This window comes from Saccostrea echinata, unplaced genomic scaffold (genome assembly GCF_033153115.1).
Source record: "Saccostrea echinata isolate AGI-Se365-2 ecotype Australia unplaced genomic scaffold, CSIRO_AGI_Sech_v1 ptg000017l, whole genome shotgun sequence".
Classification (NCBI taxonomy): domain Eukaryota; kingdom Metazoa; phylum Mollusca; class Bivalvia; order Ostreida; family Ostreidae; genus Saccostrea; species Saccostrea echinata.
The window spans coordinates 2,686,915-2,759,003 of NW_026889766.1; the positions used below are offsets into that span (position 1 = coordinate 2,686,915).

At 33.0% G+C, this 72,089-nt stretch overlaps 1 protein-coding gene across 1 annotated transcript; it reads right to left on the reverse strand.

Moving 5' to 3' along the window:
• Positions 1 to 19,050: 19,050 nt before the first annotated feature.
• LOC133189226 (uncharacterized) lies at positions 19,051 to 55,981 on the reverse strand. The gene is made up of 11 exons (XM_061324627.1): positions 55,918 to 55,981; positions 55,577 to 55,752; positions 54,483 to 54,492; positions 54,068 to 54,325; positions 50,338 to 50,475; positions 38,837 to 38,974; positions 23,209 to 23,340; positions 22,721 to 22,852; positions 21,129 to 21,260; positions 19,465 to 19,494; positions 19,051 to 19,355 (listed from the first exon to the last, which is right to left on the reverse strand). Exons 1-11 carry the CDS (start codon positions 55,979 to 55,981, stop codon positions 19,051 to 19,053), a joined length of 1,515 nt encoding a protein of 504 aa, XP_061180611.1.
• Positions 55,982 to 72,089: the final 16,108 nt, after the last annotated feature.

Below are 72,089 nucleotides of genomic sequence, written 5' to 3' on the forward strand. Positions count from 1 at the left end.
GCTAAATACCAATATCTCCAAAGTGCACTTAATTAAGCTGTGTAGGATATCACAGATAACTAAAAAAAAGGTATGACATCAAGCTCAAAAGAACGTGTTTGTAGTACACAGCACTACTGCTAGATAAAAATACGTGAAAAAGAATATTTACCGTATTACATATTAATCTAAATTCCCATGAAAATTTGGTAAAGAAATCTTACAGTTATTGATTTTACGCTAAGGTGTGTCATTTAGCTTTTTAGTATGATTTTGCTATTCTTCAATTTTACTTTATCAGTAATGAATAGTTTATTGCTGTTGTTTTTTTTTTTTTTTTTTTTTTTTTTTTTTTTTTTTTTTTTTTTTTTTTATCTTTTTAAGATTTAAAACAACGTGCATATACACAAAAAGTACAACAGATAAGGGAAAAAAAATAGGAATACTTACTTCCTGATCGCAGATAGATTTCCAAATATGCTATATTAAATTTTCTGTTTAACCAGACCTTCCACCAAACCGATTTATAATTCTTATTGTAGTTAGCAATAGCACATGTTGGAAGGTGGTACTGTTTTGTATTACCATCTACAGCTTTGTCAGCTGTCCAGCTGCTGTCATGAGGAGCAACATTCCAAGAGGCATTTCCCTGTAGTGTCTGATCAGGTGTATGCGCCAGGTTAACTGTAATTTGATTTCTCTTGCCATGTATAATCAATAGTCTATTATTACGCTATCTAACAATTGATGTCAAAGAAAAAGAGCCAAAACATTTCGAGATTTTACAAACAGCATCTTTCTACCATTGTACAAGCGACAAGACTTACCAAATCCCGAGATCCTTTGTACAGAGTGTATAAGAAAGTTCACTACAATTGCTTTCAACCAAATATCTGTATATTTTGAATAGAACGTTTGGTGTTATTTACCTTCCTTGTTGATTGTCTGAAGTTGATTATATTATTCCGCTGAAATAAATAGTAAAAAGGTAAGTTACGAGCACACAGCAGAAACTACGCATATCTATGTAAATATGTTATAAACAGGCGGACTTAGCTTTTTCAAGATATTTTAGATTTCCATTTAAAAAGTTTTTTTTTCTTCAAAATTTGCTTGAAAAGAAGAAATACGATCACATTCTCATTCTGTGGAACAATTTTAAGTGAAGTCACTGTCATAAGATCAAGTATTAAGAAATTTACGATAGGGGTAAGCTAAGAACAGATTGATTGACTGATATTATTGCCTATTAATCAATTCAACCATTTATCAGTCCTTATGTGTTTGTTTTTTTTTTTATTACATTGAAAATATTGATTATTTTGAAAGGACATTCAAGACTGATAAAAGGTTCCCACCTTAATGCAAATCTGGATATAGGACACCATTGCAATATACCGATAACTAACAATAGTAGTCTCTCAAAGTCTTCCGTGTGTAAAACAAGGTACATAAAAATATACATCCATGCTTAATATTAGATGGGTGTTAATGAATGATGACTGTGAGGTACAGCAAAAAATATTTGGTGCATGAACGTGTCCTGATTTTAATTTAAGCATTAATTTTTGCTATAATGTGTATTTTTAGCTGTTGAAAATAAAATAATTCAATTATGTTAATGGGTTCTTACCGGTAACTTTTCACAACATTTATGCATAGAAATAAATGTGCATTTTCAGTAAAGAAAAGGTATTAGTCATGCCTGGTTATGACTTTTATATTATAAAATGAAGCTCCTTTTTAACTATCGCTTTTTACAAATTTTTTTAATCAAAGTACTGAACGTACTGATGGAAGTTGATTTTAGTGACGGCTTCAATAAAATTTAATATTTGTAACCTTATTCAAAACTTTTCAAAATTATGTACAACATTTATTTATTTAATGCATCTTAATTTGTTATGCGAGAAGCAAATGACTAAAAACTGTCACTAAAATTGTATAGAGTCAAAAAGGTAAGGTTTGTTTTGATTTGACCATAGCTTTTGAATGATGTGCGAAAACGTGTAAGACTTTTACTCTGATCAAAAATTTTCAGTAATTCTAGGAACTTTTCCTGACCAAATGTTTGCTTAAAAGTTCTATAGCAACAAATCTTTTAGTCAGAATCTGATGCATTCTACTCTTTGTATATGATATTTGAATAAATAATTTTTAAGTGCATGTTTGAATTTACATAAAGAGAAATGGGGTACGGTTTGCTTATTTGCATAGAAGACATATTGTTTTCAATTTGGCAGAATTTTGTTTAATGCGTTATTTAAGGGGAAAAAAAGATATTTAAAAAATCATCAATTTTGAATAATTTCTTCCTCATTTGGTTCTATCTTTTATTGTTTTCTGGATCGGAATTTAATCTTTTGTTTACAAAATTATGAAAGGTGACAGTTGTTTTCGAGTTCGAAAATCTAAAGCAAAGCCTCATTACATTGATATACATATAGAAAAAATGGTGAAAGAGCTTGCAAGATTTTATAATTTAACTTATAAATATTTGCCATTTCCTGATTTCGTCCTCATCTTGTGTGAAGTGGTGAAACTTGCACTTTTAGTTTTTAAGATAAATTTAATATCTTTTAAAGCTAAAAATCATATTTAAGACAGAATTTAGAAAAAAAAATGAATAACACTTCCTGTGGGGAAAATGCAGTTGTTTTTGGCCAGGGGAGAACGCAGCTATGTTAAGGACGTCCATGAAATATACGACTTAATATTTTCAGAGAAAATGAATACAATTTTAATATTTTTTTACAGCATTAGTTTTGATGAATGTGAATCATGGTGTTTCCACTTGTATATATCGGGTCTCTGCTGAAGTACGGCCAAAGCGACATCGCTTACATCAGCTGTTTGTCACGTTACAGGTTTAAAATTAGGACTACTACAAAGATCGTAAAAGTTCAACGATATACCGGTATCATTTCGCTATAAAATATATTCTTTTTTGTTTAAGATACATTTCTTAACATGAAAAGTGCTCGGCGCAACTTCCTCATGCTAGGGAATTGTGTAAAATTTAGCCGTCTTTCTATAAACCCCAGACATAGATGTAATACGCACTGGAATAATGATACATTACGGAATAAATAAACAATGCACAACCAGCTCCCAGCACTTTTCAGAACAGTAGGAATAATAGCTACACGTGTTTAAAAATTCAAAATTTATAGTGAAGCGGATATCGTTTAACTTTTAATATTTTCGAGGGGCTGTACCCCTCATTCTATCACGTTACTATACAAATGTTTCATACGGCTCTATATAAAGTCTATATATTATCAATTTAGTGTGACAATAAAATGTGGATTAATATTTATTAAAATATGTCTTTATTTTTGTCCAATAAAGCTTGCTTCGTAATTTTTTTGATTTTATAAACTACGATAATAGCTTGATCCACACCTCAATTACAGAGAAACTGCGTGTCAAACTAAGAAATGACGTCATCTTAATTAGTACAGCGAGATCAAGCTGGCTTTCATTCTACGTACTCTAAGTGCTATTTTGGGAAGATAAGTTGCACATCCAATTATCTTTATAATATTTTTGAGAAACGAAAGTAATTGAGTATGTTTTAAAGAGAACATGTAGTATTTATTCATCGAGATTCATTTGTATTTTTTTAACGTGACGCCATAATAGCTTTCCCGAACCTCTGTATAGGCTGATGTAAGTATGGGAGTCCTTAACCTAGCTACGTATTGAACTTTATTATTGTTATATGATTAGGATACATGGTCAAATTATTATATATGTTTCATATAAAAAGATTGATAATTTAATAAATAGTCTTTAGCAATGATCACATTGCCATTAATTCATGAATAATGTGTACAACATTTAACCATATGATGTACTTTGATTAAAGTTAAATTCCGACAAATACCATCTATATTGGTGATGAGAAAATTAATGGAGCAACATTTATACCAGCAATAAATGTTCTTCTCAAATAGTGACTTGGAGTCACAGTATACATCTGTAAAAGTGTAAAAGACTTTCAAAATTGTCAAGTCTATACCAATAGCTTATCATTGATTTTATGTCAAATTATAGGGAAAACCTATTCAGATAGTACAACAAAATGAATTGCATATTTAGGAACACCAGGTATTGATTTGCAAAATTTCATTTTTCCTTTACATTTCTAGATTACACTCTGTCCATTGTTGTACCGCCAAGGATGCTATTTCTTTTTAGTAAATGAGTTAAAATAACCCCAGATTTCATTTGCATACAATAGAATAGGGTTAATAAAATGGTCAAAACGCGAGTACTGGTTTTAATGTCTGGAGTTTGTGAAATTATTTTTTTTCTGTCTTTAAGAAATGATTTTAATGCTTTTTGAGAAAGTTAATATACTTTTGAGCAAAAGCGAAAGGACATAGGAAGCAAAATGTTACACATAGGTATTTGTATTCAGACACACTATAAGATATAACAGTTTATTTAAAATTTCTTAAAATGTTTATAAATTAAGCCTTATTGCGTGGCATGATTCATTTTAAATGTAACATTTTATTGAATCTTCTTTTTTTTTTTATTTCCGCTAGAATCTAAATAAGATTGCAGCGAGATGAAATATTTCATTACAGGTATATTAAACCACAAAGCAACATATTTGGTCTTAGTTCGCAAAATGTATACAAATAATTTTGTGTAAAAAGGAATGGACTATAACAACACCTCACCCCAACCCAAAGATACTCAATGCGCCCCAAATAAGCGAAATTTGGGATCCAACCCGAATCCTGTTCTTTCAACAGTGAACTAATTATTGAGACAATTACAAGCACAAAGTTCCTGCAAAAATAAAAATAATTAACAAGTCTATAAATTACATATCTAATTAAATTCAATCCTGTGTATATTATCAATAATTTTCAGCATAAAAGTAAAAGGCTGCTAAATCAGAAGTTTTGACCAGCAGAACACTTCTGGTGCAGTGTGGAAATCGTATCTACGGCCTTAGAACTTTACACATATCAGAAATTCGGGATAACACAATGCCCGCTGAAATAATAATCTAGTACATAAAAAAAATTAGCTAGAGGTTGCGTTTACATCAATTGTCAGTATCTATCTCATTAATTCCTGTTCTCGCAGACTCTGTTTATACCAACATGCATTTAAATATTTGTCTGATTATTAACCCCGTTGTTGTGGGACTATAATATTGTCTAAGCATAGCACTATACTTATATGTTTATGCATTGTCATAATCACCACTATACTTTCAGCCTTTCTCTACAAACTGATGAAAACTAGGTATCTAACTTAAGCTTTTCTTGTCTTAAAATTAGAATACATTGCGCTATTTTCTTATTCGCAATACCTGTAAATCCATTTTTCGTAAGACCAGTTGCTTTCTGAAATTCAACACTGGATTTTTAAAACTTTACATCCTGCTCAATTTGTTTGTTAAAGTTGTAATAATTATTTCAACCTTTCTCTGATTCTCACAACATACATTATTTTCACAACATACTGCAATTAACCGAGGATAACTTTTTGGTGGCCGTTTGTTAACTGTATTTTTATATTGATGCACCACTGGCCCGCTGAAAATGAGGAGTTGATGAAATCAACTCCCAAAAATGGGAATAAAGAAACACTTTCATGATGTATTGATTGATTACGTGATTCTTATATATCTGAAATTTGACTTCTTTTTTTTCATATATAATGAAAATGTGAGCATCGTTGCCGTAGTTAATACCCCACTGATTGAGGAACTTGCATTTTTTTTTCATTCATTTTCTCTTTTTTCATTCTTCTAACTACCTTATTCATTCAATTATTCAATCATTTATTTTGTAGAGCATCGATCTATGAATTAGGCTATTTTACAAGACACCAAATTTGTACATGTATTTCAATTTTTTTCTCTGTATTGGATATTTCTTTGCATCATGCCGATAACAGTCAGTTGGTAAAAATATTCAAATTAGAGCTGCATCAATTAACATCATGTTCTTATGGACAGCTATATGACAATTTCAGTGATTCTATGACGTCATATATGACATAATTAGGTTGGAAAAATCCTTTATTTTTTTTAAAGATGAAAACTTGTTTTTCTTTCTTCTCTAGAATATTGTTTTATTACATTTTGAATATGATAAGAATTAAAGATTTTACGGGCAACTGTAATGGGGACAGATATTATAAAACACCCTGAACATTTTCAACAATGAAAGAACAATTCAGACGACAGTATGGCGGAGGTTTTGCAAAAACCAGTGGTTTTTTGGAGTGATATACCTTACAAATGAGAAGGCAAAGTCATCAGTTAAACTCTTTGAAGACGAGATCGACCTCATCTACATATCAAATAAAATACAGCTCAGAAATGAGAATGATAGACAAACGTCTCATAATCCTTTTAAATGTTAAATACACGTATAAATGGTCTTTTGGAAACGCACTCTCATCACTAATGAGTATATGTTGCATAGTTTTCAGCTTCCCAGTGTGAAGAAGAGTACAAACGCTGGTGTTATACTATCGTACAATAATTTATGGAATGTACACAAAAATACAAGCATAAAGAATATTAACACCTGTCTACAAGTCTTACTTTTCTCTACAGATACTCGGCACGCTTAACGAGCGATAGAAATGTCTAGTGCTACAAAACTCTTCGCGGCTATGTTAAGGCTGTCCGAAGGCTTAATATGCATTAAAATATACATTTTATTTTGAGCTAGATTTTAATTTCAGTTTGTAATCTATGTATAAATTTGCAGTCAACTTGTGATGAGGGTGTAATCAGGTATTATAATAATGCATTTTTGTGATGTCACATGACTTTGTTGATCACGTGACGGACACTTATAAATTCCTAAATGTTACACAAAAATCGCATCAGCACAAGTGCAAAAAACATTTTTGAGAAAAAAAAATTCATATAAGTCAATTCATCCTGATCTTTGGTACGTAGAAAGTGCTGGGGGCAAGTATGAATTTTACTCCTTGAGAAAAATATTCCACGAGAAATTCAACTTACCCACATACAAGGGGGCATTTCCAACTCTTTATCGCATTTCATGCAAAATAGGATAAAATACATACTATCTCCCAGCAAAATTCAGTAACAGGACATACTTCTCTAATAGATTCACAGTGAACATCTTCAATTTATCCTTATTAATCACTTGTGCAAGTCAGATATATACACGATTTATAAATTCTACCTCTGTCCACGGACGTGTAAGGGGGAGCGTTTCACAGTCAATTTTTTGTTATTGTTTGAGTATATGCATATCGGAAAAGTTAAAGGAATAACGATATTAAATTGCAAATGTTCAAGTTCATAACAGCACACTTAAGATTAAAGATCAATGCAGTCACTCGAATCAAACAACAACGCTAAAAAATCTTTACCTGTCATGTGAAAGGAATGTAAAAGTTATGACACCTTCTCCGTCATTTCAGCTCAAGCACGCAGTGACTTGACGTCATATGCTATTTTGACGTCATATCTAGGTAGTTCAGAGAAGTTACTACAGTTGGAACAGTTTGATATTTTACGGACAACCTTATCCTAGCCGCGTTTTCAGGCCAATGCTTGATTATGCCTCAACTGTCTTTGATTCCTACACAGCCAGCAACATCGACAGCTAAACTGTGTCCAGCATTAGTGTGAGTGAGAAAGTGTGAGAAAATAAGAAAAAAAATGTATCTTAGATATGTTTGTACTTAGAAGAAAAAGTAAGAAATAAGAATGTGTCCAGCAGAGGACAAAAGATTTGTTGCACGTGGCTACAGGATTGAAAGGCATTACAAATTTCATTGCAGAGCAGACCACGAAGTTGTGCTGATTAACCGAATAATGTACTCGCTTGTAGACATACCAACCGTATCAGGCCTACTCCTCTCGGCACTGCAACAATATCTCCGATTCATAATTCTGCAAAACAGACATTTTTTCCCTCTACTATCAGAAAATGAAACCAGCTTTCAGAGCATCTTAGGCAAATCTCTCAATACCTTCAAAGCAAGCTTACAGGCGTTTCATTGAGACATAGACGTTGTGTGTGTGATCAATAAAAGGCCCTGTACAATACATTGAGGAGACATTGTAAAATATACACAGTAAATTGTTTCTCAAAATTGCTTCTTCTTTTATTTCGACCTACTTACGATAAATTGAGATAGCAATCTAAAGGATGTATTTGATTTGCTTTAAATCAACGTATATTTTATATATCTAGACCAGACAAACCTTTTTTACTGATATCTTGAGAAGCATGCCCAATTTTTTTTACTTTTAATTTATTTCTTAATTTTGAATTTTTTTATGATTCAACCCAATGTCTTTAATATCTAAAATAAAATAACTAACATACATCTGATTCTTGTTTCCTTCATATTTTACGTTCAAATGATGGTATAAATTCTGTTAAAACCTCATTTCCTTATTTTCCAGATCCTCTAAAGTGTATATAAAAAGAGATGCTTGAGTTTCTTATTGAAAAACTCTTGATGTGGCCTTCATCTCGACACTTATATTTATGTACCACGCTTTATCTTTTAACAATTTCTACTTATATTGATATATGTATGCCGATATATCCCACTGAGCAAGAGATATAAGATTTAAATTGATACAGTTTTTTTTTTTCTTTTATTTATAAAAATAAGATTTATAAGAATTTGTTCACTCTGAAATTTGAAAGATCAAAAGTTGCACGCTAAGTTCGCAAATTATTTTAACAATCCATATATGCTTCTTTGTATTAAAAGGACTAATATTGGAAAATTAATATATTTAACAAACATTAGAAATGAATAAAACAAAAATTATTTCAAATTCATTTTTTCTTAAAATTATCACCGTTCACGGTAGCTCAGTCGGTAGAGCGCTCGCTCCGTGATCGGGAGGTCGTGAGTTCGAATCTCGGCCGCGACAGACCTAAGTCGATAAAAAGTAGGTAGCAACTGTTCCTTCGCCATGCGCTCGGCAATTTGGAGTGAAAGTTGCGGGTCTTTCGGATGAGACCTTAAAAACCGAGGCCCCGTGTCACGGCAGGCGTAGGCACGATAAAGATCCCTCACTGCTCAATGGCCCTGAGTGCCGAGTAAAGGTCAAAATTTGAAGCCCTTCACCGGTATATGGTGACGTCTCTATATGAGTGAAAAATTCTCGAATGGGACGTAAAACAATATACAATCAATCAATCAATCTTAAAATTATCATGTTAATTAAATTATGGTAAAAGTATCCGCTGTAAGTTAGATAATCAACGTTCTTACTTATTAATAATTCCAGTAGAGCCAGAGTAAGTGGGGGAAAATATGCCTGGCCAAATTTTTGGCCTTAGAGTTTTATTCAAGCACGTGGTGTGATTTGTCTCTTGTTGTATTTCTCTTAAGGTCAAGATCTAGTAAATGACTTTAGACCGTCTTTTCGGTGCTAGATCCATTATGACGTCATAGTCAATTTAAACTTTCCTTTTCCCGTACTTTACAGCTCCAATAGAATTATGTAGAAAATAAAGTATTTTCATGGCATTCAATTTGAAATCATGTGAAAAGTAATCCCGATACCTATATTCAATTTTACATTATTTTAAAGAAAAGGTTAAGAACATACAAATTACCGTTTTCTGAGAGACTGTAGGCAATCTGAATACATTTCCTTCGTCTAATATGGAAAAAAAAACTCCCATATTCTTGACTGGCTTTCTTAATTTTTCATTGAAAATGACAGTTTACAAGATGGTTTTTCGTCTTGTTTCCTTGCAAATTATGCCCCGATACACCTTATTTGACCGCGCTATAGTTATAAAGCATCATAAAAGGAATTTATTTCTCAAGTTTGAGAAATCTGTAGGCTCTTTTCATTTACTAGATCTTGACCTTAATTTAAACCCCAGGCAGCGGTAGTCACTACCGCATTTTCTATAGGAGGAGCTTATCAAGATAACACAGAGTAGCTGGTTATATTTAGCATCACTTTCCCTTATCAGCTGATAAGCACATGGCTAATCTTATAATCTGTTGACCATTGCTTTCTACAATTTACCAGTTTAAGAATGTGTGAAGGTTAACATATGTTTTATTTAATAGCTTTCAAATAATTAAATATAGTAGTGAAAAGATTTTCTGATAAATGACTCATACAAAATTAAAAATTTAAAAAAGCTACCATCTGATAAAGTATATTTTTAATATGATGTCAACAAAATTACTAGTATTTGTAACAATTAATTATACCTTTTTGAATAAGTTTTCACTGTTACAACACAAACAGAATGTCACTTTTTGTAGAATGCACTTATAATTTTATCCCACAAGATAAGTATAAATTTATTTGTTTTAGGCACAAGGTTTTTATGTCCAGATCTTGCTCTTGGTCGTCTAGCATCCTCATAATTACTTATTGAAGTATACTCGCGATCAACATTCTCATTCCAGTCTAGAACAGCCATATGAGATCTGCGTTTGTATTCCTCATCACCAAATTTAATCCGTTTATCGTGATAAATAAGAAGAGCGTTATTAAAGGATTCAACATAATGAGTGTCAATACAGTTGACATAATCATCTGGTGTTTTGTAAATTTGAAGTTTTCTTATTTCATTTCTCAAAATTCTCTCTGCATCTGAATCCTTAAGAACGTGTTTGGATGGTTCATAGTTGGGATCACATTTACATTTTGACTCTGTGGAACAATTTTCATGATTATTTTTATAATGTTCAACTATATTGTCCAGAAATTCTCGGAGTTTCTTTGATGATCCTTGGCAGTTTTTCATGGCATAATAAGTATGTGTTTTAATAGATGCAACTTTATCTGAAAGATCCGGATGCCAAGTGATGCCTCTGTATTTCAGTGGACCATTTGCAATTTTCTTCATTTCCTTGCTGACATTCTTGCTTGCGTGCCATGTATCATTTGCATTTGTTACGGAAGGCTTATTCTCGGACATATATTTGTTAACACTTGCATTTCTGTCATGACCATGAAGGTTGACAGAAACATCCTTCTCATCAAAATGGTTGTAAAGAAGTTCAACTCCTTTCATTTCATGTCTCTGACTTACAGGATCGTCTTGTCTTGTTACAACCTCCAATCCAACAACTCGATGGTGTGTTTGGCCTAATGCAACAACATCTGATTGGGCTGCATTTCTTCTCCAACCATGGGGGGCATCTGTCATGATATTTATTCCATTATACTGGGTTTCATTTTCTTCTGATTTTAGAATTTCTGTTGCTACTTCTTCATTGATTGCCTCAGTTACTGATTCCTCAGCCATAATCTAGTAACAGAACAGTATAGATCATGTTGGCTTTCAAATGCACTCTCTGGTATAACCCCTATATTTCCAGCAGCACACAGTCTCTTGTATCGAATGTAGTGTAATCCTGTTGCATAGACAGAATGCACCATTCTCAAATTTACGAGAAACATTCCACCTGGCAAATGTTGTGATGAATCTGCCGAAATCAAGTGGTTTTCCTTGCAGGCAAATGTCACCTTAGCAGTATGACCAAACCTTTGCAATTTCTTTATATCCAAAAACTCCTGACAAGTTTGGCCATGATGTTGAATTCCAGAGCAAATGTTTCTCATTGCTGAATAAGATGTTAAAAACATATCCTCATCTGTTGTTTTTGGTCACATGGTAAATAAGGCTGAAAGTTCAGTTTTTCCTCTTGAGGTGCATTATCTGTTAATCCATGCATTTGGATGAAAAAGTCAAACACACTGTTCAGTTACTGCTCATTTGTTACAGATGACACTTTTTCGGCCAAACAAAGTTTGATTTTGTCCATTTTGTTGTAAACAGTAACCTTTTCTTCTTCAGATTTAACATAAAATCTAATACATCCAGTAACAAGTAGTTTTTCTTGTACTTTGCGCCTTTCATTCCGCACTTTCATTTCTTCTCCAGCATCAGATCTTCGTTCCTTTCTCCCTTGTTGTTCTCTATTCTCATCCCGTATTCTCTTTGGTACTTGTTCATCCATCTTTACTTACTTCTTTATCATGTAATAACAGACTTCGTGAATATGTAAGTAAATTGTCTGTCAAGTCAGCAGGTGGTACCAGCCCTACTATGGTCAGTGGGGGTGTCATAGGGTAGTCAGAATGATTTCTGTATTAAGAACTCATTATCATATGCTATCATATTTGTTTCTTATTTAATTTTCTTATAATGTTTTCTTTAATTTTGCCTTGTGCCCTTTTATTTTTATAACTTACTAATTATATAACTATGAGAATGTGCAACTTGGTAAAACAAAATTGTGGCCTCCTTTATATTACTCTGCATCTCTGATCATAGACATGTTTACTTCATTAGATAGAGGGTAAAGTAAGGGGGTACATTACATGATTTAGACAATGTTATTAACAATTTGAACATTACATTTTAATAAAAATCGAACAGCAGTACAAAAAAATTAAAATATTTAAAAATCGTTTTCAAAAAAAACTTTATGGACAGCATTATGCACTACATTTTGATGCTATCATACCCTTGACTTAGTCAACTCTTCCACAGTACATGCTGTGAAGTTTGGCGGGAAGATTTTTCAGTGGTCAATCAATTTTCTTTGTCTTGACCATTCCATTGGAAGCCATATCAGTGAAGGAGTTATCGTGTTTTTGCTATTTTTTTGTTATGTCTGAAACAAGGAGACAAGTTTGTTTGAATCTTACAGAAGTTGAACTCAATTCTGTCCAAGCTTTGTTTTCACACAGTGAATGGGATTTTGATTCTTGTGTTGTTTTTAATAACTGGTCAGAGGGAAATACCGATGAAGAGATAAGACCTGCTGTAAACCAGGAGATAATAGTCTGGAACACAAGTGAAAATCCTGGCCAGAATGAGGAGCAGCAACCAGCGGGTGGTAATCCTGGACATGGAGATGATGATGAAACACCACAGGTGAATGACCAGGAATGCATGTATTGTTTTTGTCATCCATGTGTAACTACAAACAGACAGAGTTGGCTTGGAAACGGTTCACCACCTCATGATAGGAACTCCGCAATCAGGAAAACCAAATACAAGAAATTCTGGACAATGATGTCAAGAAGATATGCGTGGAATCATCCGCGATACATTGCTAAGAAGGCTGAAAAACTTAATCAAGGTGACTGTGAGAATATAGTGTGGACACTCAAAGAAATAATGCCTGAATGTGTATTATCTTTAGTTAGGAATTTATATCCTAATCCTTCAGGAAGGCCATACATGGGACACAAGTGGTTATAATACTCCAAATATTATGCAACTAATGTGCATTAAAACCTTTATTTTCAATAATAAGTATGACAAATATAATATTTTTGTTTTGAATATTGATTGTGTATATGGATTTATTCAATTCAGCAAGGAATTTCAATGCAGTAAGTGGCTAATAAACTTGTTTATGAATCCACATGGCTCTGTTTATTTACATCTCTGCTTTGTTCATTACAATTCAATATGACCAGGGGTCAACTTGCCATATATAGAGCAGAGGTAAATTTGAAATCTGTTCACTTCAGATGTTTTGATGTATATTTTGGCATATAAAATAATCAATCAATGAATATTTTTACATACTGGAATAACTGAAAAGGAAATGTACTACTGTGCCAATTTTTGAGCCAGTACAACATATTAAGATGTGATTACTTTTCAAAACATCTCTGCTCAGCTGAACATGTAGGATAATATGTGATTTTCAAATTTAAGCTCCTCCCATTTCCTTTTATACTCCAGGCCTGGGTTTAAGGAGAAGTAGTGTTCCGTTTATTTATAAGATTATGAATTCAACGTGCTTTACTTCTCATTATTATTCATAAGACGCTGCATATACTGTATGTGTACAACAATGCACTAATTCATGAATACCGCTAAGAAATCATTTATAAATACAATATATATGGCACGGACATATGTAGCGCTAATTCAGGATTGCGCCATCAACTCCATACCCAGAGACTGCGCTAAATTTTGAATACGCCAAATTATTAGCATTTGTAATACCGTTTCCTTCAATTTGTATATTAAAATTGCAAGCACGGTTCATTTGTTGTATCTTCAAGCCATCGTCACTGAGAGGTATATTAAGGCTACAACAAGAATTTCTACTTACCTATACAACATGACGTCATAGAAAGCTATATGATGTGATCCATAGAGATAACAATTTCTTAAAAATCTATATTTAAAATTTATTTCAGGTCCTAGAAATAAATAGAAACATACAAAAACATAATATAAACTAAATCTTCTCGTTTTGGGGTTGTATACATAGCTATGTATTTATAACGGGGGTTAAAAACCAAATCCGGGACTTCATAACTATTGATCAAATATTTGCGGAATGAAAATAATAGATAACCACTATTCATGTAAACAAATATATGAAATGGGGGTTAAAACGCATATACCGTAAATATCATGTGTGATTCATAAGGAATAAAAGATTAAGGACAAGGTATGCTGATTTATTTTTATATTTCTGTCGTATAATGAAGACAGGCAGTGTTATGAAATCCCGATCAGCCTTTCCTCAGTCGGTCGTAACAAAAGCGATGGAAAAGTTCACTAACGCCGCAACACTAAGCCGCATGCTTTAAAGCATATTTTTTTTTTGTTACTATCAAAAGCTAGTTTTCTACAGTACTTAAAAATTGCTGCTAGAATCGTGTGGTTAACGTAAATTGATTAAAATTCTTCGATCTTAAGTACAAAATGTAAAATTTTGGTAAGGTTTCATGCGAAAACTCGGATTATTAATTCTGTGATAAGAGTGTAGGATTCTAGCAGTATCTTTTCATGGCCCATTGATGTTTTTACAAAATTATTATAACAGAGAGAAATGAATTATCCCCGGGGTAGTGTTGCACTTTTCACTTTTTCATAAAGGCAATTTTTCTACTTATAGAGGTTACGTGATGACGTCGTAGTGGATTGCATCTAGCCGAAGACTCTATGACATCTATACAATGAATAATAATGGTAAATGTTTTATCTATGGCTTTTCCGATTTTTCAATATTACATTTAAAAAAAGTGTAAATTCACCGAATTCTGGTCTGTGTGCTTCCTTAACATACCTGCGATTATTATATTAGTACATTTTTGTGTGATTTACGCGCGGGTATGTTAAGGCTACACCCAGAGATATACTACTTGCCTCTACAATATGACGTCATAGTAAGCTGTATGACGTGAAGTTTAGAAATAATGATTTCTTAATACCTATATTTAAAGCTTAATTTCAGGTCCAAGAAATGAATGAAATCATTCAAAAACATAATATAAACAAAATCATGTCGTTTTAGGGTGGTATAAACTGCTAAGTATTTATCCCGGGGGTTAAATACCAAACCCATGACGTCATAACTATTGACAAAATATTTGCCGAGTGAAAATTAAACGTTACGAGAATTCATGTAAACAAATATGTAAAATGGGAGTTTTCAAGCATATTCCATGAATGTTATTTGTGATTCATAAGGAATTAAAGACTAAGAATCAGGTACGCTGATATATTCTTATCATGTTTTCTTATAATGAACACAGGCAGTGCTTTAAAATCCCGATCAGCCTTTCCTCTGTCGTTCTATACCAACAAAGTTGCAAAAGTTCAACACTACGCCGCATACTTTGAGACATAATTTTTGTTTGTATCGAAAGCTTGTATTCTATAGTACTTGGAAAGTGCTGCTAGAATCGTGTGATTAACATGAATTGATGACAATTCCTTGATCGTTTGTACAAAATGTAATAATTTTGGTAAGGTTTCATGCGAAACTTTGGAATAATTTTTTCTGTGTCGGGAGAGTAGGATTCTAGCAGCACTTTTCATGACCCAGTGATGTTTTTACATAATTATTTTCACAAAAAGAATTCAATTATCCCCGGGGTAGTGTTGAACTTTTTACTTTTTCATTAAGGCAATTTTTCTATTTATAGACGTCACGTGATGACGTCGTAGTGGAGTGCTTCTTTTAGCCTAAAACTCAATGACGTCTATACAATGGATAATTATAGTAAATGTTTTATCTATGGCTTTTCCGATTTATGAATGTTACATTTTACGAAAAAAGTCTAAATTCGCCGAAATGTGATCTGGGTACTGCCTTAACATACCTGCGCGATTGAAAACTCATGAAACCAGCATACTATCGCTTTGCATTTTCAAATCAAAAAGGCGCACCTTTCATTTTGAATCAATATTAAGAAAAATCAAACCATCGACGAAAGAACCAATAGTAAGTATATAAAATATGCGATTTTTTGTAATTTTTCTGCATAATCATTTATGGAATCTTCCTCTACTATAGCTCCAGTATGACTGATATGCAAATCAGCAGAATAAACACCATTTCTCCATATTTGTGGATGTTGCTAATTAACCGCCACTTAATCAAACGTGCTATTTGCTGATTGGTAGGTTCCTGTTTTGTTGTTTGCCACGAGTTCTTTATGCTTTTCTTTTCTGGTCATGTGACCTGATGTTCAGACTGTGACGCAGACGTTGTATGGGAATGTCTGTAGTTTGTAGAAGGTAGTGTTGGTGAATCATCACGTTTGTGATTTACAGAAGAGCACAGTCTTCACGTTGCTGTTTTTGAGGCGAAACCTGTTATGCGTTTGCAATGCTCTTGATCTTCACACACAAGTTTGTGGATGAATTGTCTTGTTTTACTAATATTTTTTATGTGTTCATCTTTTCCATCAGAGGGTGAGACAACGCTATTTAAATATGGAAAAATCTACGTCTTAACAAGGGGTTCTCAAAATGTTCGTGGACTAAAGTGCCATAAAATTTAAACCGATTAGGGTACATCAATGACTTTTTAAACAATTAATCAGCAGCATCTTTTCTATGTATATAATAAACTATAAATCATTATTTTCAAAAAGAAAATTTGTTAATGTTTTTTATAAGCAATGGTATTTCCAGGCGGCGCAACTTCTAACATGACGTTTTTTCCTACTTGAGTCTTACTGATAACAGCTCTTTTTATATGAGCATTTCTCATTAAATAACCCCATGAATTCACTCATGTATTATGACGCAATTGTTTTGTAAAATTTGCAAATTTTACCTAATTCTGTAAATTGTATGAACTTTTATCCGAAAGTTTAATTGGAATGTATATATATAAGGGGTTGAAAATGACGTCAAAAGGGGGAAGGGGTTTCTTTTTGCAACATAGTAAAAACTGGCAGAGACCAAGGAAATGTTTGACGGTCATCAGAGAAATGAAATGCATGTAGAGTATTAAGAGAGAGGAGAGATGCACAGTTAATATCGATTTGTAGTCAGGGTTTCATACAAGTCAGACAGATCGAAATGTGAAGTTGGGCATGTGTGGTAGATATTTAACTTCGACAATCAAATTATGCTAGCATAATCAAATTAGGAGCTTTTCTTACCTGTAAACCCATTAACTATATTATATGCATTAAAATCAGCTGGTCATGACATAGTAAAGTCATATAGACAGTCCAAGTATTGAGTAAACTCCAAGGAATTCCATTAAGTAAAGTGTATGAGGTAGTGGGAGCAGAAATTGAAAAATAATGACGTTGTCTGACGTCAAAGAACTAAACGGGAACAGCGCTTGATGATCATATATTGTCCTCTGTAGTGATGATTTGGCAAATTATCAACGTATCAAGCTAAGATTTTCAACAATACTCAAACTTTTGTTGCTTTATTTTCCTTATCAATTTTTTAAGCACAGGCTACATGGTATTATTGTTATCGCATCAGTCCACGAACTTTTTGATAATTTCTAGAAGGTTATGTTCTTGAAGCGTGACTGTGTATGCTGTTGGATGTTGAGTCGCATGACTCCGTCTGCTTATTTTAATAAAGACCCGTTCTCCAGTCTTTTTTGCAAGCCTGTCTGTCTTGAGCAGCATATTTTTGGACATCAAATATAGGTTGTCATAAAAAGTTACGTCTTGTAGACACTGGGTAAGGTCCACTTGATTTTATACAGTCTCATCCAAAGGACCGGTCTCCATGCCTCGTCTTTCACAATGTGAAAGAATATCAAAGTGAAATCCTCTCGCACAGTGAAAGAGTATAAAAAATGCGGAAAAATTCTGGATTTTCCTTCACGTCACGAAGAATGTTCACTGTTATAAGATAGAAAAAGTAAGTAAATTATCCCCACAGACTAAAACAGCCAGAGTGTCTCCAAATATGGTGTTGACAATAATGTTTACAATGTATTCGATCTCACAATCGCTAATCTATGATGCCTCAGCCACTCAACTATGACGTCACAGCCGATGACACTGTGAAACAAAAAGATGGAGGCAAAGCGGAAATCACAGATAGTGTAATAAACAGAAAATCCAATGTTTTGTACTTTGAGGAATTTAATTCACTCATCCATCAATATTTTTTAAAAAATATTTTTGAAAAAAAAAAAACAAAACAAAACAAAACTTTCCCACTTGTGAAATTATTTCCATATCCAAATACAAAACATCGAATATTCCCTATGTATGTGAGTTTACAATTGTGACGTCACAAAATATTTACCCGTCTTTCTATTCTTAATGATATCATGTAAATGTTCATTTAACAGTTGACGTCGCAAATAAAGGTTACTTATGTAGGTGACAATAAACACAGAGAAATACATGTATTTGAGTAGAAAAAAAAATTGTTTTGCATTTAAAGATGTAATTAAAAGGTATTTGACTGAATATACCAACCCCCCCCCCACCCCCCCTCCTCAGTCTTTGCCCGAATGCAGACCTCGCAGGCTCGGGACGCTTAACCGAGCAGAAACCTCGGATGGGCTTATTTCCCGATATTCAGTGCAATAACCTATTATACATGTACATGTTCAATTTATTTCGGTGCAGTTTATGTGGAGTAAACAGAAGAAAATATAGTAGATTTCAGTAAATACAAGAGAAATTAAAGATAAAATACCTATAAACAGCATTATTTCAGATACATATATACATATATCATTTTTATTATATATCGGAATAGAGATACGATTAGTTATATTATCAGAACTCCGGTGGTTTGACAACTGTGCAAAATTGTTTCACAATTTCCTGAGAAAGCAAAGTTAATTCATGACGTCATTAAATTCAGAGTTCCTATAGGTGTGTATTTCTTGGTAGGTTGATTCCCTGTTAGTGGAACCAATGGATGTGTAATGGTGATCTTCTTTTCCGCCTTTTAACTCATCATACTTCTGTTCCGTATCCTTCCTGGACAGATGGTCATTAATGGAGTTTTCTCTAACATTGTTTTGCAGGCATCGTGTTCTTTTTATATATACAACTATGATCAGTGTACTGAGAAGAAATACTCCCAGAAGCGTAGAAATGACAGAAATGACAACCAAAGATGTTTTGGAAAACTCGTTGTCTGAAGAAGCAATTGTTTGTTCCAAAATTTATAGAATACCCCTTATGTTTTGTTTGAGAAAACGTATATACATGTAATACACATATACTTAAATTAAAGAACTACTTACCGCCCGTTCTTGGTTCTCTTGTAGTATGAACTAAAATACAGATTATATTTTATATTGAAAATAACAGCTGCTTGATTGATATAACTCTGTATATAATATCCTCAATTCTGAGGTTTTCAGATACGAATCTTTACCTTTAAAGCAAATTTCATTCGAAACTCTGTACAATGAAACATATATTTTTACTTCTTTAAGAATCTTTTTTTTTAACATTCGTTTTTGTGAAGCTTTTTTCTTTTGTTTCTTGTTTTTCGGTTTTTTTCTTATTCTTTCACTTTGTTATTATTTTGAACACTTTTGATTTCAGAAAAGAAATAAGATGAGGAAACCCGAAAGCATCTTACGTAAGGATGTTATAACATGTATTCTTTATTTATCTTTCTTTTGCAATATTTGATGAATTTTAAACTAAACCAACTGTGTTTGATTAATTGTTTTATCAAGATATAATAAAATGCAAGCCTAGTAACAAGATGTTCAATGTTGGCATCATAATAATCTGGTTATCTTATTCTATACAATTTGGTACTTAAAGAAACTACATGTTATATTCCATCGTTTTGTGGTATCATTTAGGAATTCTGATAAAAAAAAAAACGAAATCTTGCCATTGCACATAAGCCCCTCCCAGTCCTGTAAGCAGCCTTTAATGCAGGTTCCTTTTTTCTTGTCACAAGTTCTTTGGATGCAATTACCACACTGCGTATTGCAGCTTTCATCATAAAAGCCATTAACACATTCTAATTTGGAAAGTGTAGAATGCAAATATGAAATTGAGCGAAATTTTTATAGTCACTCGTGTTATTTATTAATTCTTAATTATGAATATGAACTGGATCTTTCTTAATTATGAATATCAAATTTACAAGTTTTGTCAAATCCTTAACTCTTCTTTCAAAGTCTATTTAAACTACAAAACATTTAATCATTATTTAAGTCCTTTAAACGTTTCTTAAATTGAATCATTCCTTTTTAATGTGTCTGATTTACTAATGTATCGGAGTCCACGTTATTTCCAAGTATTATTACGACAGTGATTAAAAATCATAAATCAACGTCTTTGTAGAAACTACAGAATAAAGAGCTTCTCATGGAAATAACAATTCTATTGTCACAATAACCATTAAAACAAAATCTTAAATTACTGCTTCATTTCTTTACATGAAGTCCATCAACCCATTTTAATGTCTAGTAGAAAAGAAATTTTAACAATATCTGTAGATGAAAAATTATTAAATACATACTAAATGAAAAGGGTGGACAAAACGAACAGTGATCGATCAAAAAAAGAATCAACAAACAATACACATCTGTGAACAGGGCATAAAACATAGAGCCATGGAAATTCCAGAGGAGGGATCAGGTACCTAGGAGGATTGAGTATCCCCTATGGATCCTTCCTACCCGTTGTGTGCCTTACTTATTGATCAGGTAAAGGGAATATTTCATAGTCAAATGTAGTATACAAAGGCCGAAAAATTTGTATGAAAGATATCATCTAAATGCTACCCAATGATAGGTTATATTTGCTAACAAGGTTATTGTATCGACCATAGAATTTGCTGTAAGTGAACTGTATATTTTACAAAACAAAAGAATTACATGTATGTTCTTATGTTAGATTTTCTTATTTATGAAAGGGTAAGAAAGAAAAGAAACATTGCCTTGACACAAAGGTCCCTGCCAGTTTCCTACACATCCATTTAAACAAGTTCCATTTTTCTTGTCACAAAATCCTTCAAGACAGTATCCACATTGTCTGCTACAGTCTTCGTCATGAAATCCGTCGACACATTCTAAATAAGGAATTTCATGATATTGTTTACATAAAACTGAATAAAAAGTATGCATTACTTATTATTTTAATTATTTTATTAATCAATAATTAATATAATCAATATTAACTAATAGATATTTTATTATTATAGATAATTTGTTGTTTATATTCTTAAGAACATATCAAATAGAATTCAGGACACTTACATTTGCGCTGGACATTTTAGCAATATCATATATATATATATATATATATATATATATATATATATATATATATATATATATATATATATATATATATATATATATATATATATATAAGTAGTAGTTCTTGGAGACTCGCCAAAGGACAATTAATCATTGGTTCCGATCACATTACCTTTTCTGGAAGTCTATGTACATGTAAATGAGAACTCAATGTCGGATTCATTATCCCATCAAATCCAATGAGTATACCAATTCAATGCAATGGCGACTTAACCATGATAAAGAATGTAAGTTTCCATACAAACTAGTGTATAATTCGTCCACGCACAAATACTGTAATACACTCTTTTCTACTAGGTCTGAATCGTCAAATGCATTACGAGGATATGTGTTGCATACAGGACACTTAAGATATCTGATTGGTCGGTTCCTAGGCTTCCTTGAAGACTTCATTCAATAAAATATTTGAAAAGAAAACATGGGCCTTATTTATAATTTACAAAAATCAGGAGTACAGACTTCATCAGAGTTGCTGTTTATTAGCATAAAGGACGGGCGAAGGATCCCCCCCTTGGGGAGGGGGATGATACCTGATGAGTAATAATAATTATTTCCCACAGATTAAAAGAAATAGACATTCTTAAGCTGATAAACATTAGACAGGGTGCCAAGGTGGCTTACGTTACAAAAGTTCAATTCCAGGATCCAAGACATAAAAATACACTTAATAAATAATAAAATGGCATATGTATTTTCTGTCAACAATTCTTCACGGATTGAAAGCAAGTAAAAAATAGGACATACCAAAAAAGATACATTCAATACTCTCATGTTAAGATATGGGCCGTTTTGAATGAATGTTGAAACTAATTTGAAGAAAGTATACAGAAATGTTGAATGTAACACATTTAGGAAATGTGTGTACATAATGACGTCTTGCATATTGGAAACAACTACAGTCTAGGATAAACATGGTAAAAATTTTAGTTCCGCTTACATTAAATATTTTTTTTTTTTAGAAATAGGAATGATCTGTTTGATCATAACATTTTACCTAAGTAAACTATATGGATATAATTAACCCGGAAATCTTTATCGGGTAGTATTACTTATTACAAAATATTAGCTTTAACTCAGTGACGAAATGGTGGGAAAAAGGCTTAATTTAATTAGATAAAAAAATAAAAGAATAACGTAGGCAAGAAATCTTACATACAAATGCAAATCAAAATATATAGAATGCACGTCCTATGAATGTTTGCATTTTTACCTTGACACAAAGGTTCTTTCCAGTTAAGTTTACATTCCGATAAACAACTTCCATTTTTCTTGTCACAAAAACCTTCAAGACAAAGCCCACATCTGGTGCTGCACTTCTGGTCATACATTCCGTTACTACATTCTAAAATTAAAGTTAACTGGACTAGATTATAAATGTCATTCATTTTGTGTGTGTGTCAGAACAGTTGAAATTATAGTATGATGTCCCGAATAAGAATGCTTAAAACCTGGCTTTTTAGGTATTGTAGTTATGTCACAAATTTAAAATCAGAAATACAAAAAAAACATATAGGCGAACAAATACTTGTTTCTATATACTGATGATGAAATTCAATATAAATCATTAATTAAACTCCATTAATTCTATTCCTATAATGTGGTTGACTTGGATTTACGAGAGAGTTTTTTTTTAAATGTATAATAAAAAAGAAATGTAGTTAGGATATTTCTAACCGAACAGTAGGAAGGCAATCCTACCTAGGCATAGAGGTTCTTTCCAGTTTGTTTTGCAACCATTTAAACAACTTCCGTTTCTCTTGTCACAAATTTTACTACGACATTCACCACACTTAGTGCTGCAATCCTGATCATAAAATCCGTCAATACATTCTGAAATTATAAAAGTTACTCCAATAGTACTCTTCAAGTCAGTATTATCTTGTTTTCTCCATTTCATTCAGAATTGCATTACAACTTTGATAGGGCTATTTGCTCATTGTAGTAGCTACTTAATGGTGCAAGTAGGTTCATTCTTTTAATTATTGTTTAACGCCGAGTCGTCCATTCAAAATATATCATTGCATTTCCACTTTTTAACTTCAGCATGTAGACTATGATTATAAATACAGAAAATATGCACAAAGGGATCTCTCAACTATATATCAACACAGTTGTTGCTTTAATACATGACCCTGATGATCATGTGACTGTCAATTATAATCTCTTTTTAAATATTGCGTATAAATTGCCTCGGCGCAAGTGCATAACGCAATTTTTTGCTACATTTTGATGAATAGATAAATTAACTTTATCTTTTTGTATATGAAAACAAAATGTTTGGGACGTGCCATAGCAATATACGTGTACAAAATAGTTCATGATAATTTGAAGTTGCCCATACATTTGAGGGTATATTCCAATCTTCATCGTAATTCATAACAAAGCGAAGCTTTACACTTCCATCCCAAGCAAGATTCATTTAGAGAACATTCTCCTCTTATGAATTTTTACAAAATATTAAAAGTTTATCTTTATTAATCACTTGCGCCAGCTTGTTATTTACACATATATACATTCCATCTCTTATCAAGGTCCGGTAAACGGGAGCATTTCGAAGTTGCTGTTTTTTTCCAATATCTCATTGAATACACTTAATTTTATTCTAGAAAAATTAAACAAATATTTAAATCCGGTGGAAACACGAGGTTGTTGTCATCTCCCTCGGGAGATAACACATTAAGTTTGAATCCGGAAGTGAAGTCCTAGTATAAGCTGCCATTGATAAGCTGGTGGTCTGGCAAAGGACCTGATGATGACACGATTTCTAAATACAGATATGTAAACAAAATTGACCAAAGTCTGTCTTATTAAACAAAGTGGTCCATCTTAAAGTAAAATTACCCAGGATTCATTAAGAGTAATTCAGGTAGGATCACTTGGGTGGTGGTGGGTCTTCAAAATACACATAAACACTGTATCTAGGCTATTGCGTTAAACGATGGTCAGCGCGCGGGGATCAAAATACACAAAATATGGCACATTGAATGTATAAGCCAAGGCGTGGATTCAAGATTTACTGACGAAAGTAAACAGTGAAAACATTTAAATAACAATTCACATTAAATGCATATATACAATGACAAAAACTTTACCTTTATATGAGTTCTTTAGTCAATCTATATAATTACTGCCGTATATAAAAAAAAAAATAAAACGGAACTTATTGAAAAAAATAAATGTATAAATAAATTTCTAAGAAAAGAAATTTTACTTAAAAATACAATTTAGGCAGAAACATAAATGTCTCTGATTTAAGTAACTCAGTGCTGTAGGCATTGGAATAAAGATCAAAAAGAATCATTATAAGTATTTTCTTGGATTTGTGTACTAAATGTATATATTCTTTTTTATTTAAATTTACCCCCGTAGAAAAGTTTTAGGGAAAGATACAATTTTCTTTACCTGGCTAAGATTTTAAGCATTAATAAACAAAGCAACTGTTATCATTTTCTTTATGCAATTCTAATTTGGGTTTTTTTTGTCAATGAGAAAAAGTCCAAAAAATCATTCCTCGTATTCTTGAAATAAAGCCAAAATTGTAAAATGTATGTTTCATGGAACAGCCTATAAAATCGATGTTGGTAGATTGGGGTTCTTTTCGTTGTGTAAATACTTAATTTTAAATGGTAACGTTTCAATTTTATAACCTTTCTATGCATGATTTTTTTTTTCCAGGAGCGTATACATGTGCGTGTACTTACTGTAAATGTATTATATTTGGCGTGTACGATATCTTGCGGATGTTGATTTTTGAGCAAGTTAGCGTGGATTCGATTTAGCGCATTTTTTAATGTTCTTATTTATGAGTATATGTGCAAGACATTTAGCGTTGTACTTGAATTAGCGGAAGTTTCTATCCGCCAAAGGCGCTTAAAAGAATACACAGCCAAATGTAATACGTTTACAGTATATCATACATAATATAGCATTAGAACATGAACCTGCATGGGCAGCATGATGCAGGAGTGTTTTTCCCTTGAATTCCCTGTGGCTCAATGGCCAAGTCACTTCAAAGGATACTATTAAGGAAAATAAGGAAAGTCTTTGGAATTAATTGAGGTTCAGATTAATTTCAGTTGGCGCTTTAAAACTTCTTTGATGCCGTAGTAGGCGGCTAAGAACTATAGTCAAAAGTTTTTATCCGTCTTCTTTCAGAATAATTGTTAAATCTATATATGGCGTATCTGAGCTAAAAAATAAAAATACGAGATTGAGTGTAGCTAAACATGATATATGTTATTTACGTTGAAATTAAATTTTTCAACTTGAATAACCTCATGTTTCCATAGTTAGACTGATTTTAAAAAATTAAACTGTGTCTGTTAACTGAATGCTGAATCGGTAAATAAATCGGTTATTGTTTTAGATTTGAAATGTGATTGATTTAAATTGTGTAATTTACAGGAAAGTCCTGTTTTTATATAAAGTAATAAAACAAATATAAAGATCTTTTTAATTAAGTTAGTCTTCACTTATAAAAAAAAATACGCCATATATGACTCTAAATAATTCTTACGAATATTTCTCAGTAGTTAGAATTTTTTTTACAGACATTATACAAAATATATTTAAAATGAATAAAGCATATTTACAACAGGTAAAATAATACAGTCACGTAGCACCAAGAGGGCTCCCCCCTTCCACTTTTTTCCCCAAACACTGAAAAGGTGCACCCTTGACCCCTCTTCCACCTTTTGTTGCAGTATGGTACGTCAAATCATCCCATGAGAATGTATTATGATATAAAATATGTTTGTCGAAAAATTGTAATCCTTCCAAGAAATGAAAATGTTGAGTTTGGATAGCCCCTTTTTTCCCCTTGTCAAAGATTGTTCAGATAATTCGTCATTTTTTTTCTGTCCTCCAACCCCTATTTTTTGCAAAAGCGATACTACTGCCTGTAATAGCTGAGAAAATAATATAACATTCCACTGTTTATTCTGTGACATTAATGAAGCCAAAGAGATGACATTTCATGATTTCTAGAAAGCCAAACTTGTGGTAATTTTAATCTGAGCTACAAAGTGAAGAATTGTTTCATATATTTATCAAAGAATTGGTTATATTGACATATCAATGATATTATTTAACTGCGTGAACAAAATTAGACAATTTGATAGTGATTCGGGTAGAGAAGTGACCCTAGGACCCGCGCTCTGGCAAACTCCAGTTTCGTGATATCCACACTGAGGGTGGATTCTGCCTTCTGCTTCATTTAGATTGGTAGTAATGTGTTATCAGACTCACAGGCAACACGAAGCGACGAATCATGGGACTGACACATTTTTACTTTTAACTAATAACTTTTCTAATGTAATAATTGGACACTTGTTACGGAGACATCCCTCCGAGAATACCAAAGTGATTGATATCAATAAACTGCTTCATGACCAGTGTCACCGCCGGGGATTCTATGGCTCAGATAAGAAGTATGTGTTCTGTGATGGAGTCTGCTTAAAAGACAGCAACCATATGCATGACCACCTGTTCTTGGACAAATGTCTACAAAGATGTCCATGCCTCTCAATTTGACAGGGCAGGCAAAGAATCAGGACTAGATAAGTATCAATACTAGTGCATTGCACACACACTGTTTAGTAAGTCTCAGTATGAAGATTTACCCATGTTTAATGGATTGTTATGCTAGTGGTAATGCTTGGTTTCTGCTGATAGTAATTCATGTAAGACAGTGCTGGTGATTATATTTAATCATATTTATTACTAAGTGCTCTGCACATTATGCCAGCTGTCTTCATAGTAAGCTGTCGGGTCAGTTTTTATTGATTTCTATAGATTTATGCAAAGGCAACAAGTTTGTTTCTTTTTAATTCTTCCTGACAACTGCAGGAGTTGGAAAGATTTCTTTATTTATTTAAAAAATGTGGTTGCCTATAATTGATGAGCAATAGTTGCAGCAAAGTTTGTATTTTTTTTTAAAGTTCATTTCTAAGTTAAACTGAAATGAGCATTTTTTCAACTTTTATTTATTATGAGCTGCAACTAATATGAATGTGGACCATGATGACTGACCTGTCAGAGTCATTGTTGGTCAATTTGTGAGGGATCACCTATGGATTTCAAGGATTTATGTGATGGCAACAAATTTGTTATTTTTTTTATTCTTACTGACAATTGCAGGAGTTGGGAGGATCTTTTCATTTATTTATAAAATTGCCTATAATTGTCATGACATAGTTTGAGCTAAGTTTATTTATTTTAGCTCATTTCTAATTAAACTGAAATGAGAATATACTTTTTTTCAACTTTTATTTTTATGAGCTGCAACTAATATGAATTATACCTGACCTGTTCATGCTAATTCTTAAAATGATACTGATATCTAGACAACTTTCATTGTACCTAGAGTTAACCCCACCTTTAACATGATAAAGATGTTAGCATGTTGTCTCATTATTCTGTGCTTATAAATGAATGGGGTACAACTAGTATCATATTACATTCTCATGTGTGAAAATTACCACATGCTTGGACTCATTGTAGAATATCATGCCACCAAAGATTAAGGAAAGGAAATATGATGCAGATCCACAACCACCAGGAAGGACAAGTTACACACTCAAAATGCTCATACTCCTCCTGTGGATTCTATTGTACATATCTGTGTTGGATGGCAATTATCATTGTCTCCAGTAAGTTGTTTTGACACCAGTGGCAACTTAGGTAACTCTAATTTTGTCAACACACTTTAACATTTGTTTCCCGTAGAGTCGATGGCAGATACAGTCAATTTATTGACCTTAAGTGTTTATAACCCAATTAAAAATAACATATTTCAACTCAAAATGTCGATATACACAAAAAATTATCCCCAAGAGTATGCCAATCTGCTTAAAAATTGCTGCACTGTTAGGGAAAATGGAAGTTCCAATGGGGATGGCCTACAGATATATTATGATGAGAATGCTACTACCTCCGTCAGTTAATTGAGGTCCCTTGGCACCTTCCTATTACTGAATACATGGTCAAAACTTGCATCCTCACTTGTTCTTTTCGCTTCACAATACACCGCAAACTGCTCAAATACAATACCGTGGGTGTGCTTTAACTACAATAATGGTATGAAATGTAAATACTTACTATGTTATTTCAAGTATATCTGCCAAATATATCAAGTATAAACAGTAAACAACAACCCAAAATAAAAATGGAGCAAATCGACTGAAGCAAGTCTAACAGCAAACCAAACAATTTCAACAACAGCATGGGGTCTTTCTTCAGGAGTTACAGGGTTATGACAAGGTTTTGCTTGACTTTCTAGTTGACAGTTTTAAATATGGTTTTAAACTTGGTTACAATGAGTTTCTTTGGGTCTCTGTTAGGAACAATTATTCATCTGTTTAAAAAGATTAATGATAGCCGACAAAATGTTGGATAAGGAACTTGGGCTCAATAATATTTCATGTCTACATACATTTAAACCTTTGGTTAATCAAATATTATTGTTCACCATCAGGGCTTGTGCCTAAGAAACTACCTGTAGAATTCAGAATTATTCTTTACCTATTCTTTCCAGAGGGTAATTTAGTAAATGAATACATTTTGCGATAAACACTGCTGTGCATCATCATTTTATAGAAAATGTAATACAGCTAATCAAGAAGTTTGGGACGGGACACTTTTAGTTAAGTTAGACATAAAAAACAGGTTTCAAAATATCCCATTCCACCCTTCAGACTGTCAATTTTTTGACTTTATGTGGGATGATAAAATTAGTATGATAAATGTTTACAAATGGTGGCTAGGTCATCAGGTCAGTTGTTTGAGAGGTTAAGCACAGTCTTGCAGTGGATATGTTAAATAAATATCAGGCCTCTGGTTTCTCTTATCTCATTGATGATATTTTCTTCATAGGACAAGAATCACCACAAAAATGACTCTCAGATGTTCAGAATTTTGAAAACCCGTGTCAGAGATTAAAATGTCAAACCGTCTTGCCAACAATTTGTTTGACTATGGATAGAGGTAGATTCGTGTTTTTGGAATGCCAGTTACCTGTGGACAAACTTCTCAATATGATACAATTGCTGGCAAAAACAGCACATAGAAAGAAAATACAGTTAAAAGAACTGCAGTCTTTGTTAGGTTTGCTTAATTTTGCTTGTAAAGTGGTAGTACCTGCTCATGAATTTTGATAATCTTAATGATTAAAGTTGTCATATTCCTAAATAAACTCAGTACTTAGAATTAGTGTGCTGTCATTTAAGCATGGCATCTCTTTATTGATCATTTTGATGGCAAGTCTATTTTTATCGGGATGAATGGATTTCTTCATGGAAATGGAAGTTTGGCTTCCTTTTTTGAGTAATCAAAAATTTTGGATAAAGCTATCGTTGGAGTTGTCAATAAATTGTCAAACAGGGACAAAACATTAATTAGTTGTTGCTGCATTTGACTTCAATGATATCTAATGGAAAGTTATCAAAGGTCCACAAACACTTAGTGACAACTAAATTTCCAATCACAGAACATTATTTTTATCTGCTTTTTATCACAGGGTTCAAAAAGCTGATACGAATCTTTTTTTCGGCACTCTCCCTCTTGCAATTCATGCTTTAATGCACTTAGGTGAACAATGAAAATTGAGCACAGATCACACTCAGGTACTCCAAAATCAAATGATAGGCAGCCGATAATAATTACCTTGACAGACAATAACCTAATTGTCAGTTTGTCCATTCAAGTTTAAAACTGTACATTGCTCAATATCAACACACATCCGGCCCTTTATTCACTTTCAAATCTGGTGATCAAGTTCCTCACAGTTTTAGGACATCCCCCTTGTAACATGTTATAAATTTTATAGGTTCTGATTCCTCCTTTACTAAAGATATTGTTTTGCATTTGTGCTGAAACAGAGGTGGCAGACAATGAATTGTCTAAAAGTGTCATTCAACAACTTGATTGTTGGCACTCTAATACAAGTAGGCATTACATTAGGATAAATACTTTCAAATTCAAAATTTACCAAAATTGGTCTTAAGGATTGCTAAGTTAAATAATTCCTCTTATACATGTACAGCCACCGAACATCGTAAATAGAGAAGTCAGCATTTGGCAGTTCTCTATGTTGGGAAGTAAGATTAGGCAATGTATTAGCTTCTGATGTAACATTATTCATTGTTCTATCATTAATTTTGTAAATCTGGTCATGAGACCAGCATATTGCTGCTTAAATAGTTGAAAATCCTCTATAGTCATCAACTGTTTAATTCAGTTTAAATTATTATAAGGTGAGCACATGGCTGCTTATATAAACTGTATTTTAGATAGTGAGCTCAGCATTGATGTATTTACAATGTTTTACATAGACTGCTTACTAAAATCAATGAGTTCAGCATATGGCTGCTCATATAAACTGTAATCTATTCAGTGAGGTCAGCATAGTTTTGCTCAAAATGTGATACTTAAACTATGTACCATGTCCGTAAGGACAGCATATGGCTGCTCATGTAAATTGTATGTTAATCATGGGCTCCACATATTGTCATCTTAAATTTTTCCTGTGTAGACTGTGAGCTAACACACAAGAGTTTAGCATATGGCTGGCCATATAAGCTATATTCTGTAAGTTAGGTCAGCATAGGTCTGCTCATAAATGTGTTAAACTATGTACCAATGTTCATGAGGTCAGCACATGGCTGCTCATGTAAACTATACTTTAAATTGCCTGCATAGACTGTAAGCTAAGATACATGAGGTCAGCATATGGCTGCTCATGTAAATTTTATGTTAAAACTTGCCTGCATTGACTTGAGCTAAGATACATGAGGTCAGCATATGGCTGCTCATGTAAATTTTATGTTAAAACTTGCCTGCATAGTCTGTGAACTGAGATACATAAGGTCAGCAAATGGCTGCTCATGTAAATTGTATGTTAAAATCTGCCTGCATTGACTTGAGCTAAGTTACATGAGGTCAGCATATGTCTGCTCAATTAAATTGTATGTTAAAACCTGCCTGCATTGACTTGAGCTAAGATACATGAGGTCAGCATATGGTTGCTCATGTAAATTGTATGCTAAAATCTGCCTGCATAGACAGTGAGTTAAGGTACTCGAAGTCAGCATATGGCTGCTCATATAATCTGTATTTAGTCCATCCATGTATATGTTTAGTCATTGAGGTACACATGTTTGGTTCATGTTTATGCTCCAATTTGTATACATTATAGTGACAAAACATTGGTTTTATACACTCTGAAATTTTATACAGTGAATTGTAAAATTAATTATTGTAGTCAATCAAATATTTTCACAAAAACTCTGTTTGGCAACATTCCGTTCAATGTAATTCAGATGAAATGCCTTTTCCTTGGGTGGCGCTGCACGCGTCATGCAAGCATTTAGCATGCTTTGTGGCCTCTTTTTGTACGCCACCTTCTTGTTGCACAAACTTTGTAATCATTATATATAACAATAGCTGTGACAAGCACTAAGTTGCAATGTAACATATCTAAATTGAAATTATTCATCATTTGACCTTATCCCAGCTTTTAATGTACATTATTGTAAGTAATTTTTGTCTTTTGAAACTTTTGTTTCACTCCTTGTCATTTATCTTGGCAATAAATGACATATTCACTCAGCTCAAGTTTTTCTGTTTTCCTCAAGTGGTTCAAGCAACAAGAATAAGCTTCAGAAAAGGCATTTAACTTTACTAAAGTGTGTAATTTGTTTAAAGCTGAACACTACTCATAAATAGGCACCTCCACACAGGTATAGAAGCCCTTCGATTTCGTTACACCCGATTGCACACCTGAAACTCGTGGCCGACATGTAGAATTCTTTTCGTTGTCTTAGATTTTTTTGGGGTTTATTCCTTGTTTCATGTGCATTTTCTGTCTGTAAATAATGCATTGACTTGTATATTTGATGTTACTTTTCTCCTGGCTCGGAAAAAGTGTGTAAAATTTGATAATTTCATCGCGACCGAGTAATACGGCAATGTAAGATGTACGTCTTCTCAGGTGAGACATCTACAGCGTAATACTTTGAACTGTTAAAAGGTCTCTAACTTATATAGGGGTTGTTGGGATAGCGCCAATGAAATAGAAATATGGCGGACAATGCCTTTCACGAGTTGTGTTCAGCTTTAATGAAAAATTTGTGAATATAAATGTGTACCTTTTTTAGATAATCATATATTTATAAAAGTGTTTGAAATGTGAGTTTTAAATTATCTACCATAACAAAGGGGCGCTTTCCAATTTTGTATGCAGGTACATTTTCCATCCTTCTTATTACAATTTCTTTGAAGACAATGACCACACTCACTACTGCAGTTCATGCCATAAAACCCGTCAACACATTCTTTATTATTCTATACTATTAAAGGTTTTAGTGATACTCAAAGCAAATATTAATACAAAGAAAATCTTATTTCACTATTGCACATTTGTCACTGGGGCTAAGTTTCAAACAGCAAATATCATTTTACAAATGAAAACCTTATTTCACTATTTCACATTTGTCACAGGGGTGAAGTATTCGAAAAGAAGACATCATAACTGTTTATCAAATATTTGAAGGAGTGTAAATGCAGTTTAACGAGCATTTCTTGAAAACTGCATGTAAACAGACACCTAACATGGGGTTTAGAAGCAAAACACCATATGTATCGTATATATTGTTTTTGAATTATATGGATTTTAAGTTTGTTAAGCCGATGTACTGAAATATTTTCATTAATTCTGTCCCTTGATGACAACATTAAGTTGTTCATTCAATCCAGGCGGACTTCACTCTGTCATTTGTGAGAACAAAATTGTAAAAGAACAACACTATGCTGGATACTTTTACTACACCAAAATTTAATTTGATGGATCTTTAAGACATCTCTTTTGAAATACAATTTCAGAAGGGAAAGACTTAAAAAGGCTCTTAATTATTTTCTATGATTTTTTTTTTTTTTTTTGAGGGGGGGGGGGGGTATTCTTTCAAAGAAAATTGTTTTATTTGCAGAAAAGATGTTTAAGAGTTGAAAAATTGCTGTTTATAATTGCTCAATATAAATGTTGTCATCAAGAGTCAGATTGACTTTTGATTTTTTAAATAAAAAATAATGTATGAACATAAAACATATAATTTTTTTTATATTTTTTAAACCTATGGATAAAATCTCCAAGAAACAAGTTACTTCAAGAATAGATATATCAGGCGATTGTATTTCATAAAGAAATTGAAATGAAAATTTCAAAAAGTAAGAAAAATTGCTTATTTTTAAATTGAAACCAATCCCGATCAAAAGTAAACCGATCCCAGTATTAAATTTTATAAAATGGAAATATATCACAAATTCAATATAATACTAGGTTTCTTTTGTGTGACATCGTTTTGAAAATAAATGTTCTTATCAATCACACGAATTTCTTATAAGAAACTGCACAAGATTGCCAGTAATTGATAATATAATTTTGTATTGATTTTGATCGGGATTTGGTATAATTTCAATCGGGATCGGTCCAAAATTGAAAATTAACAATTTTTCTAAAATTTTCAAATTTCATATCAATTTTTTTTTTTTTAAATATGATTAAGTATCATATCTTTCCTATTTGTTGCGTGTTTCTTAAAAATGTTATCCATAAGTTTAAAAAATCTCATCAATTAATGTGTTTTATTTTAATGAATTATTTTCTATCACAAAAACTAAATTGCTTATTTGACTATTTCTGACAGGTCTTATTAGATACTTTTATTGCGAATGGCAAATTTTGAACTCTTGGAGCCCCAATTTTACATTAACTCCCCAAAAATCTACCAAAGTCGAGATTAATACTTGTTAATCATACTAGAAACAATAACTACTGATTTGAATGACGAGCCAGCTACCTGTGCTACCTGATATTATGAGATTGGATGTTCCTTTAACAATTACCTGACCACGCGTCAAGCTCTTTTATGCGCAGCTTTATCAGGCGTTTGGATACTCAGAAACTCAATTCTTGTAATTGGGAACACGTGACATCCCCCCCCCCCCAAAGAAATTAAAAATGGAATAGAATAATGATAAACAATCAATTAACACTGACAGCATGATTTAAGTTTGAAAATTATGCAAAAATTCTGTATCACATATTTTGGGTGTCATTCTATTTTCTTAAAGAAAAAAAAAAGTAACGAAAAATATAAATACACTACAGTACAAAAATGCCAAATAGTTCGAATTTCCTCTTTTGTCTATATTCGTTTTAATCAACACTTTGTGCACCATTCTTGGCCAGAGAAATAATTTCCCGATGGTAAACGTCCAAACGATGAAGGGATTTGTTTTCAACATTTACACTCACCTTATAATCATTTCTTTTAATGACAATCAAAAAAAAACATTGATAAGATTGCTTTGTAGTTTACACTTGTGATTTTTAGCACATTTTTTTTTTTTTTTTTTTTTTTTTTTGAAAATGATATTTTTAGGATTGATTTTCTTTCCAAAAGATTTCGATGAAAATATTGAGTTGACTAATTTTAAATTATAGCATATAAATATGTTGGTTTCACTCAAAATTAGACAGAAGCATGTGTAATTGTACTGTTTATTCTGATACCCAAAAACAGACTTCCTGTGTAATGCAATGTGTATATGAATTTTTGGCATCTAGAATATTTCGGATCTCCAGGTAAATAATATCAGTATTACTAAGACCGCTCCCTCTCCTCAAGTAACGGTACGGTAAAAAAAAAAAGTAGGTCTTAAATAATCTTTTTTGCAAATAAAACAATTTTTACCTTTTCTTAAAAAAAATCAAAAGAATTAATGTAACATAATTATGAGCTATTATCAATCTTTTCATGATTACACTACTTTTTCAAAAAAAAGATATCTTAGAGGCCCATTAAATAAAATTTTGGTGTAGCGTACCTTCTTAAAATGGTTATGTTTGTCCAGATCAAAAGCATGTTGTCTACATTATATTGAAAGTGCTGCTAGAATCTTTGGTTTAACGTGGATTAAAGTAAATTCTTGGAATATATGCATAGATTGCCAAAAATGGGGCAAGGTTTCTCGCGAATGCAGTGTATAAGTTTTTGACCTACCAGACATTTAGAATCCTTAATCGCTTTTTATGCACCAGGTATGTTCTCGTATATTTATATTTTTACTTACAAAGACGTCTAAACACTTGAATTTTGTTGTTGTATTGACTTTTTATCAATGAATATTTTATGATTAATAGCAGTCACATGATGACTTCGTAATGATGCACTTCTCATTTTACGCTCTGCTGTCTGAACTAATCCTAATAATGGTTAAAGCTTTATTGGTGGCTTTGATTATTTATTAAGGTTAAATCATAAGCAGGCCTTACTTTAAAATTTAATGTAAAAAACAAAATATCTTGCCCTGACATAAAGGTTCCTGCCAATTCCGTAAGCAGCCATTAATGCAGGTTCCATTTGTCTTGTCACACACTCCTTGAAGACAGTGTCCACACCCTCTGCTGCAGTTTGCGTCATAAAACCCGTCAACACATTCTGTATTGGAATTATTTGTTTGAAATGTAGTACTGTAGATTTCGTATTAAAAGTCACGGATATATATTCCTATAAAACGCAAGAAGAACACCATGTGAATTCTAAATTGCATTGGCAAATGCTTAAACAATGGAATCTTGGTTTCACGGCGTAAGACTTAAGTGGGTTAACTTTTCTTGTAAAGTGATTAGATATAAAAATCAAGGTGTTATTGCTATAGTGTATCATTAATGAGCTATTTATTCAACATGTTATTACCTTATATAAAATATCGATTTTCAAAGAAGATTGAACTCGTCGTTAAGACGACAATCCAGAACATATATACTTTAACTCTTTTTTTATCCACTTTATTAAACACATTATTGAAAATATGATTAAACAATACATGAAATTCATAAAATTACATCAATCATGTAATTTTTATTTTTTTTAAACACTTGTCAAGTTCCACTTGATCAGCTCTTAATACCCGTCATTTTCCCAGCTTTTTTGATATCAAACTCTAACTTTTGGATAAAATTGACAGCTTGGTAACCTATTTATCATATAGGGATTTCAAAAGAGATACTTTCATGTGTATTTTTATATGCAGAAAATTCCTGCAGTCATGTGTGTGTTAGATGGGAAATACGTCTTAGTTGTCATAGACTACTGTTCCTGACTCATTGATATGGCCTTTCCACAGACTTATACAAATGCGCAAGTTATCGAAAAGATGAAGAACATGTTTGCACGATGGAATACTTAAAGAGCTAGAATCCTTTAAAGGTATCTGATTCACTTTGGAAGCTATTCACGAATTTGAAATTTACAAATTTCGAAAGATGATTGCAAGTCCTCATTTTCCACAAAACAACTGGAAGGCAGAAAGAACGATATCTTTAAGACGTTGCTATCGTACCGCAATACATCTATAGAAGCGGCAGGTCAAAGCCAAGCAGAACTCATGATGGGTCAAAAGCTACTCAGGGTTTTTCCTGCGCTACCGGAAAAAATAAAACCCAGAATGGATGGACTGTGATAATGTTTTCATTCGTGATTGACGGTACAAGGATCCGTATAAATTCGGTTATAATCATCCTCACAATGTGCATCCATTAGCTGAACTAAGGCCAGGAGATTCAGTCAAAATCAAGCCGAACAAGGACAAATTATGGCTTACTCATGGAACCGTATAGGAGTTAAATGCAGACTTTCTAGGGTTCGTATTACGGGAACCGTTGACATCTTCAGAAAACCGATAGATCTACGTTGTCTGATCACTACTAAACCGATAATACCTACTGAACCGTTCCTTCCAGACGCCGACCCAGTCATGATCATGTCTAATCGCAATTGCGAAAACGGCCTTAATTTTCGAATAACATTCCTTTAATACCACAGTCACCGAAACCATGAGTGGCTCAAAGGCGTAGGGGACGTGCCGTCCAACGTTCGAAGAACCAGAGTCATTATATTGAATATATTTTTTATGGATTTGTGTTCTTACCAAAATATGTATGTTCTTAGCTTGTGAAAATTGATTGTGTATTTGTAGAGATGTATAAATCCAATGTTCTTGGTAATAAGTATCATGATTCTGATAATTTTATCTCACGATAAGTGGCAATGACTTAATCTAGTCAAATGCATGTTGTATTCGTTAGATTTTTTAAATTACCTTTATTTCCTTAGCTGGGAAAGAAAAAAGTTTCCGATTTGTCTCATTCATTTATTTGCTGTAAAATCAGCTATTTGAGTAATATGTGATCTTCATGAATACTCTTGTGTATGACATCACCATTTCTATGTTCATGAATAAATGGTAGATTACACATGTTTGCTTGGTGCTTGATTAGCAAAATAAATACAAAACTATAATGATTAAAGAGAGTTTTATTACTTCATTTTCTTTTTATATTTCAACCTTTCCATACACCTATGACAATACCTAAACATTGATTGATTAAATAAAAAAAAACATATATCATATATCATTGGAATTCGACATTGCACAGTGAGAATCTGTGTTTTGGTATCAAAATACTGGATGACATGCGTCGGACTTTCCTTCATATAATCAGTTAAGGTGGAATAACCAAGGGATTGTTAAAAATATATTTGGGACCTGTTAGTTCCCCAAATATAGACTTTAAATTGATCATCGAACTTTAGCTATAGCTTACACGTCTCACATGGCAGTTTAGTTGGAATCATCCAAGACTTCTAAGATCATTTCTTCAAATGTTTTCAGCTCTACCGTTTTCCCATCACCGAAGAAAGAACTTTACCTGAAGTTGACATGACGGGAAACTAGAAATATCTAGTCTATGCTATCAATAAAGCTTTTGTTTACAGATAACGTATGTAATTTAGGGGAAACAAATACTTAGGACAGGGTGGCTTTTGAAGACTTATGAGCAAATATGTATTATAATGTTTACTGAAGAACTAATAGTTACATTGTTATAGGAGGGATTTCAAATATTCCATCGAAAGTACCATCATAATTAGCTTTTAATTCAAAATATTTTCCGAATTGTAGCAAGCTAAGTGGCTTTACTTAGATAAATGTGAAATTCGTATTTCCTTTGCAGAAGTCATTATGCTTGATATTCCAAACAAGGCAAAACTTGCTTAATTGGCTGAAATAAAACCTACAAAGATCACAAACTCTGATTGCAAAATCATGCTCAAGAGTGCAGTTTCCCTAGATACTTTCACGAGCCAATTATCAATAAACGGATTTTGTTTAATCAAAGAAAGTCAATTCATAAAAGATAAAATAAATTTCATATAGAAATAAATCGCATGATATGAAGTATGTAGAAAATGAATCCGCGACAGACCTTTACAAAGATCTCCTGTCCAGTTTTCTTTACACCCAGACGAACAACTTCCGGTTCTTTTGTCACATGGTCTGTCATCTTTACAGTGTCCACATTGTATACATCCGCCATTGAATGCATACATCCCATCATCACATACTGTTGTAAAATTATATCAGTTAAGTGTTCTTAAGGAATACATCTCTAATTTTGAGTTGATGTGAGGTGATATATAGCATAACAGTATATGAATATAATGAAAATTTTAAATACAACCTCTTTCTTGATATTAAAAGTTACAAAAGTATTCTATTAAAATATACTAAAATTAATGTTTTCATCCATATTTGACACTCTTTGTTATATTCTCCAGATACAATTCTTCAAAATATACAAAAAATGCATACAGCTCAGCTACATTAAGGAAAGTTTAAGTTCACGTCTGTGATGCACCGTACGGTAATTATCATTAACAGTCTATAAAAATCAACCACAGGTTCATGCATTAATAACACTTGCATACATTAAGGTTGACCATTATTTATTTAAAATTACAGAATCTTACTAATTGCTTACAACATTACCGAATAACAAGAATGGAATTTTGTGTCATAAATGACGCCACTGACCTTGACTTAACGCAGTTCAAGTGATATAAATAGATAAGAGGCTTACAGCAAAATTTCTCCGAAATATATCACTTGTGGAGACAATCATTAAATGAAGCACAAGATCTGCCAGATGATACTGTTCTAAAATCTTAAATGGCTATCACAGTTTCCGCCATTTTCAAGATTTTTTTTTTTAATAAAATGGCTACATTTCTTTACTGATCAGTTGGACTCATATACGATCGATATACTGTAATATAAATCGTGTTTTTGCCTTTTTGGTATATATATTGGTTATAACTAAGCTTTGACCAAAACATCTTGCACGAAAAAAAAAACCCAACACATTAGAATCTTAAAGTGTTACATAAATGCAAAAATTGTCAATTTAGCAATGATAGAAAGAAGGCAAGTGGAAAGCATCTGCATAATGCATCTTGGGATGTGAATACAAAAGAATTTCTGCTTGAGCTTCGTAAAGTAAATGTACTTATCAAAGACTCCATATTCGCACATATGAAGATCTATTAACATGCAAGGGAGTCGTTAGATGGATTTATGCAAAACCAGACTGATCTTGTCATGATAAGTCAGATTTGAAAAAGCTCGGACCTCAGTTATGTAAGAGTAAAACGAGGAGCACATGTTAACCATGACCACATCTTCTACTTGGCAAATTGGCCGTCACGGTAGCTCTGTCGGTAGAGCGCTCGCTCCTTGATGGGAAGGCCGTAAGTTCGAATCTCGGCCGCAACTGACCTAAGTCGATAAAACATAGGTATCAACGGTTCCTTCGCCAGGCGCTCGGCACTTTGAAGTGAAAGTTGCGGGTCCTTCGGATGAGACCTTAAAAACCGAGTCGCCGTGGCACGGCATGCGTTGGCACAATAAAGATCCCTCACTGCTCAATGACCCTGAGCGCCGAGTAAAGGTCTACATTTGAAGCCTTCACCGGTATATGATGACGTCTCTATATGAGGGAAACATTCTCGAACGGGACGTAAAACAACATACAATCAACCAATCAATCAACTTAGCTAATTAAAAATAATACTAGCAAACTCAGAGAGAGTGGATATAAGAATCTGCAGTACAATGTTGAAAAACTTAAAGACAGGAATCGAAGAAAAATTCCAAATACAACTAATAAATCGAATTCAAAGTCTAGACACTACAAGAGATCTCGATAAATGAATGGGATACAGGAAAATACATTTTCAAAAACACAAGTTTGGAAATCCCAGCAAAAATGTATTAGATAAAGTGAAAGAATTAAAGTCACTAAAAGTGGCAGAAAGCTAAGGTACAAAAACAATACAAGGATGCAAAAACAAGATTGCAAAGACGTAAGCTTCACTCAAAATATCGGGAGCTAGATAAAGAGGTCGATCATAACTGCAGACCAAAAAAAAAGACTTTAAGAACAATCTTGCTTAGGAAACTGATCTCAAAACTCCGTTGAAATGAAATATATTTGAAGCAGAGAAAACACGGACCTTGAAAAACATCAGATGTGTAATCAGGTGCCATGGAGGTATAAAGCATCCTCTGGTGACCGGTCGCATCTGCCGTGTGCTCCTTTTCATGATGGGGCAAACGGAAATATCCGTAGACAATTCAGTTTTAAATAATGGCATAACAATTAGTATTAAAAACGTCAAAGCATTCAACTAAATGATAGTTTGTAAATGATGCAAAAGGTCCTTGTATCGACCATAGACACTACGAAATGGTGATTTTAAACGAGACAGTTGGTATCCTTGTTCCATCAACTTGAAAAACATCAGAGGTGGTATTCGGTGCCATGGAGAAGTAACCATCCCCTGTCGAACGGTCAAACCCGCCGTGTGCACATTATCATTATAGGGTAAAAGGAAAAATCCGTTGACAATTCAGTGTTTGAATAATGGCTTAGCAATTAGTATGAAAAAAAGTCAGTCAGCATTCGACTTACTGATAGATTGAATTTTTTGACAAGGTCATTGTATTAACCATAGAACTATCGAAATGATGACTTTAAAGACTGTCGGTATCCTTGTTTCCTCAACTTGTTTGTCAATAGCTTGCCTCGATTTAGAAATTGTTTGTACGTGGAGCATGCTCTTGCCTATCGAATTAACTGGGAGATAAAAACCCATTGAGGTGATAAGGATATATTGCATCATAAGTCAGGGAAGCAAGAGATTAAAAAAAATGAAGACATCACATTTATCATAAAGTTTTGTTGTTGTTTTTTTTTTTTTTTTTTTGTTAGGTTACCATTATCTTTTATTTTTGTTTCTATGTTTGCATTTAAGTAAAACATCCAAATATGAAACAGATGTGTCAGACAATTAGGTACCTTTTTCAAGTTCTCTCGGATATATCGTCGACATATAAAAGGAAGTAACTATTGCTAATTGATAATAAGTCGACGATATACAGTACCCGCATCGTTATTCTTTACAATTCTATCGTGTCCTATCGTGCGTTTATCCTATCGTATCGTGCGTGTATCCTATCGTATCGTGCGTGTATCCTATCGTATCGTGTTTTCCGTTTATCAGGTTTTGCGTTTTCTATCGTGTTTTCCGTTTATCAGGTTTTGCGTTTATCTTGAAGATCGTTTATCAGGTTCTATCGTGTATCGTGTTTTGCGTTTATCGTGTGCATTCGGAAACCCTCGCTTTTTATCTTTATCTTGAGAGGAAACACCCGAGGTATCCCGAGTTTATTTTTCGTTTTGTTAATTTATTTAGGATTAATTTAACTGTTGAACAGAATCACAAATTAATACTCTAACTCTGGTATATTTGTTTAAGAAAATAAATAAATAAATAAATAAATAAATGAATAAACGTCAAGTCCCGTGACCAAGCAGAGAGTGTAAATCGAAAGCCAAATTCTATTTTTGGACATGAAATAATCCATCTACTAGTCATTCGTTATTATTTTTCTTTAATTTGTCGATTTGTAAGAAACATTTTTTGTCAAAGATAGAAATATTATACTTCCTTTACACAGAGTCACAAAAGCAAGACATTTATTAACTTTGCTTTGATAATTATAGAAACATAAAGCAGTAGATATGTGTGTAAAAATAAACTATAAATAAAAAAAAAATATCAGCATCATTATTACATGTAAGTCAATCCTTTCTATCAATAACGGAAACATAAATTTTGTCTATGCGCGCAAGTTTTGTTGTTCCTTTTTATTTATTTGTTTCTCTGATGTGTCAACAAGTTAAATTACAGTTTATTTTACATGAACATGCTCCATTCAATTCATCATATGATGATTATATATTTTAATATAGATGTTTGCCATTCATATTTGACTACTACATTTAGAAGACGTAAAAAAAATAAAAAATTAACAAAAAAAAAAAATAAACAAAACCATACTAATTTTTATTATACAACTTACCTATTTCGATGTGAAAATGAAGTGAGTATACATGTATATACCGTAATTAAGTGACAGGTGGAAGCGCTTCCGTGACAAGAGAACTTACACCTTAACGTACCTGCCTAATCAGTACACTGTCTTCTTGTCAGGTCAAGAATCCAACCCCCCCCCCCTTTCCCCCAACATGACCGGCCCTTGTGTATTCAACGTAGACATACCTGAACTCCTCTCTCACCTGGTGTCAGGTATTTACCTTGAATCCTACTAGGTTTCAATGAAATGCATTTTCTTATTTTCTGGATATCGTTTGAACAACACTTAATTAATAATTAAAGATTTTATACTAAGAAAATTGGTAAATGTACACTTCCGTTACAGATTAAAAAATTAATAAGTGAATCAAATGAAATATAGGCGAGTTTTGTCCCCCAAACTCCGTTGATTTAGTTCATTTGTATACCTTTATATTATTTTTATAGGTTTAAAGTATTAAACATTATTGGTGTGATCAAATTTTTAAAAAAAAAATGCGCTTGTGGTACTTCCGGATCTTCGGGTTTTCTATGTAAAATAAAAAAAGAAACATTCTATTAATCGAAGAATATGGTAAATAATTCTTAGCAGAAAAATACGAACATTTGCCTCGCACGATTTTTTCTTATTAAAAAGGCGCCTCAAAGATACATGTAAAAAATTAAAAGAAATCGCCTGGATCTGCCGTGATGCACAATGCGAGTAAATACCTTGAATTTAATATTAATGTTTATCGATTGCATTTAATACTTGAATATGTTCAAGAAGTCAATATATATTTTTATCTATTTATTTATTTATTTATTTATTTATTTACTTATTTATTTATTTATTTATTTTGCTCTTTGAATTGGATCTTTTTTTGAGTGGTTATGGAACACTCCCCTTCTTCCCCGCTGACTATGCCTCAAGTGGGATTAAGACTTTCATAATTTATTACAAAGTTTTGTCTAATTTTGCCGATGCAGTTCTATATAAGATAAATTTTGTAACAATTAATACAAAGTCTAATAGCAATAATTTACAATTCTTCAGTCCGAAAATCCACTTTTCGTATTGTGGAAATTAATTTATATTTTTGTGTGTGTGTGTGTGTATGTTCTAATATGTTGTATACAAGAGTATGTAATAATTCAATGTTATTATTTAATACAAAGTTTAAGTACCCAATAAATATATTCACATACATTGTAAACTTAGCATACACGCGTCTATAGTAGATTCCAATTCTGTTATTGTAAATGTTTATAGCACAGGCATGCGTAGAAAGCAATTTCATTTCTTTGGGGGCGGGGATCTAAAAAGAAATGTTTTGAAAAGCAAACAAAAGAGGCTGAAGACATTATTATTGTTGATGGGCAATATTATCATTATATTTCTACCGTATACTACTCATGTTGGTACACTGTAACTTTTTTAGGTATACGACTGCATGCTCCCTTCTTAATCTTACATGCCTATAGCATTAGAAATACCAGAGAATAAATACAAAAGAATGGAAATGCGGTATTTTTTTCGGATACTAGATGATGACGTTTATTAATTTTATTGAATTCGATTTCTTTCGGCCGGTCTCCTTCCACATATATACATAATTTTATACAATGAATGTAGGAATACGTAAATACTTTCTATGTGCACGGGATATGTGTAACATATATATTTATATATAGGAGAGATTATTTAATCACAGTCCAGTGCTCAGTCTGTGCCGATGCAACTAGCAATTTCAGCAAGTCATGTGTGCAAAACGTAATAAAAATAAAATTTATATAAAATATAAATTTAAGCAAGTTCGTAAAAACTTTGAGGAGAAAGCATTAACATTAAATAATAATAATGATTTTTTTTTTTCGAATCCCCCCCCCCCTTAAAATTATGACAAGTAATTTTTTTTGTAAGATTTGAATTATTAAATACAGATTATTAAAGGCGATTTTGGATACATAAAAAACTTCTAGCACAAGATATTGAATCTAAATATTTCACGTTTTACATGGAGTTCTTCCGTAAAAATAATCAATGTTTGTTATGAATTTCACAAGGTTTTATTTGTTAAAATAATGAATATATTTATAGCGTTTCGTGAATCTATTGATATGGGTGTAAAACTTTGCTTGTCTACCGAATTTTTGAGCCACCTATAAATTAAAATCTCCGTAATTTAACAATTCAAAATTCAAATTTAACGATTCGATGGAATTTCGACATTTGTATAATTACACAAACAATCGCCTAATTTCCATCATAGATTGGAATTAATCTTAAATAATTACAGTTTGAATTTGATGACGATCAGTTTTATTGACGGAAAAAAATGTATCTTTTACAAAGCATCATTACTTCAGATGTTTTATCACGATAAAATTAATATATTTTATCATTTAGATATGCGGCTTTGTAAGTAATTAAATTTATTATACTACTAAAAAGGAAACTTTTCTTCTTGTCAAAAAACGTTTCGCATTTTGAAACAATCCTATCAGGTTTTGCGTTTATCCTATCGTGAAGATCGTTTATCAGGTCTATCGTGTTTTGCCCTTTATCGTATTTTGCGTTTATCGTGTTTTGCGTTTATCGTGTTTTGCGTTTATCCTATCGTGCGTGTATCCTGTCCTATCGTGCGTGTATCCTATCGTATCGTGCGTTTATCCTATCGTATCGTGTGTGTATCCTATCGTATCGTGTATCCTGTAAAGAATAACGATGCGGGTACTGTATCTAAATGTTGAGTTGATGGTCACAGCAAGTGTCTTCTTCTCCTGTACAAGTTTTTGAATAAATTCTGCCTCAAATGAATACAAAATTAGGTCTACTAACATCGGGGCGCAACTGGTACATATGGGAATTCCGAAAAATTGTTGGAAGACCTGATATCCAAAACCTAGATACCTTTTTAAACTTAATTTATTTTAGTAAAGTTATTATATTATCACATGACTTTAATATTAATTGAAATGGCAAAGCACACTCAACTATGTATTGAATTTGGTTCGGTCACGTTATTTGACAGTCAAGTGATAAATGCACATAATGTGTACTGCAAAGAAATTTTCAGTATAGCAAAGGTAAACCCTAGTTAAAATATAGAATTAATATTTTATTTGTTTAAATCTTTTCAAGCAATTAGGCTCAAGTTGAAATGAGTGTGACGTTAACGAAGTATTTTATCATCTATTAGGTAATGCTCCCAATATCAGGAAAGCAGTAGAAATTTTTAAGTGAAATATGAAGATAAAGAACAGAAATCAATCTCAAAAGTCTATCTAAACAATACAAATTTGGAGCAGAGCATACACGGACCTTTACATCAGAGGTGGGATCAGGTCCCATGGAAGAATAAGCATCTCCTGTCGACCCGTCACACCCTGCGTGTGCTCTTTGTTATTATCGAGCAAACGGAGAAATCCGAAGACAATTCAGTGTTTAAATAATGGTCTAACAATAAGAATGAAAAACGTAAGTCAGAATTCGCTTAATAATAGATTGTATTTGCTGACAAGTCAATGTATCGACCATAGTAAGTGCAAAACGATGGCTTTAAATGAGACTGTTGATATACTTGTTTCATTAACTTGTTTGTCAATAGCTTGCCTCGTTTTATAAATTGTTCGTTCGTGAAGAATGATCTTGCTTATCAACTAGGAGATATAAACCCAATAAGCATATAACAAGGATATATTTAAGAATCAATTCCCGCATCGGAGAAATTGTTGGAGAATATACCCCGATAGTCGAGAGATTTTGCCCGAAGTGTTCCAAAACTGGTGCATTTTTAAAAATCTATTTCAGAGTACTCTGTACAATCCGAATGTTTTTAATAAAAGAATTTTTTTAAATGACCAATGACATGGTAAGTAAATTTACGAGTTCCATTTTTATAGAAAAAGCAGATGTCTACGACGTCAAAAAGCCTGGATTTCAATTTATCGTCGGGAATGTTTGGATGAAATAAAATTTTGTGATTTCAAATTTTCTAGACGTTTCTTGGAGTTTTTAAGTATCCACATCTGATTTACACCGCTTCTCAAATATATTGTTGTACAGTACTCCTGAAGTTTCTCCCTCACTAATGTTAGTATTTTAGTGAAAAGTAAAGAATGAGGCTTGGTATAACACTTACTGGAACCTGCTATGTATCATTGAATGTAAGGGTTATTATGTAGTTTAGAAATCCAGTGATTCGTATTAAGTTAGATTGTTGGCGATATTAAAATTATTTGAAACAGACATGTGATTTTGAATAATTTCGCCCTTAGAAAAGGAGTTATGGGTGTAAGTTGGATTTCAACTTGACCAATACATACCGATCGTGTTCATCTTATTCTTTTTTCTCTTCTATTTTTTTTTTAGATGCGAGCTTTTAACATCCATCTAATGCATTTTATCTATTCTGACAAAGTGTCAATGTCTTCCTTTTCATGTTTGGTCCATCGCCTGGCGTACTCATCCACAGAATTCATAATATTTATAAAAGTATGATGTCATTTGAAAGAACGGGGTTCCCTAAATTTTGGTCTTTTAAGAAAAGAGATTTAAGGTCCTCATTATTAGCTATTTTTACATTACAAGTTATGACGTGTCCAGCAGGACTATAGTTGTAGGGTGAAGAAGAACATGAACACGGGAATTATGTATCAGATGTTCGATATCTAGGCACTGTAGAGTTGTTTTGTAATCAAAAACATTTAGAAGCAATAGTCCATGTATATTTGTAAGAAATACAAGGTGTGGACTTCAACATGAAATATGGTGGAATACAAGACTGGACCCTTTTGTGATGAAGAATATCGCTAATATTAACTGCTTCAATTCCTTTGTTTGCAAATTGAAGTTTAAGGGACAAAGGGGTTGCTTGAGCTTAAAAGCATATTTAACTTCTGTTTAAACCAGTCAGGTGACACACAAGCTGATACATGCGATGCAACTGTTGGTTTTGTAACACAAACATAATCATTATAAGGTACTAAGATCGCATTTTCTGTTTCCTTCCTTAACATTGCTGAGCGTTTAAAATGATTATATTAGCCATTTTTAAAGGAATATTTGTTATATGGGTCTCCATGCAGTTTAACATCTGATTACAATCTGTAGAAAGATCACAGAGCTACTTTTAGGAAAGCTTTGCTTCAATGGCCAAAATCGGTATACAATAAATCTATAACTTTCTGAAATTTTTTACACCTTTTCTATCATATTCTTAATTTTAAAAACATAGAAACAGTGAAAATAATTAATGAAACGGAAGTACATGTGTTCCACATTTACAATAATAATAATACATGAAATAATAATTAAATAAAATAATGGTCTCTTTGTACTCGAGTTGGGGCTTTTTCATTACCCCCGTTTCATAAAGTTGAAAGGATTGTGAATTTCTATAAGAGAATGCAGAGATTAATATTAATTTATGCTTAGGAGATTGTTTACATAACGGGTGTGCTTTTCTAGACTCACGGAGAGTTCAAATTGATGATTAACCTGTTTGCTTCCAAATGGATCCGGGTAATTTCCCTCCAGTGCCTGGACACTGGGTTAATTCCGCCAAGGCCATTTCTCTCCTAAGTCATTTCACTCCATAACCTATATCATTTCACTCCAAGCGTAAATTATTATCATTTCTTTAATTGAGATATACAAATTGTTTATATATTTATTTTTAGAATTATTTGATTATGAAATATTTCATACTTCAGTTATTTTTTGCGGTATGCAATATATTTTAGCACCAATTGCGAAATAAACTGTAAAAGGTTACATGTGTACCTAATTTATAAATAAATGTAAAGAATGAGTCATAATATCAAATTGTGCTTGTTAATATACATTGAAGTTGTTGAACCTTTAAACTATGAGATTTGATACGCTGAATAATTAAGTGTTACATGGATTATACTTGCAGATATCATGAGATAAATAGATTCCCTACAATACAAATCTGTCACTGGCTATTAATACTGAAAAATCTTAATTAATACGATGGAGTGCTGAAGTAGTTACTTTAATTGTCTGTTTTTTAAATGTCTTTACTAACCTTGGAAAGTGAAGAAGAACGGTTTTATTTATAGGTTAAAAGGGCAAATGTCAATCGGGAAGAATTTAAAAACATTGAAGATTCGGAGACTGATGAAGGTAATTTAAATTTAAACATAGCACATTGTAAACATATCTTTAAGATACCATTTGCACAAAAAATCTGCATTCATGGTTCCATACAGGGGGCTTCAACCTCAGGACCTCAAACAGGGCATTGATCTGAACTTACTCTAACCAAAAAATACTATAGTAAACTATGGTTTACTGTGGTAAATCAAAGTTAAAGATTTATCACAATTGTATATAACGTTCTGTGAAAAAATATCAATTAATATCACATCAATTGCACAAAACAGATAATATCAAGTTTTACAGATTTTCATTAGGATACTCATCAGTTGCGTTCATAGGATTATAGACACATTTTATTGTCATGTCTTTTCTTCACTGGAAACAAGCATTCGTACCCTCATGTAAGTCAGGATTTCCTCTGATATTCTTAACATCACAGAATGCAAATATAATAAATAAACAACGATTATTCAGTGAACATGACATGAATAGCAATAGCTCTGCTTGCATATTTTCTGTAATGCGCTAGAGCAGAGCAATTGCTTTTCATAGCGCCTTATTGACTGAATTGTTTTTTTTTAAGTGAACACGTGTATCTCTTCATTAAAATAAGTTAACTTTTTTAATATTTCATTTTTTTTTTCATTTGTCCTCATATCTAGTTCAAAAAAGTTTCATTACTTGATAATCCTAAACAAAAAATAAATTAATAAATAATAAAAACAAATAAATAAATATTTGCATTTCGTTTTTGTAAGTTCATGGATACCCTAAAAATGATCATATTTATATTTGCAGAAAAAATTTTTCCCCTGTTTTTATATTAATCATGTCGTAAGATGCAGAGTGAAAGTTTAAAAAATTGAGACTGCACGGGGTGAAATAAACGGATAAAAGTAAATTTCACACATATATATCCACGAATTACTTTTTTCTAGTCCCATTTTTAATATATAAGTAATATTTGCTTAATCATACTGTTTCTAGAAATACAGAATTTCATTATATGAACGGACTGAGCCAGTTAAAATTATTTTAATAAAATTTATCAACAGTTTTACTCTGGATTGAATAAAATTTGATTTCTTTGTTTTAATAATTTTTGGACCTGTTATCATGATACCAGAAATCTTTCTCACGTTACGTTTTTATAAATGTTAGATAATTTATTTCAAAAGATATGAATTTTAGGACACTTACAGATATGGAGTGAAATGTCCTAGGCAGTAAAGTGAAATAACCTGACGATTAATGACCTATTGTGAAATGGTACTGGAGCGAAATAACCTGAGAGAAAGGGTTTTAGGGAAAAATGACCCGACACCTTCCAAATAAGTACTTTTGATGCTCTATATGTACTTTTTTCCAAATGGAACTCACCAATACAATTTAAAAACACTGCATTTGGATTAGAACAGCCATAGATGCATGATCCGTTAAACGCATCACAATGACTTTCCTTACACTTAACACTGCATGCACCAGAACATCCGAAATGGTACCTATTTGGATCACAACCTACAACAAACTTCGACAAAATAATATTTTATGTCTTTTTCCCTCTCATAAAATTATTTCATGAGATTATATTTTTGAGGATGTTGGAAGACAGAGGATACAAACAAATTTTGTTCGAAAATCGAAAAAAAAACGCAACTAAAGCCATGTTTTTAAAAGTAAAATGAATAAATTTATCCACATATATTTTTTTTCAAGTAAAGCAATGATATCTTTAAAGTAATGAGGCGTTGTACAGATTGATACGGATTACAGCAAAAAGGTAGAATTTTTAACATCATTGTAAGGTACCAATATGAGAATATTTTAAAAAAAGATAAGATATTTGTACCAGGAAAATATCGTTCACTGATACACAATTCTGATAACCACTGCCTCAAGCTTGACCTCTATTTATATACCAATGGCATCCATTCGGCAAACCCCGGATGATTCCCTCGCCTTCATCATGTTTGAGGGAAGAATTGACAGTGTGCAAGCACAATCGCATCTAAATTGTCGGAAAACCCTGAAAAATTGTGATTGCTTTTTGGGGCGTTGATTTATTCAGCGGGTCAGGGGCGCATCAATATGCAAATGCAAATGACAAACAACCGCCAAGAGAAATCGGTATTGTATATAAGAAAATAGTTCTTCATAGAACTTACTTTGAAAAAAATAGTATTCCCGACAATAGTTCACAATCGCTATTAGTCAACTTTGTTCTGTCGTTTTTTTCTCTTTCGTTATATGTATTTTCACTTCAATTTTCTTGCCGCTTCCGTTTTTGTACTTACATCGTGCATGTACTTTAATTTCATGTGTCATTTCTTCAGTTTGTAGAGAAAAGCTGAAGGTATTCTGGTGATAATGTCTATAACTTCGGTATACTTAGACAATATAATAGTTCAATAACCAAAGACGTCGGAATCAAATTGAAAGGGGGCTAATTGAAAGGGGGGGGGGGCTAAACCCACCCAAAAAAATGCTTGGGGACTACATCCTAATTTTCAATGCCTATATTATTTCTATCTTTGCAAAAAAAAATAGTTGGGGCTAAGTCCACCTCCCTACCCTCCCCCCTCCCCCGGTTCCGACGCCAATGAGCCGGGATTAATAATAAGATATACACTGAAATGCATGATGGTATACAAAGAACTATATCAAATTGATATTGATGTAATCTCAACGTCTAGCTGTTATGTTTACGAACATGTATACGCGTGACTGATTATGACAGCTGGCATTATGTACTTCTGAATGTCTATTATGCCGCAGATAAGATCTCCCCACTGCAGCAGAAGTCACCTACCGCATTGACAAACTTAACTTTTGATTTAACCTTTAGCCTTCAGCCTTTTTTCTTTTGTGCCTAGAATGATAATTAATGATAGTATACACAGCATTGATTTTTTTCTAGATGCGTTAATAATGAAGCTTACTTTTATTTTTTCAGGAATGTTGTACCTGTAATTATCTCAATATTTAGTTGACTGTTGAAAGAGCAGGATTTGGAGTGGATCCAGATTTTTGCAAATTGGGGACACGTTGAGTATTTTTGGGGTGGGTGGGGTGTTGAGGTAGCCCATTTCCCTCTAACACAAAATCGTGTAATTTGTACACATTTCGGGAACAAAGACCAAATTAGTTGCTTAGGGTTTAAATATACCAATAATGACATTTTATCTCGCTGCAATCTTAATTAGATTTTAGCGAAATTAGTCCCAAACATATACATCAAAAATGAATTATACCAGTCAATAAGGCTAAAATAATTTGTCATAAACAAACCAAATCTATATTTAAGTATACTCTTACATTATATGGTGTGTCTGCATACAAATACCTAGCTGTAACATTTTGTTCCTCAAGCTCTTTCTCCTCTGCTCAGAAGCAACTTAATCAAAAAGCATTAAAATCATTTATTAAAAACAGGGAAAAAATAGTTTCACTGAATCCAGATATTAAAACAATTATTCGCATTGTTTAACAACACTATCAATACCTATTTTATTGTATGAATCTGAGTTTTTTAGATTTTAATCCATTTTGAAAAAAAAGCATTCCTTGAACTATTGACATGATATACTGCAACTTAATCTGTGACAAACTTCACCTGAAATTTTTTAAATCAATACTTGGTGTGCATAAATCTGAAAATAATTTTACTGTAGTATCTGAATTGGGTGGATTTCCCCTACACCTTGACATAATACTATCAATGATAAATTGATAGAAATTGATAAATGCTGTGGGATTAAAAATCTAGGTCAGTCTTTTCTACTTTTACAAGATGCATATTGTTAATCCAATTCACTATTTAAGAAAATCTTTCTTCCTGGTATATCTACATTTTTTTCACATCACCAGTATAGATGAAACTCGTAATTTAACTTCAATCAACACATCATATAGAGAAATGCTGTTTACTCTATTATGAATTTACGGTGACGTGACCGATTGATGATATTCTCGTCATGTTCTGTCAATAATGACCGTTCACGGTAGCTCAGTCGGTAGAGCGCTCGCTTCGTGATCGGGAGGTCGTGAGTTCGAATCTCGGCCGCGACTGACCTAAGTCGATAAAAAATGGGTAGCAACTGTTCCTTAGCCATGCGCTCGGCACTTTGAAGTGAAAGTTGCGGGTCCTTCGGATGAGACCTTAAAAACCGAGGCCCCGTGTCACGGCAGGCGTTGGCACGATAAAGATCCCTCACTGCTCAATGGCCGTAAGTGCCGAGTAAAGGTCAAAATTTGAAGCCCTTCACCGGTATATGGTGACCTCTCTATATGAGTGAAATATTCTCGAATGGGACGTAAAACAACATACAATCAATCAATCTGTCAATAATGAAGTTCCATTCTAGCATTTCCCTAGGCCAAAAACAATTGCATTTTTTCCAACGGGAGTTCCGTTCATTTTTTTTCTAAATTCTATCTCCAATGTGATTTTCAACTTCAAAAAGAATTATCTTATTATCTTTGAAACTGAAAGTTCAAGCTCCCATACCCTCATCTAGGATGAGGCCGAAATCTGTCAGAAAATGGTAAATATTTCTAAATTTACTGAATGACAATCCAAGCTCTTTTACCTAATTTTTTTCTGTATCAGTGAAATTAAGCTTCGCTTTAGATTTTCAAACTAAGAATTCGAAGGAACCATCACTTTTCCGTCATTTTGAAGAAAAAAAGTACATTCCGATAAGTTGCTTCAGCACTTTTAAAAGAACTTTTGGTCGGGACAATTACCTTAAATTACTGAAAAAATTTTCAGCAGACGAGAAATCTAACACGTTTTCGCATATCATTAAAAAGATATGGACATATTATAGTAAAATTTTCCTCTTTGACTGTGAAGAATCGTGACATCCTCTTAGTCCTTTGCTTCTCACAATCCAAATTATGAAGCAATAATGTTGTACATAATTTGACAAGTTGTGAACAAGGTTACATAATTTGAATTTTATTGAAACCGTCATTATAATCAACTCCAATCGGTACATTCAGTACTTTTATTTGTTTGTATCATCTGCCCTTTAGATCAAGAATATAGCAAACAAATGAAGGATTTGAAATTGAGAAACACCTCCTTAATTTATGAAGTGCATCTTACCCATAACTCTCACTTCGCATATTTCTACAGAGGTTTTTGTTACTTCAGCGCTCACACAGTTTGATGTAAATCCAACAGGCCTTTCGTTAAAGAAAGCTACACCCTGAGCTAATTTATTCACAGTTATGTTATACATAGACACAGGACAGCCTGACATGGGATCATGATGATACACAAGGCAATCCTTATACCCAGAAGACGGAAAAAACGATTTGTCATTATAGATATATATAGAAAACCCAGTTGCCCTGTTTTGAGCTACAACAGAGAAAAATATAGATCATTCTTGAAGTGCAAATGCCTAAAAGTAACTTTATTAAGGAGGAATGTTGTTCTGAACATGATGAAGTATCAGTCATTACAAAACTCCTCTGGTTTTATCCATCAAAATAAGCATATTTCTTAGCCAACTTACCTCCTGTTCTCTATTTACATTTTGATTCATTGTAGTTTTGATAGTCTTCTCAGATAATATGAAGAAAATTTTATTTCAAAGAAAGACATTTTTCTATCATTGTCTATGAAAAATATCCTCGAGATCTGGATTCTGGCCAAATTTTTTACGCCTTGTATCGAACAATTATATGCTCACTAACTCATATGCTTCTCTTTCGTTTTTAGTTTCAAATAATAAATATATCAAATAAAAGTTCCTAAATGTTAAAGATTAATTTTTCATAAAGAACTCTTAAAACATCATTATCTGCTATTCCATTTATTGTTATTGTGCTAAAACTGAACGATTTCTTTACATTTCTTTCAAAGCTGGACTTTTGTCTATAATCTAATTATAGACAATGCGAACTTTGCTTTTATAATTTCTAGAGCTATTTTACACATTCGCCAGATCGGCTAAAGCACTTTTTTATTTAACTTTGTGTGTACCATCTTAATATAAAGTTTCGATTTCCAAAAAAAAAAAAAAAAAAAAAAAAAAAAAAAAACTCTACTCAAAATGTTTGCTGTTAGTTTTAATTTTACCATAGGACTCAGTTTATACCACCGTGTATTTCGTCTTAAACAGAACCAAAATAAATTTTCTTTGATTTCACTATTCAGATTTTGAAATTGAAATTGATAAATAATTCTACCAAAAATATTCCAAAATAATAATTCTTTCTCTGTCCATTTTCTTTGATGGAAATGAACATAAGATTATATATTTAAAAATGAGTGACGTAGGTAAAATGAAATGTAGGTAAGTAACTCAATGCACTAGCAATTTGAAACCATGCAAACTTTTGTACTAAAATCAGCCAAAGCCCACACATCCCCTACGAACCCTTTCATATAGATTATCATACTTATCATGCCTATAATATTCATTTTTGATGGAAAAACCTACTTTCAAGGCGAGTTTATCAGCAGTTTCGTAATATATTTTTCTTCTTTATGATACACGCTCGTTAACAGAAAGGAACTAATTTTACAAAATATCTGGAGATACTTACTGCCAGATCGCAAATATATTTCCATGTAAGCAATATTAAAAGTCTTTTGCAGCCATACCTTCCACCACACCATTTTATAGTTTTTATTATAGTTAGAAATAGCACAAGTCCAAACGTAGGTTTGATTGATATTTCCATCAACTGCTTTATCAGCAGTCCAGTTCTCCGCGTGGGGACTGAGATTCCACGATGCACTTCCCTGTAGGCTTTGCGTTGGTGTATGTGCAAGATTTACTGAAAATCACATTCTTTGTGAATATTTTCCAAATTAAAAAATCATTATTAGTCAACCCTTCAAACTTTTCATTATTTTTTAAGATGTCAAAAGATCAAAATTGACAAATATTGATTGTCCTACAAAAATGGAGAATAAAGGTCAAGGGATATATAGAGACTTACCAAACGACGATGTTTTGGATACATAGTGTATTACAAAAATCAAGGTGATTGCCTCCAACCACATATCTGCAAATTTTTCAGTGAATGTCACTGTTGGCTATTTGTATCTTCCTGATATACTAGTAAAGCGGGTTGTATGTTCCCCTAACATGATTATACTAAAGGTTCCTTATACTTGACATAATGCTTCCATTAGATATGTAATTGGTTGTTTCTAACATGTTAATTGACAATTTCTTCCCTATTTTTGTGTCGCCTGCACAGCAGAGCGACACTTAGGGATTGATTTACCAGGCGTCTGTCTGTCTGCCACACCACGTATCTTGAGAACTGTAAAGGGTATGTATTTGATATTTTGCACGTATCTGGCTTGGCACTTTGGCATTTGTAAATTACCATGGTTACAGACCTTGTGACATTTGAACTTGACCTTTGGTCTACTTTCCAAATAGTTCATAGTGCCGATACACAGCATATTTTGACGTTTAAGAGATAAGTATATGCTCTTTAGCATACGTATAGTTTGCCATAAAATAATATGAAAAAGATCAGAACTACAGTTCACCTAACCTTGCCCTTTGACCTACTTTGCAAAAATGCTTTGGACGGATAATTCAACTTACGTGTTTTGAATTCGTAAAGGTACAGTGTAGGATGTCGATTTTGATATTTCGCATTATCTTGTGTTTATTATCCCATGACACTGTACTTTAAAACCGTATGATATTCAGTTTCTTCAAAAACTGAACTTTAAATACTATATAAATAAATCAGGCCTCAAGACCATAAACTGAGAATAGACTTATGTCAAAATTTTGATTTTTAGTATCTTGAGTTTTATTTAATGTGTTTGTTTACAAATTTGCAATTTTATATAACATTTAAATTCAAATATATGATGAAAATTTCGTTTCATTATCAAAATTATTTCAAAAGTTATATTGGTTTGAATTTATGACTTAAGTCTGTTCTCAGTTTATGGTCTTGGGGCCTGGATTGATGGTTGTAGACTGACAATTGTAGTAAAGACAGACTTATTTTTATTTTGGGATTCTTAGATTAGAAACATAATAGAAGAAAAATAATTATTTCTAATTAATTCTTATTCTTTCATCGCCGAAATATGGCTGAAATATTGCCGACACGGCGTTAAACATAATAATCAATCAATCAATATTTCATTTGCATTATTCATTTTAGTTTTGGGGGTTGGCAAGTCGTATTACTGATTCTATCAGTCTTACTATCCTTGGAATTATATTTTCTTTTGTTTATTTATTTATCTATTTATTTATTTTTTAGGCAAATGCATGGACTGTAATGCTAGTAGCACATAAATAGCTAACAACTATTAGATTTAATTGCATCTTTATAATGCTATATAGCAGGCGACAAAAGTGTTCCTTGGAACACTCAAGTTAATAGAGGAACTTTTTAGCAAAGAAAAAACTTAAAAATATTTTAGACATTTTGACGCTATCATCAGTGCTGTGTAAGGCAATACCACACATAATATAAAACCCTCATAATTTGTTTATTTGAGCATATACCCATTTGAAATTTGCTAGGTATATTGATGAAAAATATAATAAAGAAAAAAATTTAGAACGCATTGATCATAATTTTTCATTCTAGACAACTTGTCCACGATTTTGCCGGACAACCCTCGTATTTTAAAGAATTTGAATTCAGTAACCCTGTCGACCTGTCTTCCTGAATACACGTAGACCAGTCAAGCAAACAATCTGTCAAACCCTGTCAACCTGTCGACTTCTCTACCTGTCGACCTGTCAACCAAACATTCTGTCAAGCCGTCGACCTGTCATCCTGTCGACCTGTCAACCTGTCTTCCAGTCGACCTATCAACCTATCCACCTGTTTACATGTCCAAAATTTTACCAAAAAGTTCCTACGCTTCATACAATTTCTTCAAATTTCCTCATATTCTTTAGCAATGTACATTAATTCTTCAGCCCTTTGACGTATGAAAATATTTAAGGGTACTAATTATCCATATATCCTAGTTGAGCTCACAGCGTTAGGTCTTGTCTATCGCAACACGGTAAGAATGTACCGACGACATTATGACATTTCTCTTCGGCAATCAATTTTAGTTCATCCATAAATCTCTTTAATCTCCCACATATCTGTTTTATGTACACTACCAACTTGTGCTTGAGTGTCTAGATTTGAATTATTTCATAAAAAAAATTAAGTTTACATATTGCATTTGCAAGTAACTTTTGTTGTGCGAACATGTAGATTTAAGAGGAAGTGACATGACATGGAGGCTCATCATTGACGCAGATTCTTCTTCCGTGCACTGTACATCTTTTGACTTCACTTACATTGGTATTTTATGCAACTTTCGTATCTCTATATCGTTAAAAAAAAATTTAAAAAAAAAAAAGTAAATTTGTCAGACAAGTCTTGCGAAATGTCAGATTATCATTTTTGTTACGCCGAGGAAGAAGTGAGTGGAAGATCAATCGACCTTTAACGTCACTATGATAATAATAAGTTTTATGCAAACGAAATGAACTTAGAATTACCATTTGGACAAAGTTCAAATAATTTTTATACAACGACTCAAAAAATTAAGACGCTTTATAGCAAAACTGCAGTGAACATTATTGGAAAAAGCATGTGAGAGTTTACAAAAGAATTGTGGATGAACTGAAAATGAGTGCCGAAATGTACCGTAATAACCACGTCGGTATCATTTAGACAAAACCTTACGTTTTGTCAATCTTATGCTAAGAATTCAAAGTATTTTAAATAAGTGATTGATTTTTTTTCCGACAAACTCTAAAACACAGAGATGTATTAGTGTATACGCTTTTGTTGATACATAGAATTCTATTATTTTATAGCACCTGTGACACTACGTTTGGATCAACCCTCTTATTTCCTTTGTCGTGAAACCGGAGGGGACTATAGGTTTCCTCTGAGTCTGTCCGTCCGTCTGTCTGTCTGTCTGTCCCTCTGTCTGTCTGTCCCAACTTTAGCTTGATTAGTCATAGATCAAGTTTGCATTTCGTTCCGCTTCATTGATTTTTGACGGAATTATGACATTTTCAATTTTTAACGGGAACCAGATTACGCTTGCCGGTAGGGGACTAGTATTGTTAATGCAATACTCTCAGAATGCTTGTTTCCTTTGTCGTACTTTTATTACATCTAGCACTCAGCTGTTTTGGGTCGACATTAATTATACAGTCCAACATACATTCGCGTTATTTCCTTTTGCAGATACCTTAGAAGTTTTCCTTCTTATCTACTAGTGTTTGTTTTACGGTTAATAATTAAATATATTTCTATATGCTGAACAAATTGTCCTTCTGTAATTTCACGTCCTGGTACAAAAAATGATATCTATTTATACTGTTCTTGTGTTTATCTTGTTCAACAGTGGACCAATGGAGGACTTAAACTTTAGAATTATGATAAATCAAAGACAGCGTTATGAGAAAAAAGTAAAATATACGGGAAGTATTATCTGTATAGATTTTTTAAAACCTCTTATCACACCCTCGAAACATAAAATATGTCGAGCCGAGTGGCTTCAGGTACTTGGCTGATGGGAGGTACTTCCTTTAAAATTCATGTCCCACTACCTCTAATTAACGTGGAATAATGACCCTGTGTGCAATCCTTTCTTCGTATCCCAATTCTTTTGTCTCATTGATGGCTTACCGTCTAACCATCCTCAAATTAATACTATATATCTATATATAGTATATATAGTATTAATTAAACATATAATGTAAAAGCTGCCATACCATCACGGTAGCTCATTTGATAGAGCGCTTACTCCGTGATCGGGCGGTCGTTGGTTCGAGCCCCGGTCGTGTTGATGGCATACCGTCTAACCATCCTCAAAATAATACTACATATCTTAACCTAGTATTAATCAAACATATAATGTCAAAGCTGCCATACAATCACGGTAGCTCATTTGATAGAGCGCTTACTCCGTGATCGGGCGGTCGTTGGTTCGAGCCCCTGTCCTGACTCACCTAAGTCGATAAAAATAGGTAACACATGTTCCCTCACCAAGCGTTCTGCATTTTGAGGTAAAGTTGTGGGTCCTTCGGATTAGACTTAAAAACCCGAGTTATCGTGTTACGGTTTTGCTCGATAAAGATCCCTCACTGCTAAATAGCTGTAAGTGAAAAGTAAAGGTCTAAATTTGAAGACTTTCACCAGTAAACGGTGACGTCTGTGTACGCGTGATTTTTTTTTAGAACGAGACGTAAAACCATGTGCAATCAATTAATCACAAGCTGTCATTTAAGAAGTGCATACCGGTCAAAACGGAGTGATCTACGGAGGATGAAAAAATGCCACACAGAGGCATAAAGGGATGAATATTCCTTCTTATTAAATTTAATAAAGCCATATGTGGCATTCACTCTTGCTATAGAACTACTGAGAGACAGCATTTATCAGTTTTTGATTTATAAAATGAGTTTTTACGAGTATTGGAATTAATGAAACAAGTACATGTGCTTGCATTATATTACTAATTAACTGAGTTTCAAACACTCTGCTTTTTTATATACAGCTGGAAGTCTGTATCACGTGATTTCCAACGTGCATTGGTTCAGATTATTTTAGTACATTAATAACAGAATTGCATGTTGCTCCGATCGGAACGGAATAATCGGAATAACAAAGCCCAAAAACAAAGTGAGCATAATACAGAAAATCTCCCAGCTCAAGAGCACGTTTTTTACTTACAAAAATTGTCTTTTATGTTGCATAATTATTGTTATCAAGAGTGTCACAATTGTTTTGATTTGCTTATGTTGGTTAAAGTGTACCACTTTCATTCTCATCGTATAGTCGTTATGGATAGCTGGTCACGGCTGTCAGACCACTTTTAACAATTTGTCTGCGTGTAAGTTATAATTAGTTTTGAGCAGGCCGTAGAGGTGAGATGGGTTCTTCTTCGGTAAAAATGTTGTATGACCTGTGTGGTCGCGAGAGAAATAGCTTCGTGCATTGGGCCTGAATAGTCTTCGTGTCTTTAAGAAGTATTCCTGTGTGGACAGTACAGTAATTTTGAGAACTCTGGCAGCGATGAGTTTGAACTGTATACAGTGGCGCCTCGTTTATCCGGACGCCTCTGTCTCCAACGAAATCGTCCGGATAAATGAATCGTCCGGATAATTGAATCACATCTCAAAAAGCACTCTCTAAGCATGTATATATGCACATTCTTGTTTCAAATGTGACAGCAAAGAAAAACAACTTTTAAATTATATTTTGGTTAATTGCTTTAAAAGCAGTAATTTATCAATGAAAAAATATATTAAAATGTAATTTACACAATAAAAAAAAATGGATGGGCAATTTTATGCCGAGACCTCCTTTTTTAATTCGCCTTCTCTTTAACATGTGACTTCATGGGTTGAGCAAATTTTGATCTACTGTTGTTTTATTTTGCCATATATTATAATTATTGAAGCTCATATGATATGACAGAACTGTTCAGCATCATCATTGAAAATGTTCAAATATAAACTAACCCCGTATATTCCCCGTATATTCATTACACAGGGTTACTATAAAATTAACTGAACACTGCAAACTAACTCAAACAAAGTATTTAAAAAAAACATTCGTAAACACAAGCTATCTTCATCATTCTCAATATTATTTTTTTCCTACAGACGCTAAGTTTGAATTTCGATCATTAAAACGTAATCAACTTCTGTACGTAACGACAGTTTTATATGTAATGGACGTTCGTAAACGGTAGTACATTAGATAGAGATATTTCTTCAATTATGTACCTTTCTATACTGTCTTGTGGGGAAAAAAACGTTTCAAATACATTTACGTTTTTTAGAAATGGAACATCGTATTTTAAACCAACGCAATCGTCATAATAAAGAGCATTACGAAATCGCTCGTTATTTATTGTGTATTTTATTTACAACTCTCCAAAATTCTCCTGAATTTACCGATGTATATACGGTTAGCAATATGATTTTGAATGGATTATTAATTAATTAATACACGTGTCAGCTAAATTCTTTGAGCTTCATAATAAAGATAAACGTGTGATTGAATTGGGGTAAACACACGCTAATTATAGACGCTATTGTTTGTAGGTCACAGGTAACCGCCTTCAAACTGACTGCATGGCCAATGTTTTTACAACAATTAACACGAATGCAAGATAAGTGTGAAAATGCCGTTTCTTGAAAAATTACCGTCCGGATAAACGAGTCATTTTTCAATGAACCATTGTGTTTTGTAGTAGAAATTGACCGTCCGGATACGGAACGCGAATTTCCGGATTAATGAGACAAATCAACATGGAAAAAATCGGTTCCCAAAAAATATCGTCCGGATGGTGAAGCGTCCGGATAAATGGCGTCCGGATAAACGCGGCGCCACTGTATTTTGTTAGCTAGGTGGGTTTTTTTTAGGGGGGCGGGGTATTTTTTTAAAAAAGGAAACGATTTTATTTCATTACTTTGTTAAGTTTTATTTGTATTAGATATTGTACCCGATATATTCAAGTACTGTAAACCAACTTTTATTCGCGTGCAAGAAATTTTCGCGAGGTTCGCGAGAGCCTCGTCATCGCGAATATTTCTCGCCGCGAACCGATCTTAAAAGTCTTTCTTTCTATTATAAATGCGTTTATTACCGACTATGGAAACCCAGACCTTTAAATAATGTGTTATTATAGGTGACCAGCTGTGTATGTGTATGTCTGAAGTAGCAGGTGTACATTATGGCGTACTGAGACATTCGCGCAGCGTTGGAGGAATTCGTACGTACTAAGGCTTGACGGCTAGAGGGACTAGCGAACTTTGGTCGTAACGGCAATTCCATGAGCTCTAACCAACGACTGTCTGTCTATGAAAAGAACGGTAACGTCTTGAGTCAACCCCGGTGGTCTCGCCATTCACTGTTTCCTATTTTGATCGGTCACTTTTATATTGTGCATTGATATATTGTACAGGTGTATTGATACTATTTGGGGGGGGGGGGGGGAGCATTATTATTTTGTTGCTTTTTTGTGTGTGAGTGTTGTAAGAGTGCGTGTTTTGTGTGCATGCGTGCAGATGGGTGTTGTTGTTGTTGGTGGTGGTGGTGGTGGTGGTGGCTTTTTTTTTTTGCATTTTGTTTTGAGCACTACAATATACTTGTTTGCACATACTATTTGTCCTTTTTCAAAGCTTTGGTTGCAGCGAGGGAATATATTTCCATGCCATTATCACAAATTGTGACAAAGAGGGTCCTCGCAAAGGTTACCCAGTGCAAAAATTATACATGAATTCCATCGATTCTTCAATGAGTTTGCTAGAAAATATTTAAAAAAAAAACAAATACATGTTTTCTGATCCTCATGACAAAAGGAGATTTTGAACATGAGTTACTGAATGACTCCATGGAAACATATATTGACAAAACAAAACGTAAACAATCATAAGTAAAAAACATCCAGGCTTTTCATAAGTTAGGCCTGCTTTATAATATAAGGCAGTGAAGAAGCGTAAAGAAAAATGCAATGACATCAATATAAAAAAAAATTACAAATGATATGAGTGACATACGCAATTCAACCAGAATTAACGACAATTAATTTTTAGCTCACCTGAGCTGAAAGCTCAAGTGAGCTTTTCTGATCACATTTTGTCCGTCGTCCGTCTGTCCGTCTGTCTGTCCGTCCGTCTGTAAACTTTGCACATTTTCGACTTCTTCTCCAGAACCACTGGGCCAATTTCAACCAAACTTGGCACAAAGCATCCTTGGGTGAAGGGGGTTCAAATTTGTTCAAATGAAGGGCCCCGCCCTCTTCCAAGGGGAGATAATTAAGAATTGGTGAAAATTTGGTGTCATCTATAAAAAAATCTTCTTCTAAAGAACCATTGGGCCAGAAAATTTGAAATTTAGGTGAGACCTTTATTACATAGTGTAGATTCAAGTTTGTTCAAATCATGACCCCCGGGGGTAGGATGGGGCCACAATGGGGGATCAAAGTTTTACAAAGGAATATATAGGAAAATTCTTTAAAAATCTTCTTCTCAAGAACAACAAAGCCACAATTAATCATATTGATATGGAATCATCCTCAGGTAGTGTAGATTCAAGTTTGTTCAAATCATGACCCCCGGGGGTAGGGTGGGGCCACAATGCGGGATCAAAGTTTGATATTGGAATATATACGAAAAATCTTTTAAAATTTTCTCCTCAAGAACCACTGGGTAAGAAAAGCTGAAACTTATGTGGAAGCATCCTGGGGTAGTGTAGATTCTAAATTGTTCAAATCATGACCCCTGGGGGTAGGGCGGGGCCACAATAGGGAATCCAAGTTTTACATTGAAATATATAGTAAAAATATTTAAGAATCTTCTTCTCAACAACCACTGGTCCAGAAAAGCTGAAACTTAGGTGGAAGCATCCTGGGATAGTGTAGATTCTAAATTGTTCAAATCATGACCCCCGGGGTAGGGCGGGGCCACAATAGGGAATCCAAGTTTTACATTGAAATATGTAGAAAAAAAACTTTAAAAATCTTCTTCTCAAGAACCACTGGACCAGAAAAGCTGAAACCTATGTGGAAGCATCCTGGGATAGTGCAGATTCTTAATTGTTCAAATCATGACCCCCGGGGTAGGGCGGGGCCACAATAGGGAATCCAAATTTTACACTTAAATATGCAGAAAAAATCTTTAACATCTTCTTAAGAACTACTGGACCAGAAAGGTTGAAACTTATGTGAAAGCATCCTGGGATAGTGTAGATTCTAATTGTTCAAATCATGACCCCTGGGGTTAGGACGGGGTCACAATAAGTACTACGGGGGGGGGGGGAGGGAGGGGAATCAAGTGAAAAACAGCAAAGCTAAAGTTACTCAGGTGAGCGTTGTGGCTCATTGGCCTCCCGTTTTTTTTAATATTACTGATGAATAACAGATCCCAAGTTTAAAAATCTTGTATAATTTATAATATGTAAAAAGAATTGCTGAAATGAATGCTTAGGATCTTCTTGCTCATACCATAAATACATGTACGTCTTTCTGCACAAAACTCTTTATACGAGGAAAGGAAGATAATATAGATTTATTAGAAATATTTAATCTTATAAAGGGTAAGGCATTCTGCAAAATACCTTTCATTCTACAAGGAAGGTTGAATTAATTAAGAAATAAATAACAAGTTTAAAAACTTCAATGGGAATTGAAGTGGGTCGGTCACGTGATCAAATCCTGTGAAGACCGAAGGCCTTCTCAGAAGATTTGATCACGTACCGACCCACTTCAATTCCCATTGAAGTTTTTAAACTTGTTATTTATTACTTATATATACATTTGAGACGGACAATCGAATATAAATATTGCACTAACTGTACGTCGTAGATTTTGACAAATTACGCTAGGTGTAAATCGGCTTGAAAAGAGGTTACGCTTCAAATTCACCTGACAAAGGATTGTTTTGAAGGGAATATTCTGTGAAAGGCTACTTGTGATCAATTATTATAGTGAGCATGTGTCTGGGATTTTTTGTATTCATGAGAACCCATATTCGATGTTAAAAAACACAAGAAACACGTCCGATGTTTGATACTAAAAAGTTGGAGGAATTGCGGTCGGAAAGGGATGGATGGAGACACTTGTCCGGACCAGATAACTTGAAATCAAGTACAAAATTTGATCAAAAACATAAAATCTACGATTTCAGTAAGGCATATTTATTAATTTATGATGTTGACATGGAGACACTGGCGACAGCTTACATTGTTAAGACAACGTCACAACGATCTCAATGATGGAGGTGTGCCTACCGAACTTCCAAAGTGCAGTGTTTGTCAGCTGTCTGTGGCGTGATTGCATTACATTGATATTTTCCAACAGATTTTCAAATATATTGTGAGTAAAGTTTAATGGAAAAAAATTATAGCATTCAGAGGTCTGCGAGAAAAATAAGGGTAAACGTTGAGACTATGCAGCTCGGACATGAAACTTATAACACGTAGTCTTCTATTCTCTATGTAAAATCGATCAAGAACTGTATTAAATACTCGTTTACATTGTAAATAAAATGATTATTATTTTACTTGCGTATTTTGTACATTTTTATGCATGAAAAACATGCTATATTGCTTAGTGGAGTAAGTCTTTTTATGTAGATATTACTGCGCTGTGTGATTAGGTCACGTAATGACCTATGACCTTCGAAAAACTTCATACAGGTATGAAGTTATTTGCTCTCTGCATGTTTATATAATAGAGAGATACCACAAATGTATATATTCTCAAATAAATGCATTTAGATATGTAATAGGAGTAAACTTTAGAACACCATTTTCATTAGTGGTTCTAGAATATTTTTGTACACTCTCCTATATTTTCATGTTTATTATTTCCCAGGTTCTTATTTTAATTTGAGATTCTGCTTGGTCTTATTTCCGAGCTTATTTGTACCTTAATTCAACACTTCATGTCAGTCGTAATGAAAACACCAGTTCCAATAAACAACAAAATTTATTAACCTTTGTATAGACAAACAAAAAAATATAGTATAAAAAATAACAACTGTAAATTCCTGCCTCGTAGAAAAATCCTAACAACCGTATAAAAATCACCCCCGACCTAGCGTACGGAAACGCTAGCCCAACCTAGCCGGGGGAAAAGGCCTAGGGTAATTTAGAAAAACCCCTTATTTAAGAATACCTTAAAACCTATCTCCTAGCTTTTAGAATTATGGCCTAATAAATTTAACAGGAGCTATAGACGACGACAATTTAGTCAAAATGCCTAATATCTTAACATAATTTCTAGGGGTGCAACCTGTTAAATACCTAATAAACCTTTATCAAAGTGAGAAAACTTACAGCAAGTTAATGCTTTCCTAGATTCCCCACGTGTCTAACAGTTACATGGGTTTATATACTCTTTGAAAACAATAGAATCTTTAACTTAAAATCTAGTGAATACACCCCAAGGGTATGAACTTTGACTGAAATTAGTAACACCCAAAAGGTTAACTTCCGTATTGATAGCCAATGAGAATTTAGATCATCAAACATAAACATTTACCCGTAAGATTTGATGGAAGCAACACGTGCTATTATCTGAGAAGGTTTGTAAATATAAAGAAAAATGATATGGGGGATAAGACAGTATACCAATATATGCATGAAAATATTAATAACGACATTACATTGAAAATGCAAGGCATAAATGCATATAACAAAATTCATTCCTGCTACAGATAGAAAAAGGTCAATATATTGACTTTTTTAAAATCGTATATTATGCATACCTTGAAAACATTTATAAGAGATAGTATCGACTTCATATTGAAGGCAGAACGCCTTAGCAACCATACAGTAAGTGCCTGCTGGTCAGCTATGATGCAAAAAAAATAACATATCACGGTTGTGTCCGGGTAAATTATACATTATACAGTTATTGTGTCTTACTTGTTCATCATTGGTCCAATAGAGGAATTTCACTTCAGAATTAACGATTAAACAAGGAAAATTATATCAAAAAAAGGGCTGAATGCTTAGAATAATTGGTAATCTGAAAGCTTACACGGAAAGTAAAACAATGGGTAGTACTTTCTGCACGGAGGTTTTAAAAATAAATTTAAAAGGTGTTTAACGTTCTATATATGTCGCCCGCGTGGCGCAGTGATTAGAGCGTCTGCTCTAGAGTCGCGGAGTAAAGAGTTGATCCTTACGTCGCGGGTTCGAATCCCTCTGGGGAACGTGGAGACCGGTCCTTCCGATGAGGCCGTATAAACCGAGGTCCCGTGTTGCAGTAGGTGCTTGCACAAAAAAGATCCCTCACTGCTCAATGGCCATAAGTGCCGAGTACAGGACAAAATTTGCAGCTCTCCACCGGCAAGTGGTGGCGTTACCCTATGAGTGAAAAATTCTCGAGAGGGACGTTAAACAACATACAAACAAACAAACAAACGTTCTAAATGTCCAGATAAGTTGCATTTTATTCGCGAAGCAATGAAGGAATATGTCCAGGTTGTTGTTTATTATATGAATATTATCAGCTACTTCATTGAACGTAATTCATAAATGGGGGTATGACACAAACACTCACATATTTACAGACTTAAGTGAAAATCAGTAGTAATTTTTCTTTCTTTCTTTGTTAAGGATCAATATTGTTTCTTTTTATATCAATCTACAAAGCCAATTATGAAAATTATACGCGCATTGTGCTGACATTTTCAGCAAGTCTTTATTTATCACATTCATGTATAACTGAATTTATTTTTGGACAAAATGAAGACCAAAAAAAGTTTACATAAATCTTGTTTAAACGCAGGGTATGGTCCTACGGAGCACAACCGAAATTCAAAATCTAATTATAGTTTCATTTCGAGTTTCATTTCAAAATAGTGGGAATAATTCAAAACAGTGGGAATTATTTTATTTTATTCTGCTATATATTATGTCATCATTATGAGAACATTTTATAGTTTCCCGAGCTCTTGAAATGAAATAGTAGTAAGGACAAAAAAAGAAAAATTGCGACGTTTGATTGCATTACAGTACACCGAAAAGAAATTCAAAAAAATGTAGATTAAGGAATGATCCCTCTACAGACTTTTTTATCGATGAAGGAAAACGACAAATTTAAGAATATCACTTGATCTTTGCTATGAAAATAAAATTAGTGTGCGACATTTTAACGAGCAGATTTTTGTCATAAAGTCCCATATATTATAGATCAAAGCAGGGAAGAATAAACGGCTACTGGAAGTTATAGAAGACGCCATCTACGCAGACAGTCAAAGAACTCCGAGATCACCTGTTCAGTTGATATTGATATGGGTACCTCTGTAGCAACCGCTAATGATAAAACTCCGCTTAATGATAGAAATATCACTAAGCGTTGCAATGCAACGCTTAATGTCATAAATTATTGCATTAATAGGTGACATACTCATCCGCTTAATGATATAATTCTTTTATTAGCGTCGATTTAGCATTAGCGGTTGAGGATGTAAACTATTTATAAAATAATTTATGGCATTAAGCATTGCATTGCAACGCTTCATGACATTTCTATCATTAAACAGCGTTTTATCATTAGCGGTTGCTACATAACTCTGACATGTTATGGTGAAACTTCAGGCAGTCCTGTTGACAGTGTGAGAGAGACTAGTTCCCAGCCAGTTAAAGGAGTGAAAAATTCCTTATGAAATCAGGCTGAACATTTTATTTTTACAAATTATTAAAACAAATGAAATGCCGTGATTGTTGTTGCAAAAGTCATTTTGACGTTTTTATCCGCGCTTCTTAAGGCAAAACTATATGGTACATATAATTACATATTTTGGTTAATAGAGCAAATATCAATATGAAATTTATTAGGTATTTTTGGCAATAATATGATAATGAGTGATGGAATGGTTAGAGTGCAAATGAAATTTCTTATCCCCAGGGCACACAATTCTAAGAATTAATGTCATTTTGTTTTTAATTTCTTTTTAATGCAGACTTTTTACTTTCTTTCACAGAATAGGCTGTCTCAGTTTTCGAGACATCCCTGGAAACAACCTCCATTTTCTTTATTACAAACCGCTTTATTTGCACATTGCCACAACTTGAAGAAGAATTTCTTCCATAAAAAAACACGCAGCACTGTTAAAGCGTACTACGAACAAGTCAACGGAATATACTAGTAAAAGTGCATAAATACATACCTTTTTAAAGTGAATTTAATTTTGTAAAGCTACTATATTATCACATGATTTTTATACTATTTAAAGTAACATTGTATACCTCGTTTTGTACCGAATTTGGTTTGGTCAAGTTATTTAACAGTCACTTGATAAATGCATGTAATGTGTACTGTATGTAGGTCACAAACAAATTTCAATATCGCAAGGGCATACCCTAGTTAAAATTAAAAATTTAAGCAATTAATTGTTTCTACATATCTTGTAGTTTATTAAAAGTGCTGTTGCTTTAAATAGAATTCGCATTTTATTACTTTAAATTTCAAGTTATTTGGCTCTAGCCGAAATATCTGTGACCTTCACCAAGCATTTTTGTATTTATTAAGTTATGCTCTGGATTTCAGGAAAGCAGCAGCACTTTTCAAGCTAAGGAATGTTTCCTTTATGTATGTTCAAAAAATGGTCAAGATCTATTAAGTGTATGCCCTTACCAAAAGGCGATTTAATGAAGCATCTCGACGTGAAACATGCAAAGGTTAAACCCTGTACACAAAAACAAGTTAGAATGAATTTAATACATTCTCTCAACAGTTTTTAAATAATGGCACTAAACAATTTTTTTAGATTTGTATTAATGGTTTTCCTAAGATTTGTAAATAATATTCTGTTTAATAATAAAGGCATTTTTACCGTGAAAAAGAGTACTTGACCCGCCTCTCACTGCAAATAAAATGCGTCAATTTTTTCCATGATGACGTCATGAAGACAAGTGCATTGCGATCAGTGACTTGCTGTGTGGGAATTAACTAGCAACAAAAATGAATGCAGCGGTGAGTTTTGATGTCCTTCATTACTCTTAAGCAGTTTAAATTCTCAAATTATTTCATTTTCTGTTATTGTGAGGAATGCTATTTGTGGGATGTCACAATAAACATTTTCACGTATAAATTAGGCCCGGCCTTCTATATGCAGCATTAACTTTGCACCGATACATTCTGCAAAAAAAAAAAAAAAAAAAAAAAAAAATTAGGCCATATTATGGACAAATATGTTTGCTCTCCCTCACCGACTGATAAAATATGGCCAATACCAAAATTTTCTTAAACATCCAGGAAACAATTTTTTTTTTAGTCATTCTGGAGTTTTCGCATCCTGTCATAGGCTTTTCAGCTATGTTATGGAAGGCGATGCGATATGGGAAATGTGATCTTTATTTCCCTTTTTAATATAATTTAGTTCTAATGAACACTGTAACAATAGTAACTGCATACTAGTACATGTAGGGAAAGTAGTGTGGTCACCCTAGGGCTTAATGAATAGGTTATAATGCATGTATCAGTTGCGTTACATGTCATTGTATAATATAGTATTGTCACTGTATAAAAATAGTATTGAAAGCCGAGTGTAGAAAAATACGCTTGTGCAACGGTATCCTGATGGTTTTTACCATAAAAATTACTACACATTAAAGGCGGTTTCCATCCTCTATCCTGAAACGTTCTGGATGCAAATCTGCGTTTTTTGAGAAGTAATTGTAATTTTGCTGGGAATGCATGTAATAGAAAAAAACGTCCTACTTCGCTTCTATACCGTGACGGTTTAAAGAAGTTTTACAGATCAGAATGAACTCTCAGCACTTTTAGAATTAAAATGACTTAAGTCATTGATATTCCTTATTCGAGCTTACCAAACTTCTAGTGTATTCCCTTACCTTACTTTTTGGAGGTATATGCTAAAAGATCGTATAAGTATTTTTTTTAATCTCTGTCTTTATGACATTATGTTAATTTATTTATCCATTCCATCATTTTAAAGATATGGTTTGCTTTTAGTTCAATTGGATAGATTTAAAATTTATGTTGACTTATTTGACCAATTTTATAATTTTTAAACCAATAGATCCACTCTTCTGTATAATTAGCGTTTCTTTCAAGTCAAGGATTGTGGTGTCTTTATTATATTTATTTCTAAATGATCAGCACTGTTATTATCAAATGGTGAGATTTTGCGTTCTTTGAAAAATACTGATAAAATAATTCATGGTATATACAAATTTGAAGTCTAATCTGGCCTTCCTTACCTGATTTTCTTTTTCAATTTTATATTGGCATGTACTTGATCAGTAACTTTAACATCTTTAACCGCGAGAGAGCAAGTAAATTTTATTTTAAACTGACCAAATCTAGATTTTATAAAAATGATTTATAAGTAAATCATTAAAATTCATGGCTTTCAGATTTATAGCATTTATAAAATTTTACGGGCCATACACGATTACTTCGGTCTTGAAATATAATTTCCCTTATAATAATTTATCTTTGTTGATCACATAGGCAAATCCTATTTTGGCTATTTTCCCGTCATCAAATTACAATTGTATTTAACCTTTCTATGTAATCGGAGATCAAGAATATAGTAAACAATCTAAGAAATTTAAATTTAAGTAACTTTTAAGTATACGTCCTCAATCTTACAAAAGCTACTTCTAAATCA

What these genes read in the sequence shown, in the direction of transcription:
- LOC133189226 (XM_061324627.1), bottom strand. Translation starts at nt 55,981, where the DNA reads ATGTGGTTGGAGGCAATCACCTTGATTTTTGTAATACACTATGTATCC. An exon ending in ATGCGAAGTGAGAGTTATGG is followed by an intron (nt 50,476 to 54,067) that starts GTAAGATGCACT and finishes AGTTTGTTGTAG; the next exon opens with GTTGTGATCCAAATAGGTAC. An exon ending in GACAGGAGATCTTTGTAAAG is followed by an intron (nt 23,341 to 38,836) that starts GTCTGTCGCGGA and finishes TTATAATTTCAG; the next exon opens with AATGTATTGACGGATTTTAT.